Source organism: Pongo pygmaeus, chromosome 21, assembly GCF_028885625.2.
Source record: "Pongo pygmaeus isolate AG05252 chromosome 21, NHGRI_mPonPyg2-v2.0_pri, whole genome shotgun sequence".
In the NCBI taxonomy this organism is placed as follows: domain Eukaryota; kingdom Metazoa; phylum Chordata; class Mammalia; order Primates; family Hominidae; genus Pongo; species Pongo pygmaeus.
Genome location: NC_072394.2, coordinates 33,922,497 through 33,992,833, shown reverse-complemented (window position 1 = coordinate 33,992,833; position 70,337 = coordinate 33,922,497). Strand labels below are relative to the sequence as shown.

Here is a 70,337-nt window from a genome sequence, read left to right as displayed (position 1 = left end):
TTTTATTGAAGGCTTCACGAATTTGCGTGTCATTCTTGCTCGGGGGCAATGCCAATCTCTGTCTAGTTCCAATTTTAGTATATGTGCTGCCAAAGTGAGCACCAAAACCAAATTTATTAAGGAAGTAAAAACTCTTGTTTTTTTTTTTTTTTTTTTGCTTTCTTTGTTGCAACTTTCCCACAGATTGTGCTGCGCATTTGGGCCTGAGCAGAAAAATCTGAGCCTTTCACAGCATGCGCACAATCAGCATCTCTGTGGAGGCATTCCCAGCAGCACTCTCCCCGAGTGGCTCTTCCGCTCATGTGAATACGTCCTAGGTGACTCTGGATGATTAGCAAATAGCTGCTGAGCAAACTGGAAGAAGCCGGTTTTAGGCTTGAAAAACAAAGCTGTCATCAATTTGGCCAGAGCAGAGAGGACTGGCTGGTGTTTGGGAAGGGGGCAGGTAGCAGGGAGATAAGAATAATAACAAGGACCACTGACTATATATCTCCATTTGACAGATGAAGAAACAGCCTTTGAATCAGTTGGCCAAACCACACAGGGAGAGAATGGCACAGAATTCCAAACCCTGTTTCTCTAATTCCAGAGTCTATGCTCTTTCTGGGGTTTCTCCATGAGGTCAGAAGAGAGGAAGCCGCAGAAAGGCCGCTGTAGAAACAGACTGTGCAAGGTCTCATGCCTGCAATCCCAGCACTCTGGGAGGCTGAGGAAGGAGGACTGCTTGAGGATAGGAGTTTGAGACCAGCCTGGGCAATATAGTGAGACCCCGTCTCTACAAAAATATTAAAAAATTAGCCTGGCCGGACGAGGTGGCTCACGCCTGTAAGCCCAGCACTTTGGGAGGCCAAGGCCGGCGGATCACTTGAGGTCAGGAATTGGAGACCAGCCTGGCCAACATGGTGAAACCCCGTCCCTACTAAAAATACAAAAAATTAACTGGGCGTGGTGGCGTGCACCTGTAATCCCAGCTACTTGGGAGGCTGTGGCAGGAGAATTGCTTGAACCCAGGAGGCGGAGGTTGCAGTGAGCCGAAATTGCGCGACTGCACTCCAGCCTGGGCAACAGAGGCAGACACTGTCTCAAAAAAAAAAAAAAAAAAGAAAGAAAAAAAGAAAAAAAATTAGCCGGGCCAGTGGCGTACACATGTAGTTCTAGCTACTTGGGAGGCTGAGGTGGGAGGATTGCTTGAGACCAGGAGCTTGAGAGATTGAGGCTGCAGTGAGCTGTGACTGCACCACTGGGGGATGACCCAGGCAAAGGGAAGCATGAACCAAAGAAACAAGACCTGAAACACACACACACACTCACACACACACGCAGAAAGCAGCGCTGGGCGCAGTGGCTCACACCTGTAATCCCAGCACTTTGGGAGGCCGAGGCGGGCAGATCACCTGAGGTCGGGAGTTCCAGACCAGCCTGACCAACATGGGGAAACCCCGTCTCTACTAAAAATACAAAATTAGCCGGGTGTGGTGGCTCATGCCTGTAATCCCAGTTACTCGGGAGTCTGAGGTAGGAGAATCGCTTGAACCTGGGATGTGGAGGTTGTGGTGAGCCGAGATCCCGCCACTCCACTCCAGCCTGGGCAACAACGGCAAAACTATGTCTCAAAAAACAAAAAAGAAAAAAAAAAGAAAAGCAAGCAAGCAGATGGACAGCACACATTCACAAACTCGCACAGGCAATGCCTTTGCAAAAGCCCTTTTATCAACCCAAACACTTCCACATGATCTGTCTCTCTTACACCCACCCACCAATGCAGGCACTTGCTCACAAATGTTCTCAGAAACATACTCCTAAACATACTTAGACACAAACACACAATCATGCATTCACAAACACAACCATACAGAAACCCATCTACAGCACTGGTCCACGTAAGATTTCAACTTCACCATTACCCACAACTTGTAGAAACCCCAACATTAGCATAGATTCTTCTTCTTCTTCTTTTTTTTTTTTTTTGGAGACAGTCTCATTTTGTCGCCCAGGCTGGAGTGCAGTGGTGCGATCTAGGTTCACTGCAACCTCTGCCTCCTAGGTTCAAGTGATTCTCCTGCCTCAGCCTCCTGAGTAGACGGTGAGAGGTGACAGCGTGCTGGCAGCCCTCGCAGCCCTCCTTCGCTCTTGGCGCCTCCTCGGCCTCGGCGCCCACTCTGGCCGCACTTGAGAAGCCCTGCAGCCTGCCGCTGCACTGTGGGAGCTCCTTCCTGGGATGGCCGAGGCCGGAGCCGGCTCCCTCAGCCTTCGAGGAGGTGTGGAGGGAGAGGAAGGGGCGGGAACCGGGGCTGCGCTGGGGCTTACGGGCCAGCTAGAGTTCCGGGTAGGCATGGGCTTGGTGGGCCCTGCACTCAGAGCGGCCGGCCGGCCGGCCAGCCGTCCGGGGCAGTGAGGGGCTTAGCACCCGGGCCAGCAGCTGCAGAGGGTGCGCCGGGTCCCCCAGCAGTGCCGGCCCACTGGCGCAGCGCTGGATTTCTCGCCGGGCCTTAGCTGCCTCCCTGCAGGGCAGGGCTCGGGACCTGCAGCCCACCATGCCCCCCCCCCCCCGCCCCGTGGGCTCCTGCACGGCCCAATCCTCCCCGACGAACGCAGCCCCCTCCCCCATGGCGCCCGGTCCCAGCGACCCCCAAGGGCTGAGTAGTGCGGGCCCACAGCCTGGGACGGGCAGGCAGTTGCACGTGCGGCCCTGGTGGGGGATCCATTGGGTGAAACTCTCAGCTGGGCTCCTGAGTCTAGTGGGGACTTGGAGAACCTTTATGTCTAGCTAAGGGATTGTAAATACACCAATCAGCACCCTGTATCTAGCTCAAGCTTTGTAAACACACCAATCAGCACCCTGTGTCTAGCTCAGGGTTTGTGGCTGCACCAATCGGCACTCTGTATCTAGCCAATCTGGTGGGGACTTGGAGAACCTTTGTCTAGCTAAGGGATTGTGAATACACCAATAGGCACTCTGTATCTAGCTCAAGGTTTGTAAATGCACCAGTCAGCAGTCTGTGTCTAGCTCAGGGGTTGTAAATACACCAATCAGCATTCTGTATCTAGCTAATCTAGTGGGGATGTGGAGAACTTTTGTGTCTAGCTCAGGGATTGTAAATGCACCAATCAGCACCCTGTCAAAACGGACCAATCAGCTCTCTGTAAAACAGACCAATCGGCTCTCTGTAAAATGGACCAATCAGCAGGATGTGGGTGGGGCCAGATAAGAGAATAAAAGCAGGCTGCTTGGACCTACAGTTGTAATTCAGTAAGATTCCTTTGGACAGGGTGGATGTGTTTGTGTTTTTGGTGTTTAGGTCCACACTGCCTTTATGAGCTGTGATACTGTGAAAGTCTGCAGCTTCACTTCTGAAGCCAGTGAGACCACGAACCCACTGGGAGGAACAGAACAACTCCAGACACGCCGCCTTAAGAGCTGTAACCCTCATGAGGAAGGTGTGCAGCTTCACTTCTGAAGCCAGGGAGACCACAAAACTACCAGGAGGAACGAACAGCTCCAGATACACTGCCTTAAGAGCTGTAACACTCACCGCGAGGGTCTGCAGCTTCATTCCTGAGCCAGTGAGACCATGAACCCACCAGAACGAAGAAACTCTGAATACGTCCGAACATCACAAGGAACAAATTCCAGACACGCTGCCTTTAAGAACTGTAATATTCACCGCGAGGGTCTGCAGCTTCATTTTTTAAGTCAGTGTAGACCAAGAACCCCCAATTCCAGACACAATGGTACTATAGGTGCGTGCCACTATGCTAGAGTAATTTTTGTATTTTTAGTTTAACCATGTTGACCAGGCTGGTCTTGAACTCCTGACTTCAGGTGATCCACCCGCCTTGGCCTCCCAAAGTGCTGGGACAACTGGCATGAGCCACCAAACCCGGTCCATTAGAATGGATTCTCACAAGAGCAGACACTCTCAAACACCTACCCCACTCCCCCGTACAGCAACATGCACGCATAGTTGCACAGAGAACCTGTCAAGAAGAAAGGACCCTGGTCAGGCAGAAAGAAGCTCAATCTCCCCCAAACTCCACACCTAAGAATCCTGTTTTCCAGACTCGGCACACCCTGGGTTTTCCCTCATCATCTCTCCATCTGAGTATTACCAGTGCCTCCACCTCCCCTCCCACACTTCAGAGCCCAGCTGGGACCTGTGGTAGCCTGAGGGGGTGGGTGCCCAGCTTCTGGCAGCAAAGGAAAGCACCTGTCTGAGGTGGACAGGCCCATGGGGGTCTTGAAGCAGCACCTTTGCTGGGTACCCCCAACTGGGCTGATCCCAGGGGGCACAGAGCTGGGACCCATGGCTTTAGGAAGGTAGTAGGGAGGGCCCATCAAAGACTCCACCAGGCATCCTCTGCAGGGGTCTGCCTTCACATGAGGAAAGCCTTGTTTGTCACACCTGTCTGCCTTAAAATGACAAAGGTTGGATGCTGTCTGGGTGTGAGATGGAATGACAACTGACTAAAATGGGAAGAAAGTTAACTATGGGAAAAATATTTCATTTAGATCTGATTTGGGTTAAAAAAATGAGCATAGAAAAAAATCTGAAAGTAATCTATGGGTGGCCAAATGTGCTTTTATTTTCAATGTTTTTTACATCTAATTTTCTTTTTTTATTTTTCTGAGACGGGGTCTCTGTCACCAAGGCTGGAGTGCAGTGGTGCGATCATGGCTCACCTCCAGTTCAGGTGATCCTCCCATCTCAGCCTTCCGAGTAGCTGGGACCTCAGGTGTGAGCCACCAGACCTGGCTAATTTTTGTATTTTTTTGTAGAGATAGTTTCGCCATGTTGTCCATGCCGGTCTGTAACTCCTGGGCTCTAAGCAATCCACCTGCTGTGGCCTACCAAAGTGCTGGGATTACAGGCTTAAGCCATGGTGCCCGGACTTTTTTGAGACCTGGTCTTGGTCTGTTGCACAGACTGAAGTGTAGTGGCACTATCATGGCTCATGGCAGCCTTGACCTCCCAAGCTCAAGCAATCCTCCTTTGCTCAAACAGTCCTCCTACCTCTGCCTCGTGAGTAGCTGAGACTACAGGTGTGTGCCATCATTTCTGGCTAATATTTTAATTTTAATTCTGTAAAGATGAAGTCTTGCTATATTGCCGACGATGGTTTCAAACTCCTGGCCTCAAGCAATCCACACACCTCAGCATCCCAAAATGCTGGTATTACAGATGTGAGCCACCGTGTCCAGCCTAATTTTTTTTTGAGATTTAGTCTCCCTTTGTTGCCCAGGCTGGAGTGCAGTGGTACAATCTCGGCTCACTGCAACTTCTGCCGCCCGGGTTCAAGCAATCTGCTGCCTCAGCCTCCTAAGTAACTGGGATTATAGCTGCCCACCACCACACACGGCTAATTTTTGTTATTTTTTTTTAGTAGAGATGGGGTTTCACCATGTTGGCCAGGCTGATCTCAAATTCTGACCCCGTGATCCACCCGCCTCGGTCTCCCAAAGTACTGGGATTACAGGTGTAAGCCACTGTGCCTGACCTTTTTTTTTTTTTTTTTTTTGTGAGAAGGAGTCTTGCTCTGTTGCCTAGGCTGGAATGCAATGGCATGATCTCGGCTCACTGCAACCTCTGCCTCCCGCGTTCAAGCGATTCTCCTGCCTCAGGCTCCCGAGTAGCTGGGATTATAGGCACCCGCCACCATTCCTGGCTAATTTTTGTATTTTTTTAGTAGAGATGGGGTTTCACCATGTTGGTCAGGCTGGTCTCGAGCTCTTCACCTCAGGTGATCCACCTGTCTCAGCCTCCAAAAGTGCTGGGATTACAGGCATGAGCCACTGTGCCCGGCCAAGAAAATTTTTTTAGAGATTGGGAGAAGTCTTGCTATGTTGCTCAGGCTGGTCTTGAGCAGTATACTGGCCTCAAGCATTCCACATGCTTCTGCGTCCCAAAGTGCTGGGATTATAAGTGTGAGCCGTGTCCAGCCTAATTAAAAAACTTTTCTTTTCTTTTTTTTTTTTTTTGAGACAGAGTTTCACTCTTGTTGCCCAGGCTGGAGTGCAATGGCACAATCTTGACTCACTGCAACCTCCACCTCCTGGGTTCAAGCAATTCTCCTGCCTCAGCCTCCCGAGTAGCTGGGACTACAGGCGCATGCCACCACACCCAGCTAATTTATTTTTATTTTTAGTAGAAACAGGATTTTACCATGTCAGCCAGGCTGGTCTCAAACTCCTGACCTCAAATGATCAGTCCGCGTTGGCCTCCCAAAGTGTTGGGATTATAGGCGTGAGCCACCGCGCCTGGCCGTATTTCTTTTTAATACAGACAGGGTTTCACCATGTTGGTCAGGCTGGTCTCGAACTCCTGACCTCGTGGTCTGCCTGTCGCGGACTCCCAAAGTGCTGAGATTACAGAGGTGAGCCACCGCACCCGGGCCAAAGTTTTAAAAGCACAAAATGAGGCCGGGCATGGTGGCTCACGCCTGTAATCCCAGCACGTTGGGAGGCCTAGACGGGCAGATCATGAGGTCAGGAGATGGAGACCATCCTGGTTAACACGGTGAAACCCCCTCTCTACTAAAAATACAAAAAAAATTAGCCAGGGTGGTGGCGGGCGCCTGTAGTCCCAGCTACTTGGGAGGCTGAGGCAGGAGAATGGCGTGAACCCGGGAGGTGCAGCTTGCAGTGAGCCGAGATTGCGCCACTGCACTCCAGCATGGGCGACACAGCAAGACTACGTCTCTAAATAAATAAATAAATAAATAAAATAAAAATAAAATACAAAGTGAGCAGGGTGTGGTAGCACGCACCTGTAGTCCTAACTACTCAGGAGGCTGAAGTGGGAGGATGGCATGAGTCCAGGAGTTCAAGGTTACAGTGAGCTATGACTGCCCCACTGCACTCCAGCCTGGACTACGGTGAGAGCCTGTCTCAAAAACCAACAAGCAAAATACCCACCCACAGACAGCTTAGTTTACATATATAGCAAAAATCTTCCAAGCCACCTAACTCCTTTGTATATTCCTTGTCCTCAAATTTACTCAAATAGTATCTCCCTTTTTTTTTTTAATGTCTTGGAGACTCTTCCGTAAGTATCTATTGAGGACACACTACGTGTGATTTCCACGTATTTATTTATTTTACTTAATCCTCACAGCCATTAAGTAGACGAGGAACGTGGAGCTCAGAGATGGGAAGTCACTTGCCTGAAGCCGCAGGTTGGTAAACATCAGACTCTAGGTAATTTGATAATTTGTGTCCATTTATGAAGTGCCTGCCGTAGCCAGGCCCTCAGGATTGTCCCAAACCTTTATAGTCACTCTTACAACAAATACTGAGTGCCTTCATGTTTCAGGCAACGGGCCAAGTGTTGGGGCTACGGTGGAGAGGAAAACAAAGGCTTAGCCCATGGTTGAGGGAGGTTCAATTGTTCACCCCATTTTTCAGGTAAGAAAACCAAGGAAGAGAAGGGAAAGAAAGTGTCCTGAGGTCACACGAAAATAGCTGAGGCTCGGCGCGGTGGCTAACACCTCTAATCCTAGCACTTTGGGAGGCCGAGGTGGGAAGATTGCTTGAGCCTGAGTTCGAGACCAGCCTGAGCAAGAGTGAGAACCGCCGTCTCAACCAGGAAAAAAAAAAAAAAAAAAAGCAGCCAGGCGTGGTGGGACACACCTATAGTCCCACCTGAGGCGGGAGGATCGCTTGAGCCCAGGAGGTCGAGGTTGCAGTGGGCCGTGATCGCGCCACTGCACTTCAGCCTGGGCGACAGAGTGAGACCCTGCTGCACAAATAAAAGAGAAAAGGGAAAAGAGCGGAGACAAGCAGCCCCGCTTTACAGGTAGGGAAACTGAGGCACAGAGAAGTAAAACGACCTACCCAAGGAAACCCAGCTAGTAAAGGCAGGGACGCAGATCGCAGGCTCTTGGAGCTCACTAGTCCCCGCCGGGCGGCGCTTGGCCCCTCCTTCCCCCCGGCGGGCGTGGCCAGGCCGGGCCCGCCCCCTCCCCTGCGCGCGTTCCTGGCAGCCCGGCCGGCCGTTTCCTGCCTGCGTCGCTGGGCGGGCGGGCAGCCCATCTGGCGGCCCCCGCGGGGCGGCGCGGGGAGGCGGCCCAGACTTGCTGGAGCCAGGCGCCGGCCCGGGGGCCCCCCTGCCCGCCTGGAGAACCCAGGTGTGGCCGCGGCGGGGGTGGGGGGTGGTGCTTTCCTTCCCGCTCGCTCGGCCCTTCCTGACGCACCAGGGCAGGATGCAGCCTCCTCCCGTCCTCTCCTCGGCCTCCGCCTCCCGCGCGCTGGCCCGGAATGCTGGAGGGAATCCAAACGCGGGGCGGGGAGGCAGGGGCAGGTCCCTGAGGCCCCGCCCCTGATAGCCATTTGATACCACCGCAAGTCTTGCCCGTGTTTTGGGGTGACTCAGCTTCCCTGCTTGTGCAAGAACAGCTGAACTCTGACCTCCTGGATGGCCGACTCTTGCCTTGCTCTTCAGGGATCCCAGACACGATCGTAGGAACCGGAGGCACTACTGCCCTAAGCCATAGCGCTTGACATTATCCATTTATTCAGCAGTTTGAAGTCGCGGCAAGCGGCGTTTGACCACTTCTGTTCCCTGCCTAGTGCTTAACTGGTACCTGGTGCCGGCCTGATGGAGGCTCTGAAGGCTTTCCCTCAGAAAGCTGGACCCACCCTGGGAAGCAGGTCCTAACCCCCCTTCACAGTCGAGCACAAGACCGCTCCATTCACACTGCAGGAGCCAGCCCTGCTGTCAGACTCTGAGGTTGCCAAACCCCCTTCTCCAATGCTGCCCCCAAAACAGGGAACCAGGGATCCATCATCCTGATCATGTCAAACAGCACCACGGTGAATACGAGTCTTGGAAGCCAGACGCTCTGGGTTCACATGCCCCCTGGGGCCTTACTTACGGTCTCTGCCTCAGTTTCCCCATCGTAAGAATGATGTAGGTACCTCAAAGGGTTGTTACAACGATTAAGTAAATCTAAGATACATTTGAAACTTGAACAACACGGGTTTGAATTGTGCAGGTGCACTTATACATGGACTTTTTTTCTACCTCTGCCACCCCTGAGACAGCAAGACCAACCCCCTCATCTTCCTCAACAAAAAGACCACGTTGAAGATCTTTATGTAGGATGATCCACTTTCACTGAATAATTTTTTTTTTTTTTGGGACGGAGTCTCACTCTGTCCCCCAGGCTGGAGTGCGATGGTGCAATCTTGGCTCACTGCAACCTCTGCCTCTTGGGTTCAAGTGATTCTCCCGCCTCAGCCTCCTGAGTAGCTGGGACCACAATCGCCTGCCACCACGCCGGGCTAATTTTTCTATTTTTAGTAGAGTCGGGGTTTCACCATATTGGCCAGGCTGGTCTCGAACTCCTGACTTTGTGATCCGCCTGCCTCTCTCGGCTTACTGCAAGCTCTGCCTCCTGGGTTCAGGCCATTCTCCTGCCTCAGTCTCCCGAGTAGCTGGGACTACAGGTGCCTGCCACCACGCCCGGCTAATTTTTTGTATTTTTAATAGAGACAGGGTTTCACCGTGTTAGCCAGGATGGTCTTGATCTCCTGACCTCGTGATCTGCCCATCGTGACCTCCCAAAATGCTGCGATTACAGGCATGAGCCACCGTGCCCGGCTTTTACGATTTTCTTAATTACATTTTCTCTAGCTTACTCTATGGTACACAGTGTAGTACGTATAACATACAAAATGTTTTAACTGTTTATGTTATCAGGTAAGGCTTCTGGTCAACAGCAGGCTATTAGTTGTTTTGGGGGACTCAAAAGTTATACAGATTTTCGACCATGATGGGTTGGTGCCCCTAATCCCTGTGTTGTTCAAGGGTCAGTTGCACTAGCATAATGCTAGTCAAATGTGAAATACAGTCAAAGTGCACACTGGGGTCTCAGCAGGGCTGGTTTCCCCCTTGGAACCCTCTCTCCTATCGCAGTCATGGGAGACTGAGGTACAGAAACAGAATCTAATAAAGCAGGGTAGAACTTGGGTTCTAGAGCAGCTTCCTAATAATCCACCCCAAACCAGGTGAGGCTGGCATCCAGCCCACTCAGGGCCCTGCCCAACCACTCACACCCCCTCCCCAGCATGCAGGCCCAATCCTTGCCCGGCCTGGTGCCATTTTTCCATGGGACTCGGGCGGTGGCGGTTCACATCTGGAGTCTAGACTCTCAGGCTCTGCGGGCCAGGCCTACCGCCCGGGCTGGGCCACCACTGCCCGCTGTTTGCTCAGCTGAAGCTGGTTAATTGGAATTAGAGTGGCCTCTGCGGTGCTGGCTGGCCGGGCGGGCCCTGGTCCGCTGCTCCGGAGGTCTGCGGAACATCTGGCTGGGCCAGGACAGTCATTAGATGGCAGGCGCTCGGCGCCACTGCCACCTCAGCCTCTGCCGGGGGCTGGTGGTGACTCAATAAGGCCTTTGTGGGCCCTGGGCCGCAGAGCCAACCATGCTGTGTGCCTGGGCTGCCTGCCCCATCTGCCGCCCTCGGAGGGGCCTTGTTCCAGGACCACATGGCCTCAGAGTTGGATGGAGTGGGTAGAGATTCCAGAAGCCCCTGAAAGGGAACCCCCCTCCATGAAAGGAAGAAGCCTTTTGAAATTTTCTACCCCTTTTCCTTCCTATAGAACCCTGGAGCCAGTAAAATTGGGTGGCTGGGGCTCAGGGATGCCCAGCACACCAGCCACAGTGACTTGTTCCCAGAGGTCTGGGGAGGAGCTGCGGTCCGTAGGAACCTGGAATTGTTTGGCTTGGCTAAGGTCAAATCGATGTCCACGGGCAAGCTGCCTCAATTCCCTCATCTGCACAGTGGAGCTAATAATAGCACATACAGTCCAAGACTCAGAAGGAAGTGAAATCCTCTATCAAGGTGCTTAGTACATGTCAATACCTAGTGAGGGTATTACAATCATACTCCTGAGTTTCTGGTCATGATTGTCCTTTGGCCACTTCCAAACTGGAAGCCACTGTTATGTTCAGCCTTTGAACCTGAAGCTTGGGCAAGGGAGAGCCCTGGGTCTGTCAGTCCAGTGGCCACCCGCTCCTGTCTGTTTCCCCACTCGGTGACCTCATACCAGGTGGGTGGATGAGGGTTGTGGCCAGTTTGCCTGATTTAGGGTGGTGCGGGGTCGGTCTCCTGCTGGCCAGGGCTGCTGTCTTCAGCAAACTTTAGGGAAACCCGGGCCCTGAGATTTCAGCTCTTAGGCCCCAGAAGGCCTCTAAGAATCACTAGGCTCAGTCCTTCCCCACTCTAGCCTCTAGAGGTCCTGGCCCTTGTGCCATGACTGGCCCCACAGTAGTCATTTTGGGAAGAAACCCAGGAATGGGCAGAATGGAAGAGACAAAGCCTTGATCTTCAGGGCAACCTAGTCTGAGCCCTCACTAGCCGAAGCCATATGGCCACAGGGACCAGGGAGGCTGGCAGGTTCTACAGTTACTGCTTCCCTTGTGAGTCAGGTCAGCCCTGGGTACTCCCCACCACTCTCACCACGGTGAATGGGAGACTCTCATCTGCCAACACCCTTGCTGCCCCCAAGTATTTCAAGGAAGGTGGTGAGAAAAGTGCTAGCTGGTGAGCGAGAAGGGCTCGTGGGCCCCCTCTACTGGCTAAAAGGTGTTTTAGGGGTGCTGGGCTGGCCAGGCACTGGGGTGGGCACCCTTAAGGGGCTTGCAGAAAAGATTTTGGGTGGGCAGGTGAGACCTAGAAAACCCAGGGCAAGACACTGGGTGCTTAAACAGAGAATCTTCCAGGAGCACAGTGGCCCACCCTGGCCATGGGATGAGTTTTTAATGTGAGGCAAAATCAGTCCACAATACAAAATCTAAAAATCACAGCCACTTTTCCCACCCGGCTCCCGGGGAGGGGGGAAGCTGGGGGTTTCTTTTGCCTGCAGGGTGTGGGGAGGAGCAGAGGAGGGCCAAGAAAGGGAGAGGGAAACAGAGGCCACAGAGGCCTGGCTGGAGTTATCCTGCTGCCCCTGCCCTGTCCTGGAGCTGCCCTCGGCCTCCTGTGCCCTCTGCCCGTGCACGCCTGTGTGGGCCCAGCCCCCATTCTGTCTGGTCTGGCCCTGAGAGGCTCGGGCACCAGCCGCATCATTTCTCTTTCTTCTCCAGCCCCTTCGATGCTGATGCCTCTGTTCCCTCTTTGGATTCTGTCACTGCCGCTGGATCCTTAGGATTTGACTCCTCATAACTGACCAAAAAACAAAACAATAAAAATTCATTTAGAGGAGAGGGTGAGCAGAACCTTGGTTGTCCCCTTCCCCCACCCCCATCCTAGGAAAGCGCCTGGTCACATGCGGAGCGTCAGCCCTGTGTCTACTGCCCAGCACCTAACAGCGCCTGGCCCCAGCCCTGCCGCATGCCCTCCTCAGGCAGGCTGCCCTGCTTTCTCTGAGCCCGGGGGTACCAGGAGGCAGCAAGGGCAGCAGCCAATGGAAGAGAGGTTGGGCCTGGGCTTGTGTGGGCCGACTTCAAGCTTCCTGAACCTTCTGCTGTAGCGTGGAAAAAGGGGCGGCCATGACAAAGCTACAAGAGATGGAGATAGGCTGCCTCCCAGGGCACACGGCATGAATCAAACAGCTCAACCCCAGAGGTGAGGGCCCTGCTGTACTGGCAAGTGGCAAGGTGCTGCTTTGAAGACAGACACCCTGGCTTAGCTCCTTCTATGGGCTTCATTTTTCGAGCAACTGAGTTCATGCCAAAGACAATACACATCTTTTCTCACCAGATCAACCCTGTGAGGCAGGAATGTGCCCACTTACAGATGAAGAAAGTGACTTGCCTAAGGTTATACATACACCTTGAATGGTAACAGTATCTACTACTGCATGCCAAGGGCCATATCCATCCACTATGATGTGGGCCCCACATTACTGGTGAGGGCAGGAAGCTTCGGGGTTGTCCTGCTTCCCAGCCCCATGGCTGAGTGCAGCCACTGCCCGGTGGTTGTGGAGGAGCTGCTCTTGCAGCCTACTCCTAGCAATGGTCCCTGCCCTATGCACTGGAGCTGCAGTGTCTGCCCTACCTTGGGCCCCGGGGCAGTAGGGGGAAGCGGGCAGGTGGGCACCCGCTGGGCATTACATGGCGCTGGGATTCTGCGGGCGCCGGCGGCGAGGGCCAGCTAGCTTCTGCTGCATGGAGTCGGCCAGGCTGGCTGGGGAGCCCGAGACTGTGGGGAAGTGGGTGAGCCTCGGGGTATGAGGCAGGATTTCCGCCGAGGACTCGTAGCTGTGTGAGAGACAGAGAAGAGACAGAAAAAAAGAGATGGATAGGGAAAGACTAAGGGAGGACAGAGACTTCCTTTCCAAGGAGCGGAGAGCAGAACCGTCTTGTTTTTACCTATTTTTGCACTTCCAGATTTTATGGAAAGAAGTTGATATTTGGAGAATGAAAAAAGAAAAGATGCACCTAAGCAAAGGCACATCAGGCCGCTGTGCAAAAGAACAAGCATGCTCTAGAAGTGTATGTGCTGCTGTGGAAACACCTCTAAGAAATACCGTAGAAACCCAAGGTGCAGAATGCTCCAAGAATGCCACCATCTGTGCAAGAAAAAGTATACACACGTCAGTGCACAGGTGTCTGAATGTCTGTGTAATACTGCTGGCCTCTGTGGGGTAGCTGGAGCATGAGGGTGCTCTCTGTTACAGCTCTGGAATTTTTAACTATGTGAATGTGATACCAATATAAAAATAAGTAAATCAATTAAAAAAAGGAGGAAAATAAAAGGGAAAAGTAAAACAAAAGGTGGAAAATTGGGAGAGAAATGGGGAGAAAGGAGGGAGAGAGAGACAGAGAGATCATTTGCTTTTTACCCCAATCTAAGAACGTCCAGGGTGGGAGTGGAGGGCAAACAGTGGGGGCAGGGTACCTGTATGGCAGAACATTTAGCACCACACAGGTAAAGGCCAGGGGCACTCTCTGCTTTGTGTATTCAGAGCTTTGCCTGATGAGGGCACAATAGCATTGGGTGGTTACCCCAAGGGGAGGGGCAGGGAAACCTGGGCTGGATGGGAGGCATAGGGAGGGTGAGGGGTGGGTGCTAAGCTCAGGGATCGGGTGCCATGCCTGCTCCCAAAGCTCCCTGAGACCTGTCCCCAAGTTCACCCCTAGCCCCCACCTGCCTCAGACCACAGAGCTTTGCTGGGCGAGGCAATGTGGGCAGGCAGGCTGGGGGCTGGGGATTCTAGGCAGGACAGGGAGGGCAGAGGCAGGTCCGGGGGAGGGGTGAGTCACAGGCTCCCCTGCGGGGAGCCAGGTGCACAGGAGGCCCTGGCAGGCGCTCTAGGGACAGCTTGGAGGCCAGGGAGGTGGAACTGGGCAGAAGGCACCTGAGTAGGCAGCTTTAATTGCAACTGGCAGCTATTTCTAGGTCCCTGGCAGGCAGGGTCAGCAGTGCTGGGGGCAGACACCTGTTGGAGTCACGCAGGCCTTGGGGTATGGGTGGGGCTGTGTGCAGGGTGTGCTGGGTGTGGATATGGCCCTGGGGAAGGGGTATCTGTGTGAGATACAAACAGAGAGAAAGCAGTGAGCTGTGGGTTAAAGCCACAGAGGCGAATGAACAGGGACTGACACCTGCCTTCTACTCGGGGCACTTTCTACCACACCAGGGCATCCCACACGCCCCCTGTTCTATTACTCACATGTGAAAACTGAGGCCATGGGAGGGGAAGACATGCCTGAAGTCACCTGGGGGCACAGTCACCTAGGGCTTCTGACAGTAGGCAGAGAAAAATCCACAACAGCTATTCTTAAGATCCGGCTAGCATTTGGATGGGGGGATGCCTAGAGGGCCCTGATGCCTTGCGCTCCCCTGACTCCTGGCCCAGTGGAAGGTTCCCACTGGTGCCCACAGGCCAGGTACCCATGTACTGGTGAAAAAGGCAAGGGGTGGGGCTGGTGGTGGGAACAATGTTCCCCTGGAGAGGTGTAAAGAAACCCCCAGCAGGTTCCACTGACTGCCAGCAGGCGCACTGGTGCCCATGAGGACATCTGCCCCCCACTCTGCCTTACCTGAACATCTCTGTCACTTCTCCCTTGGCCAGCGCCACCAGGACAGGAAAACCGATGCAGGCGGGGACCAGGTATAGGAGGGCAGGCTATGAAAGGACACAGGCTGGTGAAGCCATGCTGGGCACGGCACTGCCTCAGGGCCGTGCCCAGCACCCCAAACCCCTCCTGGGCTGGACTTAAGGACAGTGACTGGTCCAGGACCATAGCAAGTCAGTGGCTGGGCCTGAACCCAGGGCTCCTAACTCCCAGACAAGGGTTGCTCCTCCCAAGAGGGAATGTAAGAAAACTAAGAAATTCAAGCAGGCAGGGCTTCAAGAGTTCCCGGGGGTTTGGCTGGCAGCATCTGAATCACCTGGGTCACCAGGTTCAAAAGGCAACTTCCTGGTTTGGTCCTATTCCCAGAGACTCTGCTTCCTGAGGTCTGGGGCTCACACCTGCATTTTAGCAAATGCTCCAGGAGATGCTACTATAGTGATGGTGACGCCACAGCTGCTATGTAATGACTACTTGTTGCAGCCTGTATTAAGGTGACCTAGCTGGTCACTGGCTCCCCCAGGATTTACATCCAAGCAATTTGGCATGTCTGTGCTGAGACTCCTGGTAAAGCTGGGTTTGGAAAAAAGGACGGTTATACTAAGACCCCGTTCATGAACATCTACTGTGCAGGCACTGAGCTTAGCCTTCCCAGGAAGTCAGCCCACTGCCACATCCCATGATGGTTATCCTTTTGCAGAGGAGGAAGACTAATGCTTCACAAGGAGAGGGAAAATAGCCCAGGACTCAGAGACCCAAATCTTTTTTTTTTTTTTTTTTTTTGGAGACAGAGTCTCTCATTCTTGTTGCCCAGGCTGCAGTGCAACGGCGCAATTTTGGCTCACTGCAACCTCCGCCTCCTGGGTTCAAGCGATTCTCCTGCTTCAGCCTCCTGAGGAGCTGGGACTACAGGTGCCCGCCACCACGCCCGGCTAATTTTTCTATTTTTACTAGAGATGGGGTTTCACCACGTTCGCCATGGTGGTCTCGAACTCCTGACCTCAGATGATCCGCCTGCCTCAGCCTCCCAAAGTGCTGGGATTATTGGCCTGAGGCACCACGCCCAGCCCAGAGTTTCTTTTTTCTTTTTTTTTTTGAGACGGAGTCTGGCTCTGTCGCCCAGGCTGGAGTGCAGTGGTGTGATCTCGGCTAACTGCAAGCTCTGCCTCCCAGGTTCACACCATTCTCCTGCCTCAGCCTCCGGAGTAGCTGGGACTACAGGTGCCTGCCACCACAGCCTCCCGAGTATCTGGGATTTGCGCCACCATGCCCAGCTAGTATTTGTATTTTTCAGTAGAGATGGGGTTTCACCATGTTGGCCAGGCTGGTGCACTTGAGTTCTTTCACATGGAGTCAGGTCCTTTGCTACATGCTCTGTAAGTCCCTCTAATTTCCCTCACAGCATTCCTCAGCAATTTTTTTTTTTTTTTTTTGAGACAGGGTCTCACTTTGTCTCCCAGACGAAAGTGCAGTGATATGAACATGGCTCACTGTAGCCTTGACCTTCTGGGCTCAAGTGATCCTCTCACCTCAGTCCTACAAGTTGCTGGGCCTACAGGTGTGCGCCTCCACGCCTGGCTAATTTTTATATTTTTTGTAGAGACTGGTTGTCACCATTTTCCCCAGGCTGGTCTTGAACTCCTGAGCTCAAGTGATCCACCTGCTTTTGCCTCCGAAAGTGCTGGGATTACAGGTGTGAGCCATCGTGCCTGGCCTCCCCAGCAATTTGTAATGGAACATCCCCATAGGTGGTAAGTTCAGTGAGGGCGGGCCCACAGCTGTCTTGCTCACCGCAGTGTGCCCTGCATGCTGAAGAGGGCCTGGTAAATACTCAGTGAATGGCTCCTTCATGGTGCTTCTTCATGGGTGCTCATGAAGTGAAGAGATTGTCCTGGAGAGGGTGAGGAAACTTCATTCTTTTTTTTTTCTGAGACAGAGTTTCCTTCTTGTTGCCCAGGCTGGAGTGCAGTGGTGCAATCTTGGCCTACTGCAACCTCCACCTCTCAGTTCAAGCGATTCTCCTGCCTCAGCCTCCTGAGTAGCTGGGGTTACAGGCATGCTCCACCAAGCCCGGCTAATTTTGTGTTTTTAGTAGAGATGGGGTTTCTCCATGTAGGTCAGGCTGGTCTCAAACTCCCGACCTCATGTGATCCACCCACCTTGGCCTCCCAAAGTGCTCGGATTACAGGTGTGAGCCACCACACCTGGCCGGAGACTTCATTCTTAATGTAAAGCCAGCCCTTGGCCAGAGAACAAATAAGTCTTTCCCACATGCCCTTGATCCTAACATTCAGACTTATTTCTTGCCATCTGCCATAGGTGGGCTGTGATCAATACTGCTTTATGTATATTAAATTATTGAATCTAACAGTCCCTAAGTAGGATGGGTGTGGTGGCTCACGAATGTAATCCCAGCACTTTGGAAGGCTGAGGTGGGCAGGTCAGTTGAGGTCAGGAGTTTGAAACCAGACTGGCCAACATGGTGAAACCCCGTCTCTACTAAAAATATAAAAATCAGCTGGGCCTGGTGGTGCGCGCCTGTAATCCCAGCTACTTGGGAGGCTGAGGCAGGAGAATTGCTTGAGCCCAGGAGGCGGAGCTCCAATGAGCTGAGATCACACCACTGCACAAAGGCAGAGGTGACCCTTACCTAAAGCAATGCTAGCACTGGGACTACCTATGTGTTGAAGAGCTGGGGACCCCATGGGACAGGGTCCCCTCATGTCCTGGACCCCCTTTCCAAGAAAGATTTTCAGAGAGGTGCCCACTTAGATGACTGGGGAGAAGGGCTGGGCTGCTGCTGGGGAGTAACACAGGCCTTGGGCCAGGGTTCAGGAGTTCATTAGTCTGGAGTCCAGATCGCCACCCAGGGCCCAGCCTGACGTAGTGTTCGCGTTCTCTCAGCGCTGCAGTTTCCCGATAAAGGAGAGGACTCCTGTGTGCCAGAGCTCTGAATGGGAGCCTCTTCTCAGTCCAGCCAGGCAGAGGGTGAGGTTGCCACCTTGTGGCCACTGGGGAAATTGGCTCTGGGCTTGGACTCCAATAAGGGGCTGAGAGCTGCAGAGACCTCCAAAAGGCCTCTTAACTAGTCCTCCAAATCAGGTCCAGTCACTCTCTGCGACCCTTGCCATATGCATGTTACTCTCAGCTTACACGCCATTGAAGCCCTTGAGCAGAAGTGAGAGGCGGTTCCACAATGGTTGTTCTTGGTTTTTCTAATTATGGGCTAGGGGCCTTTTGACCTTCTATAAAATAATACTGTACTAGGACTAAATGAGTTATTAGCAAAAGAGTTTAGCACAGTGCCTGGCACGAAGTGATTAAAAAAACCCCAGCTTTTGTGATTAATTCAAAGATGGCTCATCTGTATTTGGGCCCTGGGGAAGGGGAAAGGGGACAGAAGCAGCAAGCCCAGAGTTCCATGGTTACTGGGTGGTGCTGGGATTCACAACAGGGCTCCCTTAGCCCCTGTTCCATGCTGCCTTTCCCATGGCCGGGGCTTGAGAACCTGGGTGTGGTCTCCATGCTGACCCAGGTTTGAATCCTGGCTTTACCACATACTTGCAGTGTGGCACCTGAACTCCAGTTTCCCCACCTGTTCACAAGGATCCTCATGAGTGCAGAGCCTGGCACGTGGAAGTGCTTAACAAACAGGAGCTCTGATTATTTCCAGTAGAGAGTAGGGCAATCCTGTCTGCTCACTTTCCCCTGAATCGTCCCCTCTCCAGGCCACACTGAGGGCTCCCAGTCCTTGTGCTATGTTGCTTCATTCTGTGGCGGCTCAGTACTCCATCCTCATCTTGGTGGGAAAAGGAGGCAGAGCCTGGGCTACTTGGGAGTAGGGGGAGGGACGCCCCAATACCCAACACCCACTCGAATCCTGTTCTTTTTTTTTTTTGAGACGGAGTCTTGCTCTGTCGCCCAGGCTAAAGTGCAGTGGTGCGATCTTGGCTCACTGCCAGCTCCGTCTCCCAGGTTCACACCATTCTCCTGCCTCAGCCTCCAGAGTAGCTGGGACTACAGGCGCCCGCCACCATGCCTGGCTAATTTTTTGTATTTTTAGTAGAGATGGGGTTTCACCGTTAGCCAGGATGGTCTCAATCTCCTGACCTCGTGATCCACCCACCTCGGCCTCCCGAAGTGCTGGGATTACAGGTGTGAGCCACCGCGCCCGGCCCCAATCCTGTTCTTCTCTGCCTGGTTCCCACTATCAAGGCTGAGAAGCCAAATCCTCTTTCCTGGACTCTCCTGTAGCCAGGGTGGCTTTAGGACCCCAATCTGGCCCATGAGATGCTGAGAGGGTTCTGGGAAAGTTCCTGCCTTCCTGATGAAGGCAGCAGGCATGGCTGTTAGGCTTTTCCCTCCTTCTTGCCTCTAATGTACCCATGCTGCCTAGAGCAGTGGCAGCCATCTTGCAATCACAAATGGAAGGCCAAGAGAATCACAGACATGCCTGCTCCAACACCAGTGGGGAGTGCCTATCTCTGGACTGCTTGCATTTACAAATAAATCCTCTGTAAGTCCCTCTATTTGCAGTGAGGCGTTCCTGACACTCTAATACCATCCTGCTCACCTGAGCATGCTTGAAGATGTGCATGATGAAGATGGTAAGGCCCAGGCCAAAGATGTAGGCTGCAAAGCTGGTGTAGAAGTAGGTGTGGGTATTCTTCTTCAAGCTTCAGGGAAGGTGTGAAGAAAGAGGAGGAAGGTTACATATAGGGACTGGAGTAGTAACACCCCTTCTGAGGGAGCTGGGGAAGACCCTAGAGGTTGTGGGGGGTGACTGAACTCTGGGCTGGGAGTCTGGAGGTGGGTGTGCACGCTGATACTGCCCCCAGCTATGTGTCTCTGGACAAGTTGCTTTCCTTCTCTTAGCCTCAGTTTACTCATCTGCAAAATGGGAAAATGAACTCATCTCCTTGGTAGTTATGATTATCAAATGCTGCAACTTATAACAGTGGCTGTAAGACTTTAGGCAGCATAAAAATCATCTGGAAAGCTTGTGAAAAAATGCATGATTCTAGGTCCCACCCCCAGGGAGTCTGATCTAATAGCTCTAGAGCAGGGCCCAGGAATCTGCATTTTGAAAAAAACATCTGTGGTGAATCTCATACCGTTGGATCATGCTTTGAGAAACACAGATACAGAAACTGCAAAGGTAAGTTACTACTTTTAAGTGCAGTGGACATAATAGTTCAGTAGCCTATTTGTGGTACTAACTAGATGCTGGCTGCATGAATAAATGCCAGTGGCTTCCTGGAGGTGATTCATCCAAGATCAGCTTCAGAACAGATGAATCATATACAGCCCGGCATTGCCATTACGTGACTTCCCTCTCCAATGCCAGCTCCATAACCTCTGCATGTCCCCAGCACCTGGGATGTGCCCAGCCAGTACTATGGACTCAATTAACATTTGTGGAATGAATGAGTGCTTCTGACCCCCTTCTCTCCTTGTCCTGGGTGCTTCTAAGCCTTCAGCTGCAAGTACATTGAGAACTCGCCTATCGTGAGAACTGGGGTACAAGTGACTCCCTTTGGGAATGTTGCACTGATTCTGGAATCAGCTGAGGAGCTGCTTATGCTGTAAGCCCAGGCTAGAAATGAGACTCTGTCTCTGAGGGTGCTGGCAGTTGAATCTGTCTCTAGCAAATAGCCTGGGGGCTTCTTATGGGTTTCACTTTATATTACCTCTGAACAGCCACGAGTAGAGACTGCTGGCACAGACATCCCTCTACTTACAGACTGGCCAGGTTTCTTCCAAAGGTGACTGTGAGCCCATATGCTCCTAAGGTTCGAAGTGGCACTACACAAATAACTCAGGTGTATGTGAGTGGGAAAAACCTAAGTTTCACATGGACACTGGATTTCCATGATGCTGGTAGTACGTTTCTCATTACCACTGTCACTGTTATTGCTGCTTTTGCAACTATCAGGCATGAGGAAATCAAGAGAAGTTCACAAACCACCTCCAAGTGCAACACCGCCAGCCCTCACAGGGATGACGGAGCATAAAATGGAGCTGTTGCTGGCGCCCCCTGCTGACGGCAAGTCCTGTTGCACAGGTGCATTAACTCAGTCAAGACCTTTCCTGTGTTTTAAATGCTGACCTAAGTTGCCCACCTTCTCCCCCTCGTGCTCACTGTCTACAACAGACTGAAAAATGTCTGAGTAAAGAGAGGGCAGGGAACAGCTAGAGCAGCTGAGACATGGTGACCTGACCCTAGGCTGATAAAAGATGATGACGATGACTGCAACCAGGATTCAACCAAGAGCTACTGAGGTCAGTATGTGCTCAGCACTCTCTCCAGATTTTCATGGTAGAAACTCTTTTTATTAACTCAAGATGAGAAACCAGAGGCTCAGGAAGGTCAGGCCACTTGTCGAGGTCACACAATGAGAAAGCACTGTGAGTACCACCAGGCCCTTGTGGGTTTAAATCTCTTGGCCTGTGATTCTTAAAACAATTTTGTGACCACAAGCTCTTCAAACACTTAACTTCAAGATGCAAAATGCAGATAAAATCAGAATTGCTCTGGCTGCTGTGGGGATGGAGGGTCTGGTCTCCTGAGGTACCTTCTCTGAGCTCCTGAAGGCCACTGGAGAATCCCTGGAGAAGCCCATGCTGGGGCAGGCCCTCACTCACTCACCTGATGTCAAAGCGCAGCAGCAAGGCAATGAAGATCCCTGTGGGAGAAAGCTGGGGTTAGAGAGTGGCAGGGAAGCAGCAGGGCAGTGAACTAACAGGAGACTGGGTCCTGGTCCCCAACCTGGTATTCCATCTTGGAGCCATCATTGGAGACCAAGGGTGTGGCCAATACTCTCAAGTGCCAGCAGAAAGTCACATTTCTCTACCTAGAACAATGAGAGGGGCCCAGGATTTTGCTTTGGCCTGGGACTACAATGACCCAGCACCTCACCGCATCATACTATGTCACACTGTGTCTGCCCAAATGCTTATCAAGTGCCTGTGTACCAGGCGCTATGGGAAATGCAGGAGTAGGCAAAATCGCTGCTCCCACAGAGCTCAGACAGGAGGACAGGGTAGCCACACTATGACATACCTCAAATAGTCACGGAAATCACTGTGAGATTGTAACTGTTAAAGAGTGCTTCCACTTTGGAAGGCAGAGGTGGGTGGATCACGAGGTCAGGAGTTCGAGACCATCCTGGCCAACATGGCGAAACCTCGTCTCTACTAAAAATACAAAAATTAGCCAGACATAGTGGCATGCGCCTGTAGTCCCAGCTACTCGGGAGGCTGAGGCACAAGAATCGCCTGAACCCAGGAAGTGGAGGTTGCAGTGAGCCGAGATCGCGCCACTGCATTCCAGCCTGGTGACACAGCAAGACTCTGTCTCAAAAAAACAAAACAAAACAACAACAAAACACAAAAGCAAAAATTAGCCAGACGTGGTGGCGGGCACCTGTATTCCCAGCTACTCGGGAGGCTGAGGCAGGAGAATCGCTTGAACCCAGGAGGTGGAGGTTGCAGTGAGCCGAGATCACCACTGCACTCCAGCCTGGACGACAGAGCAAGACTCCGTCTCAAAAAACAAAAAATCCCAAAATGAGCCAGGCATGGTGGTGCACGCCTGCAATTCTAGCTACTTGGGAGACTGAGGCAGGAGAATTGTGCTTCCCATGTTGTGAGAAGGTGTAACAGGATGAGACCTAGGCTGGGCAGGGGTGAAGGAGGGGAAAGAAGGAAGGCTTCTTGGAAATGCCACATGCCAGGAGGAGAGAACAGCATGTGCAAAGGTCCTGGAGAAAGAGTGCTCAGGAGATGTGGCAGGGACTGAGGGGCCACTAAGGCAGCTTGCCCACTGGCAGGAGATGAGGAGATAGACCAGCCCTGCAGGGCCCCCGAGGACCATGGGGAGGAGTTGGGTCTTTATCCTGAGTGAAGAGACGCACTGGAGGAGTTCTGAGCAGAACAACCCAAACAGATTTTGAAAAAGGCCCCTGTGGCAGCTGCGTGGCTGGAGGGGGGAGGAGGAGGGGCAAGCAGTGGGCCATTTGAAGGCTCCACAGGAGCACAGGAGAGGGTTACCTCGGTCCACCCACCGCACTCTAAAACTTGAAAACCGAGCCAATTGTAAGCAATGGTTCTGCTAAAAAAGAAAAAAAAAAAAAGAAAGAGACATCCCGGAAGCCTAAGCATCCCCAAAACACAGCCAACCAGTTCTGTCCCTGTGCTATACACACACCCTGTGTGTCGCCTCCCTTACTGGGCTCTGGGCTCTGAGTCTCATTTACTTGAAGGAAGGTGCTGATAAGAAGCACTGCCTGGCCGGGCGCGGTGGCTCACGCCTGCAATCCCAGCACTTTGGGAGGCCGAGGCAGGCGGATCACCTGAGGTCAGGAGTTCAAGACCAGCCTGACTAAAATGGTAAAACCCCGTCTCTACTAAAAACACAAAATTAGCCGGGCTTGGTGGCACATGCCTGTAATCCCAGCTACTTGGGAGGCTGAGGCAGGAGAATCACTTGAACCCGGGAGGTGGAGGTTGCAGTGAGCTTAGATTGCGCCATTGCACTGCCTGGGCAACAAGAGCAAAACTCCATCTCAAAAAAAAAAAAAGAAAAAAAAGAAGCACTGCTTGTCAACATATGATTAATTTTAAAGAGGGAAATGAATTACTTCTCAATGAATACTCTGTAGGAGTAGGGAGTTGGTTGGGGAGAGAGCAGACAACTGCAGTTATTCTGGAATCAAGCTGGGAACTCAGTGCCCCCTGGCAGCTGATTTCTACAAGTGTTCTCCAACTAATTCAGGGGTCAGAGCTCTGCCAGGGATTTTCACTCCTAAAGTGCATCTGGCCTTCCAAACAACGCTCCACTGTGATCAACTTACATTTATTGTGATTGCGGGACTACTGGGGATATATATAGAGGGTGGGGAAAGGACAGATATGCCGAGATGTCCTGTGCCTGTCTCAAGCCCGGAACTTATGACAAGGACACAGGGGAAGTTTGTGTGGGGGCCTGACAGACTGTGCCCTTGAGAGTGAGCCAGATGCTTTACAGGACTCCATTTCTTTTGTCTGACGGAGATGCCTTCTACTGGGGAAGCAAGTCTCCCTGCCTCACAGCACTGCAAATTATGAAGACGCATGGGTGCAAGCCCACACCCTCATGGCCTCAGGCAAGTCAAACCTCAGTTTCCTTATCTGTAAAATGGAAATGCCCTCTGTCTCACTGGACTGCTGGGAGAAGTAAAGATAACATATAACAAGTACCTAGCACCATTCTTTTTTTTTGAGACGGAGTCTGGCTGTGTGGCCCAGGCTGGAGTGCAGTGGTGCAATCTTGGCTCACTGCAAGCTCCGCCTCCCGGGTTCATGCCATTCTCCCGCCTCAGCCTCCCGAGTAGCTGGGACTACATGCGCCTGCCACTACGCCTGACTAATTTTTGTATTTTTAGTAGAGACGGGGTTTCACCGTGTTAGCCAGGATGGTCTCGATCTCCTGACCTCATGATCCGCCCACCTCGGCCTCCCAAAGTGCTGGGATTACAGGCTTGAGCCACTGCGCCCGGCCACCTGGCACCATTCTTGGTACACAACGGGTGCTTGATAAATGGTAGCTGTTGTGATTACCATCTTATTACTGCTAGTGCTGCTGTAAGGAGCAGTTCTGACAGCGTAGCCTTTTTTGCAGTTGGACAGTGCTGGTCTGAGTCCTGGCCCTATTGCTTACTAGTGCGTGAATTTGTATCATTCCCTTTACTTCTGAGCTTCAGTTTCCTCATTGTTAAAACAGGGAAAGCCTCTGTTTCACCTCCATGTGTCACAAAATGCAACTGTCACAAACAGAAGTGCCTGTATCACCCTAGGTGATCAGAATTGCTATAATATCCTACCCTGGAAAGAAAGTCAGCCTTTAATCTGCTGCTTTAAAATAATTCCTCCTTTTTAAAAAATATAGATGGGGTCAGCCAGGAGTGGTGGCTCATGCCTGTAATCTCAGCACTTTGTGGGGGCCGAGGTAGGCGGATCACCTGAGGTCGGGAGTTTGAGACCAGCCTGACCAACATGAAGAAACCCCATCTCTACTAAATATACAAAATTAGCCGGGCGTGGTGGTTTATGCCTATAATCCCAGCTACTTGGGAGGCTGAGGCAGGAGAATCGAGAATCGCTTGAACCAGGGAGGCAGAGGTTGCAGTGAGCCGAGATCGCCGAGATCGCGTTATTGCACTCCAGCCTGGGCAAGAGCGAAACTCCGTCTCAAAAAAAAAAAAAGAGAAATAATAATTATATATATATACGTGTATATATATATATGGTCTCGCACATATATATATATATATATATATATATCTATATGTGTGTATATATATATATACACACACATGGTCTCACAATTTGCCCAGGCCAGACCTCCTTCTTTAAGAGACAGGGTCTCACTCTGTCACCCAGGCTGAAGTGCAGTGGCACAATCATAGCTCACTGCAGCCTTGAACTCCTGGGCTCAAACGATCCTCCTACCCCAGCCTCCAGAGTAGCTGGGACTACAGGCATGAGCCACCACGACTGGCTAATTTTTTTTTTTTTTTTTTGTAGAGATGAGGTCTTGCTATGTTGTCCAGACTGGTCTTGAACTCCTGGCATCAAGCAATCCTCCCCACTCAGCCTCCCAAAGTGTTGGAATTACAGGTGTGAGCCACTGTGCCCAGCTAAAACCTTCTTTTAAGCAAGCTTCTAACCCTCTCACTCTGAGGCTAGGAAGACAAGTATGTCCCTTGGGTTCACTGCCCCCACTACTGGGCCCAGATCGGCAGACACAGAACACCCGAGCCTCAGCCATTTCAGCAGCTCAGCTTTGCCATTAGTCTCTTTCTTGACTGGTAGTTTGAGCTGCTCCTGCCCCAAGGTGAGGCCAGGCTGTGGTTGCGCAGGATGTGCTCTTCTGCTTGGATTGTGGACAGGGCCCCTGTGTCCATACCCACAGACACACTGACTAGAACCCACACGCAGATCCAGGGGCTCAAAGGCCAGCTTCTGCAGACAAGCAGGTGTGCGTGCACATGCTCCTCTGCTGAGAGTGCAGACACAAGAGCCCACGTGTGTGTTCTCCCTGGAGACGTCTTGGCACAGGGAGGAGGAGCAAGGGGGCTATGGCAATTCTGGTACATCTGTGATGCTTGCAGACGCTGGGAAGGGGTATGTGTATGTGTGGGTGTGTGTGACAGGGGTCCAGTCTGTTAAGATTGTCATGAAATGTGCTTTTTCAGAGTGTACCTCAATCTGTCATTAGACTTTTACTTTTACTTTTGTAGTTCTTGAGCAACATCTGCTCACCTAGACCAGAGGCTCTGTGAAGACAGTCTTTTCACTGACACCTGACCAGGACCCAGCCTGGGGCATGGCACCCGACTGGCACTCCCTAAATGGATGTTAAGGGGGAACCCTTCACCAATCCCTGGCCTGATCCAGCCTTACCTTCTCTTTCTCAGCTGGTAAGCCTGTCTGTTTAGCAGTAATCCCCTTGCTCCAGGGAATACCCTCTCCACCCCTTTCACACGGCCCCCACCCCAGCAGGCTCACCTGGAATGACGACATCTCCAAGTCCCAGCATGGCAAAGTTGTTTGCTTCGAGGCCTTTCTCCAGCAGATCCTGGGGAAACACCACTGAAGGGGGAGGCGGGGATGTGAGGAGTCAGCTGGAGCCGAGTTTACATTTTTTTTTTTTTTTTTTTTTTGAGATGGAGTCTCGCACTGTCACCCAGGCTGGAGTGCAGTGGCGCAATCTCGGCTCACTGCAAGCTCCATCTCCTGGGTTCATGCCATTCTCCTGCTTCAGCCTCCCAAGTAGCTGGAACTACAGGCGCCCACCACCGCACCCAGCTAATTTTTTGTATTTTTAGTAGAGACGGGATTTCACCGTGTTAGCCAGGATGGTCTTGATCTCCTGACCTCGTGATCCGCCCGCCTCAACCTCCCAAAGTGCTGGGGTTACAGGCATGAGCCACCGCTCCTGGCCTACTTTGTATTTTTTTTTTTTTGAGACAGGGGCTTGCTCTATTGCCCAGGGCAATGAGGACTGCAATTGGGAGTGCAATGGCACGATCTTGGCTCACTGCAACCTCTGTCTCCTAGGCTCAAGTGATTCTCCTGCCTCCTGAGTAGCTGGGATTATAGGCACCTGCCCCATTTTTGTATTCCCAGCTTACTTTGACTCCTAACCCCCCATTCTTGTTGTATGAAACTCACACATTTGTTTCTGGGTGGGACGTGGGGGATGAGGAGGTAAGAGGATGCAGGGCAATGTCTCCATCTGGAGTCACAGCTTGTTACAGTGGGGAGGAATAGGGTCACCTAGGCTGAAGGTTTAATGCCTTTACTGAGCTATAACTCAAATAACCATACAATTTCAATGCCTTTTGATAGCTATTGGTTAAATGGGATTGACCCTAAAGCCCAGTATATAAAAGAAAAGAGCCACACAGTGCCAACATCTACAAGGTTTCCCATCTCACTATAACAGGGGTATGGACAGATGTTGGCCCTTGTTCTGAAGCAGGGTGAGCCTGGCCTATAAGCTCCTTCTGTATTTGCTGAGGGAGAAAAGGCCACACACCCGCAGATTGCTTCCTTAAAGCCCCTCACTCAGAAATCTTGCTGGACAGCTTGTTTGGATAAATACAGATTAGGGAGAAACGCCTCCCTCTGTGTCTAGTTACAGCAAAAGGAGGTTATAACTGGATTTCATCCATAGGACCTTGCAAGCAGAAGAGCAGTTATAAGTGGGCCTTAGAGGCTGACTTGTGGGTCTGTAGGTCTGAGTCCTAGTTCTGTGCTCTGCACAGGTTACTTACCTGCCTTAGTTTTGTCACCTGTGAAATGGGTAGACAACAGAACTGACCCCTCACGGTGGTAGTGAAGATTAGATGATTTGTACACACTGTTAACTGCTACCTCATGCCTTCTTTACTAATCCAGTCCTGGTTTTGTGTGAGGCAACCTTCCCAGGTGATAAGTGTGGTGCAAGACTACACCAATCAGGAAAATCCTGTTCCTTGAATTCCTTACTTGCAGGTAGGGGGTCAGCTCTGGCCAACACTTTTTTTTTTTTTTTGAGATGGAGTCTCGCTCTGTCACCCAGGCTGGAGTGCAGTGGCGCAATTTCGGCTCACTGCAACCTCTGCCTCCCGGGTTCAAGTGATTCTCCTGCCTCAGCCCCCTGAGTAGCTGAAATTACAGGCATGCGCCACCACGCCCGGCTAATTTTTGTATTTTTAGTAGAGACAGGGTTTCACCATGTTGGTCAGGCTGGTCTCAAATTCCTGACCTCGTGATCTGCCCACCTCAGCCTCCCAAAGTGCTGGGATTACAGGCGTAAGCCACCATGCCTGGCCATTTAATTTTTATTTCTTTATACATATATACATATATATTTGAGACGGAGTCTTACTCTGTCACCCAGGCTGGAGTGCAGTGGTGTGATCTTGGCTCACTGCAACCTTCAACTGGCCAACAACAGGTACACAGAGGTGCGTGCGCAGGGATTCTGAGTAAGCTTGTGCTTCCCTAATACGTGGATAGGTACCCTTGCCCTGCCTGCCTCTTCCTGCCTTGAATGTACAACGCACAGTGATTTACAGATTTTCTCTCTCAATCCTGGTACCATTCAATTCTGAGTGGCAGAGACTATTGTCACCATTTTACAGTTCTAGAAACCAGGGCTCAGAGAGGACAAGTCTTCTCCCCAAGGCCACAGTCAGCAAGTGGCAGAGCTGAGATTCAACTCCAGGCAGCCCTGACTTCAGCATATGAGCACTTCACTGTTCTGCCTTTCTGCCACTGAGCACTAGTCCTAGCAGTAGAAGGCAGTGGGTCTTCTCCCTAGCCCAGAAAACCAGACCCTAAGTATCAGAAACCAAATATGACACACCACTTCCCTGCTCGGAGCCTTCCAGTGGCCTATGGGGCAGTGTTCAAGCTCCTTGGAGTGGCATCCTTGGCTTCCCAAATCTGGCCTCTGCCCACCTCTTTCCAGCCTCTTTTCCCTGAACTCAGCTATGCCCACTCCCTGATTCTCTGCTCCCAGGCCCCTCCATGCACCTTCCTGCCTCCAGCCCTTTGCTGAAGCTGTACATTATCTTTCATATGCCCATATTGCCCCTGCATGCTTGGGAAATGTGTATTCATCCTTCATGACCCAGAAAAGATTTTCCTGACACCCTGGCTGGGTTCTCTGGGCTTCCACACCCCCAGGCTCAACCATCAAGGCACTGGGGAATAGCTGTTGCTCCGGCTGGCCCAGCATCTGTTCCCTTGCTCTGGAGAACTGCCCTCCCCTTGTACACCTGGTTCTGGGGGGCTGCCAATTCCAATACTCTGCCCCCGGGCACTGGAGAGGGCAGTGACCCTGGCCTGTCCATCATGATCCTCCATCTCTCCAGTGGGAGTGTCTGGCTCATGGGCCAGGCCAGGCCTTGTAGGTTTATTCAGGCCAAAGCTGGGAGAAACCTGTTTTTCTCTGGGGTCACTAAGCTGGGACCACAGAATTCAGGAGCTGTTTGTGGCCATGAAGCTCTCCCCAACGCAGGGAGAAAGGCTGTCCGCAGTGGTAAAGAGTGAGTCACGAGAAAGACAGCTGTTTCTTGATTCCCTGAGTGGAATCTCCCCCAATCTCCCCCGACGACTGCCCGTCGCCACGAGCCAGTGCTTCCATGGCATGCACTCACTGTTGCCTGCCCTCCTGGCAGCATCTTCCTCTCTTCCTTGCTAGCATGCCTGACGGATTCTGTTCCCCTCTCTGAGCCTTGTAATACCAGGAGGTGATTCTCCACTAGTCTAAAGCTTAAACTCTAAGCCAATCATGTTTCCTATCCCCCTCACTGGTGAATGGTTTAGACTTGGGCCTGTGACCTAGTTTTGGCCAAGTATGAGGGAGACTGCACAGGAGATTTGGGAAAAACCATCCCTCCCTGAGACATAATTTCCCCTTTCTTTTTCTGGACACAGCTATGTGAGGAATCAGTGCTGGGAGCTGTGGCAGCCACCTTGGGACCATGAAGGGATGACCTAAGGGGCAGGTGGACATGCTGAGAATGCTGGGGTGGGAGTCCTGAAGTAACCTTGGCTCTTGGTGAAGAGAGGGTCATTAACCCACTCTGAGCCTCCTACCCCGGGCTTGCTGTAGTGTGAGATGACAAAATTTCCCCCTTGTTTAAAGACAGTTATACAGGTTGAGTATCCCATATCTGAAATGGTTCGACCAGAAATGTTTCAAACTTTTTTTGAATTCTGGAATATTTGCATATACATCATGAAATGTTTTGGGGATAAAACCTAAGTTTAAACGTGAAATTCACATTATACATAATAGCTTGAAGGTAGTTTTATATATGTACACACACATATATATTTATGTATATATAAATTTTAAAGACAGGGCCTCATTCTGTCATCCAGGCTGGAATGCAGGGACATTCAGCCTGGAACTCCAGGCTCAAGTGATCCTCCTGCTTCAGATCCTCCCAAGTAGCTAGGACTACAGGTGTGTGTTACCACGCCTAGCTAATATTTTAATTTTTTGTAGAGATAGGGTCTTGCTGTTACCCAGGCTGGTCTTGAACTGCTGGCCTCAAGCGATCCTCCCGCCTCAGCCTCCTAAAGAGTTTTATACAATCTTAAAATGCTATTTGCTGCATGAAACACAGTTTGTGTTAAGTCCTTATGTGTGGAATTTTCCACTTGTGGTGTCATGTCAGTGCTCAAAAACTTTTGGGTCTTGGAACATTCTGGATTTCAGATTTTCGGATTAGAGATGCTCAACCTGTAGGTGGATTTTCTATTACTTATAAACAGTGGATACACTGAAGAACAAAACCAAGGCAGTTTGAGAGGCACGGGATAGACAGCACCCGACACTCAGGTACCAAGGGGACCCCAGTGAGGGGTCTCGGCTTAGAGGTTTTCTCTCCTCAAAGCCCCTGCACGTGCCCCCTGGGCTGGGTTAAACACTTCCCCTCCGTGCTCGCTCCCACTTTGGCTCATTTCACACCATGCTGCACCATGACCAAGTGGCCAGAGGCTGGGGCCTGGGCAGGATGAACACAGCCAGAGGAATCAATGAGGATAAGGAAACCAGGCTGGAGAGCCACAGGAGGAAGAGGTACATGGGGAAGAGATAGGGAGATGCACTGACTGAAACGCGCTGTGGGGGCATGGCCCGGCAGGGGTGGGGGAAGGGGTTCCCTGTGGCGGAGTGGTCACTTACATTTTATTGGTGCCTCGAAGGACTTGGCCACTGTCACCATCACATTGGTGCCAAATACCTAGAAGGAGAAAATGAGCAGTATGAAGGGAGGTGAGGGGCTGTGGGGGAAGAATGGCTGTCTCTGGGCTTCTAGATATGCTGCTGCCTGGGATCTGAGGGGAGCTGGGAGGGGCTCCAGTGCAGATCTGAAGCTGAGGTGAGGTGGCCACTGATACTGGTTCTGGGCAACAATGAGGGGAAATTCAAGGGAGTATAGAAAGGAACTCTGATGGCCCAAGCCAGGCAGCCTATGTTTGTTCACAGTTCTGTTCCCCCCAAGTGATAAAGTCCCCCAGCGCTACCCACTTGAGAGGGGAAGACGCTGCCTGGGGCCAAGAAAAGGGTGCCTGAGTCAGGCTGACATCAGTCCCTCTGTGATGCCTCTCAGAATGAATGTGAATGCCCTTGCTGGGCCCATTCATCAACATTCTTCCACCCCCACCTGAACTTCTCTTGAGTCTCAACTCCCTTGCCAAGGAGACATGGGATTAGGTAACACCCCTGCTAGCAAGGAAGATAGGCAGGTGGTCGGAAGGCACCAGGCATGAGTGTGCTCTCAGAAAGAGGTGGAATCTACTCTCTCTGGCTCCATCTCACAGATGGGCCCAGAGAGGACTTGCTCTGCAGTCCGGAACTTCAGCCCAAAACAGCTCTTCTCCATCAGATGATGCCACTCGGGCCAGAGAGGCATCTAGGTAGGAAGATGAGATGGCCCTGGAGCCAGACATCCTTGGCATCCCTGCCTGACTCACCCAGAAGACATCGTAGATGAAGAGTCCACCCAGCAGGATGCAGCCAGTGCTGACATTGTTGAGGTGCAGGAGCTCTACTCCATTAAGGGAGAAGGCCAGGCCAAAAAGGTTGTTGGCAATCCAGTGCTGAAGAAAGCGGGGAGTGAGACCAGCTTGCTGTGACCCACCCTGCCCTGTCAACCCCATCCTCCCCTTCTGCCCAGGTCCTGGCTACTCACCTTCCTCAGCAGGTACCAGACGCCAACGATGCTGCTCAGGCCCAGGCACACCAGGTCCTTGGTGTCAAATTCATAATTGATGATCTCTGAGCAGAGAGGCCAGGTAAGTCCACTCCCCGGGGCGGGGCTACCCCTCCCACCTGTCAGCCCCTGGATGGAGGAGGGCATGGCTGTGGGCACTGTGAGAGGTTCACAGGCTGGGGGGCTAAGCCTTGGCTGCCCCAGATTAGTATGAGTTTCAGAAGGGGAAAGCTCACTGGAGCCACCCCAACCCCTCCAATTTCCTACAGGAGGGAATGGAGGCCCAGAGAGGGACTTACAAGCCTGGCACAGTGTCAGCGGGAAGTGGTCTTTGGTGTTAGAAGCACAGGCTTTGTTACTTGTAGCTGGGTGACCTTGGGGAAGGCAGTGCCCTCTCTGAGCTTCAGTTTTCTTATCTGTAAAAAGGGGATAACAGCACCCCCTCTTAGGGCTGCTGTGGGGAATAAGACAGACAGTCCTTACAATGCATTCAGCACAGTGCCTGGCACATAGCGGGTGCTCAGTCAGTGCCAGCTGCCACTGAGCCCAGGTCTTTAGAAAGGTCTGAGTTAATTCTGGAATCTTTCTACTTTGCCACCAAAGGATGAAGAAGGTTAGCGGCAGCCTCAGTTCACTAGCAGGTGATGAAGAAGGGAAGAGATGCAGGTCTCAAGAAAAGGCCGGAGTCCCCGAGGCTGCTTTTGTGAGGGGCCCTGTGGTAGACATCTTGATGTTAGACCATTCTCGATTGCTTCCAAGCTTCCTAAGGAGACAACTAGAGGCTGTGGAGTTTGCCAGGAGTCACAGAGTCCAGCCACTCCTTTCACATTCCAGAGTGTAGCCAACTGCTTGCTGCTTGTCCCCTAATTTGTTTTTTCGTCTGTGGTAAGAGCACCCTGATTTGTTTTCTATAAAGTATCTGTGAAACTTATTTAGCATAACCACAGAGGCATTGTCTTCACGCTGTCACACACGGACACAAACACACATACGACGCAATCAATATCCACATTTAGCCCCCCAAATGCATTCCTTCTGAGGCTCATTTATATGTCTTCATGTGCCACAGCCCATCATTTAAATAATGGATGTTTTCAATGCCGATTCCTTTGTTGACTTTCTCAATATCTTCTGCAGACATCTTCATGACCCCAACACACAGAGCATGCTGTTTTCCTTCCGCCGTGACTGCTACAATCGTATCTACCGCAGCAGGGTACAGCTTAGCTCCAGGAGAAGTTAAACCTGGACACATAATATTTGCGCCGCTGAGTACAAATTTGATAGCTCCTTTATCAACCTGCTGGTGTGGCAGGATAAAAGGGTATTTGTGAAGCAACCTTAGAGTTGGACAAAAAGGCCCCTTTCTTTGTCTAAAAAACAGTAATTCCCCACTTACGGTAAGGATTTCTGTATGTTCGTGGCATCGGACTATTTTGACAGGATCTTTCTTAGGCATGATTTGATTAAGCCATGGTTCAATACCTGGAAATTGCTCTACCAGTTGGCTCTTAATGCCCTTAATAACTGACGTTTTCAACTGGATGCAGTTGGACACACTTTCCTTTTCATCAAACTTCTTGAACATGATCCAGGGTGAAGCGGGCGACAACAGGGAAACAAACGGAAGTGGCAAGGCTCCGGTAGAGTCCCCTGCAGGAAGCCCGGCGCGGGCGCCACGCGGCCTCCCTGACGGTCAGAGCCGTTGTCGCTAACCGGAAGATGACACAGCCAGCGCACTTTACGGCCCGGTGAAATCTGACAACTTCCGCTCTCTGAACGCCACGTCACGACTGCGATTGGCCCGCTGTTCCTTCGACTGCTGATTCCTCTCTAATGAGGATCGCTGAAACAGTAGGGCTTGAAAAGCAAGAAGTGATACGAATGCTTTCTCCTTGCCGGAAGAGAAGACTGGAGATGTGCACCCTGATGAGTTAGTTCTAACTGGACACGAGACTGACTCACGGCCATTTTCCAGCTTCTCTTATAGCTAAATGGACAGGGAATGTGGATGCCTCTCCTTCCCTCTGGCTGGACAGTGGAGTGATGATATCATCCTGACCCGAGGGCCAGTGCTGTATATGGCGGAGCATGAGATAGATAGGGCCTGGGACCTTGAAGACTCTGTGGTATAAGCTTAGCCTTTTTACTATTTTATTTATTTATTTTTTTAGACGGGGTCTTGCTCTGTCGCCCAGGCTGGAGTGCACTGACCGTGGCTTACTGCAGCCTCGAACTCCAGGGCTCAAGTGACCCTCCTGCATCAGCCTCCCAAAGTGTTGGGATTACAGGCATGAGCCACCGCGCCTGGCCAAGCTTAGTCTTTTTTTTTTTTTTTTTTTTTTTTTGAGACAGGGTCTCACTCTGTCGCCCTGGCTGGAGTGCAGTGGCGCGATTTCGGCTCACTGCAACCTTCGCCTTCCCAGGTTAAAGCGATTCTCCTGCCTCAGCCTCCCGAGTAGCTAGGATTACAGGTACACGCCACCATGCCTGGCTAATTTTTTTTTGTATTTTTAGTAGAGACGGGGTTTCGCCGTGATGACCAGGCAGGTATGGAACTCCTGATGTCAAGTCATCCGCCTGCCTCAGCTTCCCAAAGTGCTGGGAGGCGTGAGCCATCTCACCTGGCCCAAGCTCAGTCTTCAAAAAAAAAAAAAATCAACAATTGTTTCTTTGACAGAGGCTCCTTAGAGATGCACAAAGCAATCACATAAAATTGCTGCCGATTAGGGACAAGGCAGCATGTGCTAGGCACCAGTAAGAGAGAGTACTATGGCCGGGCGCGGTGGCTCACGCCTGTAATCCCAGCACTTTGGGAGGCTGAGGCAGGCGAATCAAGAGGTCAGGGGATGGAGACCATCCTAACACGGTGAAACCCCGTCTCTACTAAAAATACAAAAAAATTAGCCGGGCGTAGTGGCGGGCGCCTGTAGTCCCAGCTACTTGGGAGGCTGAGGCAGGAGAATGGCGTGAACCCAGGAAGTGGAGCTTGCAGTGAGCCAAGATTGTGCCACTGTACTCCAGCCTGGGTGACAGAGCGAGACCCTGTCTCAAAAAAAGAAAAAAAAAAAAAAGTGCTAGATTTCACATGCTTAGTATTGTACACTAGAGAAATACCTGCTGGACATGGTGGCTCACTCACGCCTGTAATTCTAGTGCTTTGGGAGGCTGAGGTGGGCAGATCACTTGAAGTCAGGAGTTTGAGACCAGCCTCGCCAGCATGGCAAAACTCCATCACTACTAAAAATACAAAAAAATTAGCTGGGTGTGGTGGCACACGCCTGTAATCTCAACTACTCAGTTGGCTGAGGTTTCAGTGAGCTGAGATTGCACCACTGCACTCCACCCTGGGTAACAGAACAAGACTCTGTCTCAAAAAACAAAGAAATACCTGCTATTTGGTCAAGCACTGATAATCTTGTTACAGCATTTGAATCCATACCCTAACTAACCTGCAAATCCCAGGATCTCCACACTTCCCCATAGTTTGCATTTTTTTTAATTAATTTTTTTATAGAGATGAGGTCTCACTATGTTGCCTAGGCTGGTCTCAAATTCCTGGCCTCAAGTGATCATCCTGTCTTGGCCTCCCAAATTGCTGTGATTACAGGCATGAGACACTGTTTCTGGCCAGTTTTTATTTTTGAAAAAAGAGCTGTGGAACCCCCTTTTCAAACCTTAGGTGAGGCAGTGATCACACTAAAAATAAATACGAATAAAATAATCATGAAGGCCGACTTTGACTGAGTGCTTACTATGAGCCAGGCACCATGCCGAATGCTTTCCACTTATTGACTCGCCATCTTAACAACATGACTGTGAAGGAGGTACTAGATTAACACTTTCATTTTACAGATGGGAAAAAAAAAACAACAAAAACACCCAGTGCTCAGAGAGGTAAGGCGTTCACCCAGGGTCCCATGTCTAGATAGTAGCAGAGTTGGAATGTGAATCCAGGCCATGAAATTCCAGAGCCCACTTCCATCATTTACTCTATTGGAGAACCCCAATATTGGAGAGACAAAGGGAATGGTGGAGGAAGACACCCAAGGCACCCTACAGGGGAAAGTGGTTAGCACTGACCTTCCTTGTTTTCCCCAGAACCCTGTGTGAAGAGCAGCTGGTACTGTCGATTTGGAAAGCTGGCTGGAAAAAACTTATTCATGAAGGGGCTGGAAGGAAAGACAAAGCAAGTCGGCAAACAGAGCCCCCATGGGCAGTCAGCCTTAACACACCCCTGCCCCATTTACAGCTGGCACCCTTACAGCTGTCCTGATAGGTAGGTGTTACTGTTCCCACTCTACAGATGTGAAAACAAAGGCCCTCAAAAGGTAAGTGATTTGCCCAGAGTCACATAGGGGTCCTATATCTCAGCTAAGACTCAAACCTAGGTTTTTGCACTCAGTGATTTCTGTACTGCCTTTTTTGTTAACATCAAAGAAATGCAAAGCAGAAGCAGATAGACTTTCAGGCAAAATACCATTTTTGGGAGAGCACAGAATCCCAAAGTCTGGCCCACATGCCACCTATATGAGTCCCTTGTCAAGAAGCATATTTGTGGACTCCCTTCCAAACCTATCAAGTTAGATGACCTGACAGTCACCCCCACCCCACTCCATGACTTGCTTGACAATTCTGCTCTCCAACAGCAGGACTGAGATTTTTACAGACTCAGCTGGAATTCATCAGCCAGATGAATCATAGCCCCTGGGCAGGATCACCATCACATTCACTCCTTCCACAAGGCCTCAGTTGTTTAAGACCAGCTTGGCCTCGCCTCTAGAAGTATTCTCTCTGATTACCCAGCATGCCCCACCTCCCAGCCAGGAAGGAAGCAGAGACTTTTTCTGGACTTTTTTCAGAGCAAGATTAGCAAACCAAGGCCTCTTGACCCAGCCTGGTGGCAGTACTGTGGAGTGGCTACATGCCTGGGTGGCCCAGCAATGAGGACTGCTCTGCCATGTGGCTGTGGGAGAGCCATTTCAGTGGCTCTGTCTCCCTGGACCTCAGTCTTCTCATCTGTATACAGGGCTAACAATACCATCTGTCTCAGAGCATTGCTGTGAAGATATGAAAGAAGGCAGGATGAATGCTTTGCCTGACATGGAGTCTTTAGCAGGGATGAGGCAGGCCAGGAGGTACCCAGGTCACAGTGATAAAGGGAGGGAAAAGGGAACTCCCTTTTTTTTTTTTTTTTGAGATGGAGTCTCGCTCTGTCGCCCAGGCTGGAATGCAGTGGCGCGATCTCAGCTCACTACAAGCTCTGCCTCCTGGGTTCACGCCATTCTCCTGCCTCAGCCTCCCGAGTAGCTGGGACTATACGCGCCCGCCACCATGCCCGACTAATTTTTTTTTGTATTTTTGGTAGAGACAGGGTTTCATCGTGTTAGCCAGGATGGTCTCCATCTCCCGACCTCGTGATCCGCCCACCTCGGCCTCCCCAAATGCTGGGATTACAGGCGTGAGCCACCGTGCCCGGCCAAGGGAACTCTCTTCTAAAGACCCTGGTGGCATGGAGCAAGATGTAGATTCAAGAACCCTCTCTGGCCAGGTGCAGTGGCTCACGCCTGTAATCCCAACATTTGGGAGGCTGAGGTGGCGGATCACTTGAGGTCAGAAGTTCGAGACCAGCCTGGCCAACATGGCAAAACCTTATCTCTACTAAAAAAATACAAAAATTAGCCCGGCGTGGTGGCAGGAGCCTGTAATCCCAGCTATTCAGGAGCCTGAGGCAGAATTGCTTGAACCCGGGGGGCAGAGGTTGCGCCATTGCACTCCAGCCTGGGCGACACAGCGAGACTCCGTCTCCAAAAACAAAAACAAAAAACCATCTCTGGGCCTCCATTTCTTCACTTGTCAAAGAGCCGATCCCTCCTAGCCTGTAGGGCTGTGGTATGAATGATGGGAGGGCTTTGTGAACAGAAGTGCAGCAGGTGCAAGGGCAGAATTGGAAATGGGCTCCCACAGCAGGGTTCTGAGGCAGTGGGAGGCAGAAGCTGGGTGGGTGATGGGAAGCTACTTTCAGATTAGTTTGCTGAATCAGTTTTGGGGGTCTGAAGCCAGGGTGTGAGTGCAGGTATGGATGGAGGCAGAAAGGCAGGCTGAAGAGCTAAGAACTTTGCCCATCTTAGCCAGCCTCTTCCTTAGGAGCTTGGTGCTCAGCTTCTCAACCAGCAGAGTGTGACAGTTAAAGACATGGACTCTGGAGGCAGACTTCCTGGGCTCAAATCCTAACTCTGCCACTTATTAGTGGTCTGATCTTGGGAAACTTACTTAACTGCTCTGTGCAACTGTTCCTCATCCGAATGCTACAACGCCTTTCTTGTAGGGCTATTGAGAGGATTATATGAGCACTTGGCACCCTATAAACTTAACTGCAGCTTCAACTTCAAGTAGCAAGTCTCTAGATTGATATCTTTGCTATTCCAAGAAAAGAGAGGCTGCTTAGCACTACACAGGGGAAGAGTCAAGCGACCTGGCTAGCGCGACCCTGTGGACTTGAGAATAGAGGCCCTGTCTCATCATCTTCACCCTACCCTGGGGTGAAGATGCCTGGTGCCTGCTAGACATCTGCTAAAATGCTTGTTGAGTGACTCTGAATGCAGACTTTTGTAGCAGGTAGAGATTCTTCCTGGCCCTTGATGGCTCATGTCAAACGTAAAGGTCATTGCTTCCCACTGACAAGCCACATCCTGGTGCCCTTCTCCCCTGGGGGTGGAAGGCAGGGTCAGTGAAACTGATGACGTGACTTCCTCCTCTGGGGTGGCAGATCTGGCCCTCCTGGGCATTTTTTCCCTCTAAGGTCAGCTGGGTGGGGCACGAGCTCAGACACAGATGATGAAGTAAGCCGAGGTTCCCTTTGCAGGAAGGATGTCTTGGGTTTGAATCTTGGTGACTACACAAGGTAAGGCAGGCTGTGGCCTCTGCCTTCGTCCAATCCCCTAGGCTGGGGTTTGTTCCTAAAGAGGCTTAATGTGGGCTAGGAAGTGGTGGTGGGGGTGGAGGGAATCCTGAGAACCTCAGCCTGTGCTGTCACAGCTCAGGTGCAGCTCTCTGCAGCCTTTCAGCAGGCCTCTCTTCTGCCAGTCCTTGGGAGACCACAGGCTCAATGGCAGGAGGTGGCCAGCCCACCCTCTTTAAGCTCCCCCCACTTCACTTTTGCCAAAACTGTAAAGAATAGGGGTTTTGGAGTCAGACAGACGTGAGCTCAAAACCTCACTTTGCCCTTACCAGCTGTGAATCCTGGTGGTCACATAACCCCTCTGAGCCCAATTTCCCAGTCTTAAACCTTTGGATCTGTTGTTTGGATCCTGAGGAAGGTCTAAGTTTGTGGATACAGGCAGCTGATCAAAATTCTAACAACACTGTAGACTTTCCTTGAGAAAATATTTAAGAAAACTCGATTTAATCGAAACATCCATTTAATTGGTGGACCAACTTTCTAAAAAGCATGATCAAATCATCCCCTACTTACTAAAATTATTTTCACTGGATTCAGTTCTTTTCCATGTTAATTTTACAGTAATGATTTCCTTCATCTGACAGTTTTTGGTCCCCATCAAATTTTTTAGTGGACCAGCTTTAACCCCATATAGTGAGCATCCCTTCTGCCTATAGCCATTCATTATTCTTATTTTTATTTTTATATTTTTGAGATTGGGTCTTACTCTGTTACCCAGGCTGGAGTGCAGCGGCATGATCACAGCTCACTGCAACCTCTCTGCCTCCCAGGTTCACGCGATCATCCCACCTCAGCCTACCGACTAGCTGGGACCACAGGCACGCACCACCATACCCGGCTAATTTTTGTATTTTTTGTGGAGACAGGGTCTCAACATGTTGCCCAGGCTGGTCTCGAACTCCTGAGCTGAGGTAATCCGCCGGCCTCAGGCTCCCAAAGTGCTGGGATGACAGGTGTGAACCACCATGCCCAGCTGATCCATTATTTTTAAAAGGTATGGTTTTCCCAGGTCAAATTTTGTTGCTCTAAATTTCATTCAGAAAATGATTCTTCTGTTAGTTTCTAGTCACTCATACATTTTACCATGTGCAGTTTTAGCTGCTGTTGGTTTTTATTTTCTGTTGATAATATCTATCTCTAAAAATTATGAAGTGGCTAAAAGACAGACAATTATTTATTTCTTTCTTTTTTTTTTTGAGATGGAGTCTCCCTCTGTCACCCAGGCTGGAGTGCAGTGGTGCGATCTTGACTCATTGCGATCTCCACCTCCTGGGTTCAAGTGATTCTCCTGCCTCAGCCTCCCGAGTAGCTGGGTGCGCCATCACACCCGGCTACTTTTTTGTATTTTTAGTAGAGACAAGGTTTCACCATGTTGCTCATGCTGGTCTTGAACTCCTGACCTCAGGTGATCCACCTGCTTTGGCCTCCCAAAGTGCTGCAATTACAGGTGTGAGCCACTGTGCCCAGCCTCAATTATTTCTTGACATAGATTAATCATCTATGAGAAATTTGGGACAATGTCCCTTAGTTATTATTCCAAAAGGGAAAAAAAGTCTTTGGTGTCAAGATGATAAAGATTCAAAATACCCTGCCTGGGCAGCTGGGTAGAGATAAGATCTTCATTGTAGGGTTGTTGCAATAACGTTAAATAATCAGTTCCTCAGCACACAGCCTAACAGTGGCTTTCAAAACACACTGGGCTCTCTCTGAGGTGGAGGCTGGGCTATGGGGAGACTTGGGGGTCTCAAGCGTCTCACAGATGCTGGGGTAGGATGGGCTAGAGTTGGGGAGGATCCTAATCAGTATGGGAAAGGAGGACACCCAATGTCTGGAAGTGACTGCCCTCACCCCACCCCAGGTCCACCACGAAAGGACAGGTTTGTCCTGTGAGCAAGGGCGACTGGGCCTGCCATTATCTTGGTTGGGTCCAAGTCACTCAGGTTCCCTGGGCCTCCATTTTTCAGGATGCGGGGCTGAACTAGAATTCTCCCAAGCTAGCTAGAATAAAATTTTGTGGGTGAAGAGTCAGTGCAGGTGAGGACAACAATGACCTCAGTTGGAAGACCAGAGGTGAAGTCCCAGCTGTGTAACCCTGGGCCAGCCACTAGGCTCACTGTGTGCTTGGCACTGTGCTCTAGGGATGTTACAGCCTGGGGCTCACTAGACCCTCCCCACACCTCTGAGGAGGTACCTGCAGTCTCTCCATTTTATAGGTAGAAGAACTATGCTCAGAGCTTGAGTAATTTACACATATTAGAGCTGGCAGCGCCAGGTGTTGGTCCCAAGGCTGCCTGCCTCTTGACCCCATGCTCCTGACTACCACACTGTCCTGCCAGTGTGCCTAGAAGAATGAAGCCACATTCATATTGGCTTTCTTTTTTTTTTTTTGAGATGGAGTCTCACTCTGTTGCCAGGCTGGAGTGCAGTGGCGCGATCTCGGCTCACTGCAACCTCTGCCTCCTGGGTTCATGTGATTCTCCTACCTCAGCCTCCTGAGTAGCTGGGACTACAGGCGCGCACCACCACGCCCAGCTAATTTTTTTGTATTTTTAGTAGAGACGGGGTTTCACCATGTTGGCCAGGATGGTCTTGATCTCCTGACCTTGTGATCCGCCCGCCTCGGCCTCCCAAGTGCTGGGATTACAGGCATGAGCCACCACCTGGCCTCATATTGGATTTCAATGCTTTTGGGAGCAGATTCTGCCTATGCCCTCAATGTGCACAAACTTTCTAGCACCTGGTCTCTCCCTCCTTTGTACGTCTTCCAGGTTTCCTACCCTTCAAAGAAAGCTAAGTTCAAGTTGAGTTCCTCCCTTCTGGGAACCCTGGCCACCTCTTGGTCTATCAGTGTTTCTCAGCCTGAGGCTGTGCCTCTTCAACGCGGCAGACAGAAACATACTGGGACATCTTTGTAGTCACAAGCTGGGGAAGACTGGTATGCAACTCCCATTTGGTGAGCAGGGCAAGGATGCCAACTGTTTGTAATGCGTGGGATAGTCCTGCAGAGTGGAGAACTGGCCTGTCCAAAATAAAAGTAGCAACCCCCTCTAATGAAACACTCTCCCCACTGAAAGGACACGAGCATGTGGCAGTTTGAATTAGGGTAGCAGTGGGAAGAGGATGGGCTCTGGAGCCACACCTGGGTTTGAATCCTGGCTCTGTTGCTTATTAGTGGTGTGATCCTAGCAAATTTCTTAACCTCTCTGGGCTTCAGTTTCCATGACTATCATACAGGTGTGAAAGCAAAAGCAACCCATATAAGGCTGTCTGGCAGGTTAACACAGATAATGACAGTAACAGCTAATAGTTACTGAACACTTTAAATCACCAGATACTGTGCTAAAAGCTTTCCACATGACCCCATGGGAAGGGCACTATTATTTTTCTCCACATTCACCAGGAAATTGAGGCCAGAGATATTAAGTAACTTGCCCAAGATCACAGAGCTATTAAGTGGCAGAGTCTGGACTCAAATTCAGGTAGTCAAATGCCAGAGCCCCCGCTCCTAACTTTTCACTATGCTGCCTCTGGCTCCTTATGAAACAAAATCATCTGTGAGGAGCCCAACATGGCACTTAGCACACAGCTAGGCCACAACACCCGGCAGGTGGTACTGGTGTTACTCACCTGAGTACTGTCACAACTAACATCACATTACTGCTCATAAATCACTTTCCCAACAGCTGTGGTGGTGGAAACACCCACCAGATCCTCATCATGTCTATAAGGAAACTGTGGCCCAGAGAGGTCATTGTTCTTGTCCTAGTCATCTATAGTGTGCAGGGGAAAGAGTCCCTTGAGTTTATAGCCAGGATTCAAACCTGGCTCTGAATGATGCCAAAAGTCATGTTCTCATCCAAGACCCTGTACTGGTTCCCAAGAAAGCTGCTTCAAATGTTGCAGAGAGATGCCTTCTGACCTGATGGTGTGGGACAGGGCCAGGATTCCCAGCACGAAGAAATACATGGACAGCAGGAGGTTGATGTACTCCTGGGAGAATATCTGAGGCAGAAATACAAAGAGAAACAGGAAGTTAGGGTTGCCAGTGGCTGTGAGGAAACCAGAGTCCCTGCTTCTCTTCTGGAGGTTGGTCTCACCCTTCTTGAGTTGGGGGATAGTCAGGAAGAGTCTCAGACAATACTAGTGGCATTCTAGTTTCTGCAGCTGTGGGAGAAAGGGGAGAAACCTCAAGCCCCCAGATGTACCTCGCAAAGGGTTTGTAGGTTTATGTTTAGTGGCTCCATTATCTGGAGAGAGGCAATTATGTTTGTGCTCAGAGTGCTGCACAGGGGTTCTGAAGGGATAAGGGAGTCTTCAGTATAGAGCCCCAGGAGAGCTGTTGGAACTTCAGAACTCGCTCTTCCACGTTTCCTTCTCCCTGTTTAATCATCCAGGGAGCCCCTACAGAGTGGCCACCCAGGCCCCAAGCATGCTAGTTACAAGACATCTGTCCCACTCCACTCTCCACATTCTGCTTTCTGATGACTCCTCCTGCAGTGATGGCTGAAGCTATGACAGCATCCCTGACAGCTGCTTCTTGGTCTTTTCGTCGTTAGGTGAAACTTGAGAAATATTCTGTCACAATGCTCCAGTCAATGGTCACGTGTTAATTCTAGACTCTGGAAAGGCTATGCCATGGTGCACCATGTTTGCTGCATCCCTGATGAATTTGTTACTATCGTGGTCTCTAACCTGGAGGGAATAATGTGCTGTTGTGTGGGGTGTAGGGAACCTGGCCACTCTCAAGCAGGGCTGTTTTGGAATCTGCTGAACATCTGTCAGATCATGTCACTCCCTTACTGGAAGCCTCTCCGCAGCTAACCTCTGCTCTCATAAGCTGAAAGCTCACATCTACCTGTTGGCCTCTTGCCCTTGTGGTGGCCACCACAGGTCTCCTGAGCCTTGGCTCACACATGCTCTTGCTCTACACACTGCAGCCACACTGGCCTTTTTGCAGTATGATGTGTGTGCTACATGCCCACCCACAGGCAGCTGTGTACAAGCTCTCCTGCTGCCTGAGATGTTCTCCTCTCTTCTCTCTTCACCGAGGCCACCCCTACTCAACCTTCTTTAGCTCCCAGATCAGGGAAGCTTTGCTCACATAGTTTCTATGACACAATAACCCCTCAGTAATTCAGCCCATATTGATTGATTGCCTACTACGTGCAAGGCATTGTGCTAGACACCAGTGATTCAGCAAGGAATCAGGCAAAGTCGCTGCTCTCCTAGAGTTCATGGGCCAGTGAGGGAGAAAGAATCTTGAAAGAAACAGTTACATAAATTGTTAGGTGGTAATGGGCACTAAGAAAAGCAAACCAGGGCAGGGAGATAGAGAATGAAAGGGCAGAGCTGCTATTTTAGACAGGTGGTCAGGGAAGGCTCTGGAGGAGAGTACATAGGAGGAGAGTCATAAACGAAGGGAGCAGGTGCAAAGGTCCTGAGGTGGGTGCATGTTCATGTGTGCAGGGACAACAGAGGGCCTGTGAGCCCAGAGCTAAGGGAGCATGGGGACAGTGTCAGGAAAGTAGGCTGGGTGGGAAGAGGGAGCCAGACCCTGCAGTGCCATGGGAAAGTCTTTAGATTCGCCTGCATGAGATAGGCTGGTACTGGAGTGCTGAGGGCAGGGTTTGACCTGATCAGACAGCATGAGAGGACCCCTCTGCTGCTGTGTAGAAGACCCTACAGGGCAAGAGTGAAAGCAGGGAGCAGGAGAGGGGGACGATGCCCTGGCTTGGGGGGGATGGAGGGGAAGTGATGAGCAGTGGAAGGATTCCAGATCTGTTCTGCTCCCCCGACGCCCCCCCTCCCCGAGATGGAGTTTTGCTCTTGTTGCCCAGGCTGGAGGGCAATGGTGCGATCTTGGCTCACTGCAACCTCCACCTCCTGGGTTCAAGTGATTCTCCTGTGTCAGCCTCCCAAGTGGCTGGGATTACAGGCATGCACCACCATGCCCGGCTAATTTTGTATTTTTAGTAGAGATGGTGTTTCACCATGTTGGTCAGGCTGGTCTTGAACTCCTGACCTCGGGTGATCTACCTGCCTCGGCCTCCCAAAAGTGCTGGGATTACAGGCGTGACCCACCGCACGCAGCCTCCAGATCTGTTCTGGAATTGGAGCTGCAAGATGTGTGAAGGGGCTGGATACAAGAGCTTGGTGGGGCAGGGAGAAGGATGACTCCTGGAGTTTCAGCTGAGCTAGGTCAATGCAGGTGCTGTTGTGGATAAGGGGCTTGGGCAGTTCACCTTGGGTGGTGGTTCACCCTGAGCTGGTTCTTCCATGCTTTCCTGGTGCTATGGACCTCGCCTTAACAGCACTTTGTACAGCTGTAACTTCACATCTATCTGTGTGATTGGTGTCTGTCTCTACCACTTAACAAGATGCTTCTTGAGGACAGGGATGGTCAGCTGTTTTTCTTACTTCAGTATCCCCAGTACCCAGCCAGGGCCTGATGTAGCAGGCTCTCAATAAATGCAGAATAACTGAATGGAAGGGCAAATTGGTGGTCCATGTTAATGCTACAAGAAAAAGACCTATAAGCAGACTTTGTAGGCATATGGATTGTGCTTTATTTATGAAGATGTGGCATACCTCTGACATTGCATTCTTTCAATCTGAGCCCTTGGGGCAAATCGCTCTCAGGCTACACCTCTGAGCTTCTGGTTGGTTTCACTGTGACCCATGTGGATTGGGCGCCAGGTCTCACTTTCCTTTGTGTTTTGGCTGCTAAAAAGCCAGAGCCACAACTAAGCCCATTTCTTGCAAGAGTACAGGCTTTAGAGCATGGGGTATGGGTGTGGTCCTCACCCAAGGCTTGTTTTATCTTATTTTAATTTTCTCCTTTAACTCTATTTCTTCTTTTGTTTTTCTTATGCTGTTGGATTTAATTTTTTGAATTGCCTCAAAGGAATCAATTTTAAATAAGGTGGGATAAAGTAAATACTATGATTTTGTGAAATGTTACTATATTGTAAAAATTTAAAACTTATTTTAAAAACTTACTTTACAGATGCCTCAACATCCCCACAAATAGGCTATGAACATTCTGCCCAGGTTCTCCTTCTGGCCCTCCTCTTCTTCTTCTTCTTCTTTTTTTTTTTTTTTTTTTGAGACGGAGTCTTGCTCTGTCACCTAGGCTGCAGTGCAGTGGCACGATCTTGGCTCACTGCAAACTGCGCCTCTCGGGTTCACCCACTCTCCTGCCTCAGCCTCCCGAGTAGCTGGGACTACAGGCGCCCGCCACCACGCCCGGCTAATTTTTGTATTTTGTTTAGTAGAGACGGGGTATCACCGTGTTACCAGATGGTCTCGATCTCCTGACCTCGTGATCTGCCCGCCTCGGCCTCCCAAAGTGCTGGGATTATAGGCGTGAGCCACTGCGCGCAGCCCATTTTTTCTTCTTTTTTTTCTTTCAAAACAGGGTCTCACTTTGTTGCCTAGGCTGGAGTGCAGTGGCCTGATCTTGGCTCACTGCAGCCTTGACCTCCAGGGTTCAAGTGATCCTCCTGCCTCAGCCCCCAAGTAGTTGGGACTACAGGTGTGTGCCACCACGCCTGGCTAATTTTTGTATTTTTTGTAGAGACAGGGTTTCACCTTGTTGGCCAGGCTGATCTTTAACTCCTGGGCTCAAACGATCTGCCGCCTTGGCCTCCCAAAGTGCTGGGATTACAGGCGCGAGCCACGGTGCCCGGCCTCTGGTCCTCTTCTTCTATGACCTAATACCATTCAAACACACGGTCAATCCCCTCATGCCCTTTGCTTGTACCACCCCGAGCCCTAACAAAGGCACTTGCCCAGGGGTCCTCCCCTCTCCTTCCTTCCCTCTATCCTCTCCCCCTTCTCCCCACCTGCTTGGTTGAGTGGCTTCCTTGGAGCTCCTCCCATATGGCCCCCTGTGTGGCATGCATGCCTCCTTCTCTAGAACATGTGAGTATAGTAAATCCTGTAATTTCATAAGCCTCTCTGAGCATAGTTTCTGTGGCTGTGTGCGAGTGATCCTTAAAGACTTCATAAAGTAGGCTGGGTGCAGTGGCTTGTGCCTGTAATCCCAGCACTTTAGGAGGCCAAGGCGGGAGGATTGCATGAGGCCAGGAGTTCAAGATCAGCATGGGCAACATGGCAAGACCCCATCTCTACAAAATAAAAAAAAATTAGGCGGGCGTGGTGGTGCATGCCTGTAGTCCCAGCTACTCAGGGGGCTGAGGTGGGAGGATTACCTGAGCCTGGGAGTTTAAAGTTATTGTGAACTATGATCGCACCACTGCACTCCAGCCTGGGTGAAAGAGTAAGACCCTGCCTGTAAAAACAAGAACAAAAAAACCTCACAAGGGGAACTTCTTTTTTACAACACAATTGGTGATGAGGATGGGATCATTCTAAACTCACGGTGAAAGTCCTTGAGAGAGAGGCATATGAAATGAAAGGATTTATTATACTCACAGGTACTACAGAAGGAGACCCATGGCCAAGTACCTTCTTTGGGGCTCACGGTGAAAGACACAAGCAAAAAGGGATATCACTGATGTGTCTGAATGTCACTAGGTCACAGTAGAGGAGGGCGAGAAGGGGAACTTGTAGCAGGGACCAGCCTTATCACACTGGCACCTGTTCACCTGGGCAAAGTGTTCATGGCCTGTTTGTGGGATGTTGAGGCATCAGGAAAACATGAAGTTTTTTTGTTGTTGTTTTTTTTGAGACGAAGTCTCACTCTGTCACCTAGGCTGGAGTGCAGTGGCGTGTTCTCGGCTCACCACAACCTCTGCCTCCTGGGTTCAAGCGATTCTCCTGCCTCAGCCTCCCGAGTAGCTGGGACTACAGGCATGGGCCACCACGCTCAGTTAACTTTTTTGTATTTTTAGTAGAGATGGGGTTTTACCATGTTGGCCAGGCTGGTCTCGATCTCCTGACCTCAGGTGATCTGCCTGCCTCGGCCTCCCAAAGCGTTGGGATTACAGGCTGTGAGCCACTGCACTCAGCCCTGAAGTTTTAAAAACGTACAATGCAGTTACAAACTCCAGTGCCCCAACTAGGAGGTGGGGATGAAAAGGGCTGAGGGAGAGCAGCTGTGGTGGACTGTTTTTCTGTTAAGCAAACCAACCAGCCAGATGTCAGAGGGGAGGCCAGGAGGAGCCCAGTGGCTGTCCAGGCAGCTGCCTTTCAGAAATCTTACTGGGGACACTCTAGAGGCATGGGGAAGAGGTATACTCTGTGCTTCTGGCAAGAGGCAGACTGAGGCTTACCTGCCCAGAGAGGAGGAAAGGCTGAGCAACAGGAAGCCAGTGCCTTAAATAAAAATGCTCACACCCACTGTTGCCAGAAATTCCTTTTGGGAGCATCTGGTCTAAGGAAAGAATCCTAAATACTAAAAATGTTAGAAGGTCTCTCAAGACTTCAGAAATATCTGCCAAAAGCAAAGGCAGAAGCAATGGCTGGATGTACACAGAGCCACAGAGTGATCTTGAGGTACAGACAGCGGAAAAGGAAACAGAGGGAGATGCAATGCACAGTTCTATTTATGGAAATGCAATTCCCACTCATACACACAGATACACCAACACTACATATTTTATAAGAAACATACACATCTAAGGACAGAAGTCAAATGCATTAAAGCAGCTGCCTCTGGCAGAGAGAGAAATGAAGGTGGGAAATGGAGGTGGATATTGGAGTGAAGTGGGAAAAAAAAAAGTAGGGGGGCCTGGCATAGACCAAGGATGGTATGCTATGAACCAAGGCATTTGATAAATTCAGCTGTTTTTTTTTTTTGTTTGTTTGTTTTGTTTTGAGATGGAGTCTCTCTCTGTCACCAGGCTGGAGTGCAGGGGCGCGATCTCGGCTCACTGCAACCTCCGACTCCCTGGTTCAAGCTAGTCTCCTGCCTCAGCCTCCCAAGTAGCTGGGATTACAGGCATGTGCTACCACGCCCTGCTAGTTTTTGTATTTTCAGTAGAAATGGGGTTTCACCATGTTGGTCAGGATGGTCTCCATCTCCTGACCTCGTGATACACCCGCCTTGGCCTCCCAAAGTGCTGGGATTACAGGCTTGAGCCACCGCGCCCGGCCTAAATTCAGCTCTTTACCTGAATTTAGGAAAAAAGAAAGAAAAAATCTGTGAATAGCCAATGTTATTTAGTGCACTCTTATTTCTTAGAGTAAAAATCAGAATGACATTTTCTGTTTAAAGTGAGGGGGATGCTTTAAGTCAACTGTGCTGTATCTGCTTATAGGGATATTTTTCTGCTTTTATTGTCAGGGTAACATTCGTGTCCAGGCTGGAGTTCAGTGGCGTGATCATAGCTCACCATAGCCTTGAACTTCTGTGCTCAAGTCATCCTTCAGCCTCAATCTCCTGAGTAGTTGGGAATATAAGCCTGCACCACCATGTCTGGCTAATTTTTAAATGTTTTCTAGAGATGGGGTCTTGCTATGTTGCCCAGGCTGGTTGCTTGTGGGGATACCCTGTAACCATTAAAAAGAGCATTTCTCAGGGGGCTGAGGCAGGAGAATTGCTTGAACCTGGGAGGCAGAGACTGCAGTGAGCCGAGATCATGCCACTGCACTCCAGCCTGGGTGACAGAGAGACTCCGTCTCAAAAAACAAAACAAAACAAAACAATAACAACAACAAAAAACAACAAAAAAAGAGGATTTACAGCTGGATGTAATGACATACGTCTATAGTCCCAAATACTTAGGAGGCTGAGACGGGAGGATCATCTGAGCTCAGGAGAACAAGTCTTCAGTAAGCTATGATTATGTGACTACGCTCCAGCCTGAGCAACAGAACAAGACCTCATCTCTTAAAAAAAAAAAAAAAAAAAAAAAATCCGATCCAAAATGAGGGAGCTATGAAATAGGAAACAGGTGTTAAAAAATTATGTTTTTGGCTGGGCGCAGTGGCTCACACCTGTAATCCCAGCACTTTGGGAGGCCAAGGCAGGTGGATTACCTGAGGCCAGGAGTCCAGCCTGACCAACGAGGTGAAACCCCGTCTCTACTAAAAATACAAAAATTAGCTGGGCATGGTGGCACGCACCTGTAATCCTAGCTACTTGGGAGGCTGAGGCAGGAGAATCGTTTGAACCTGGGAGGTGGAGGTTGCAGTGGGCCGAGAATGCGCCACTGCACTCCAGCCTGGGCAACAGAGTGAGACTCCATCTCAAAAAAAAAAAAAACAAAAACTTTTTAATTCACTCACAGACTGGAAAAAACTAAAAATTTTGGTGCTATCCAATGCAGGTGAGCGCTTGGGTAGGCCAGCACACTTGTAACTGTCAGTGGGAATATAAAATGGTACAATCTTTTTGGAGGGTGATTTGGCACTATCTAATTACAAATGGAGATGCATTTGACCTGGTAGACCTACTGCAGATAGACTTGAAGAAAATAAGTGCACAAATTATGTGTATGAAGTGTTCACGACAATACTGCTATGATACTCCAACACTGGACAGACCTAAATACCCTCAGGGTACACTGTAAAACAGAACCATGAGCAGCTGTTAAAAAGAATGAAAGAGGCTGGGCACGATGGCTCATGCCTGTAATCCCAGCACTTTGGGAGGCTGAGGTGGGTGGATCACAAGGTCAAGAGATCAAGACCATCCTGGCCAACATGGTGAAACCCCATCTCTACTAAAAATACAAAAATTAGCTGGGCGTGGTGGCATGCACCTGTAGTCCCAGCTACTCGGGAGGCTGAGGCAGGAGAATTGCTTGAACCAGGGAGGCGGAGGTTGCATTGAGCTGAGATCACACACCACTGCACTCCAGCCTGGCGACAGAGCAAGACTCTGTCTCAAAAAAAAAAAAAAAAAAAAAAAAAAAAAAAAAAAAAAAATGAAAGAATGGGGTAATTTGACTGTGTTAATATAAAAATACCTCCGTGGTAAGAATCATGTATTTGATACATATAAAAATATATATAATTTAACATAAGTATAGATTTATGCATGACAGAATCACAGGAAACTGTATTGGGGAGAGGATTATGGTTCATTTGTATTTTAGGTTGAAAAAAATATTTTTTTTTTTGAGACAGAGTTTTGCTCTGTTGACTAGGCTGGCAACAAATTTTTTTAAATGATGTACATTATTGATGAATCGGTTTATTTATTTACTTATGAATGAGATGGGGTCTCCCTATGTTGCTCACACTAGCCTCTAACTCCTGAGCTCAAGTGATCCTCCCACCTTAGCCTCCCAAAGTACTGGGATAACAGGTGAGCCACTGCACCAGGCCTACATGTATATATTTTTTTAATTGATACTTTTTTTTTTTTAATTGAGACAGAGTCTCGCTGTGTCACCAGGCTGGAGTGCAGTGGCACCATCTCAGCTCACTGCAACCTCTGCCTCCCGGGTTCAAGCGAGTCTCCTGCCTTAGCCTCCCGCGTAGCTGGGACTACAGGCGCATGCCACTATGACCAGCTGATTTTTGTATTTTTAGTAGAGACCGGGTTTCACCATGTTGGCCAGGATGGATTTTTGTAGTTTTTGTAGAGACGACGTTTCACCATGTTGGCCAGGGTGGTCTTGAATTCCTGACCTCAGATGATCCACCCACCTCGGCTTCCCAAAGTGCTGGGATCACATGTGTGGGCCACTGTGCCCAGCCTACATTTTAAGATGTAAATTAAAGACATCCTTGAGGAATTTTCAATGACCAGGAAAAAAGCTGACGTACTATTAAAAGAACAAGAAGGGGCCAGGTGTGGTGGCTCATGCCTGTAATACCAGCACTTTACAAGGCCAAGGAGGGTGGATAGCTTGAGCCCAGGAGTTCGAGACCAGCCTGGGCAACATGCAAAACCCCATCTCCACTAAAAATACGAAAATTAGCTAGGTGTGGTGGTGCACACCTTGTAGTCCCAGCTACTCTGGAGGCAGAGGTGGGAGGATCATTTGAGCCCAGGAGATTGAGGCTGTAGTGAGCCATGACTGCACTACGGCACTCCAGCCTGGGTGACAGAGCAAGACCTTTTCTCAAAAACAAAACAGAACAAACAAAACAAGGGCCTGGCATGGTGGCTTACATCTGTAATCTTAGGCTTTAGGAGGCCAAGGAGTTTGTTACCAGCCTGGGCAACATAGTAAAACCCTAAAAATAAAAATACAATAAAATAAAATCAGCCAGTTTTCCACTTGAGTCCAGGAATTGAGGTTGCAGTGAGCCATAATTGCACCAGTGCACTCCAGGCTGGGCAAGAGTGAGACCCTATCTCTAAACAAACCAATAAACAAAGAAAAGCCTAACATAAACAACAAAAAGAAGATCTAACACTACAGTTACAATTATAATAATGCTAAACATACACTTATTAAAAGGCTGAAAGGGATGGATGCAGTGGCTTACGCCTGTAATCCCAGCACTTTGGGAGGGAGAGGTGGGAGGATCGCTCGAGCCCAGGAGTTTGAGACCAGACTGGGTAACAAAGCGAAATCTTGTTTCTACTAAAAGAAAAAATTGGCCGGGCACAGTGGCTCACACCTGTAATCCCAGCAATTTGGGAGGCCAAGGTGGGCAGATCATGAGGTCAGGAGTTTGGGACCAGCCTGACCAACACGGTAAAACCCTGTCTCTACTAAAAATACAAAAATTAGCTGGGTGTGGTGGCGTGCGTCTGTAATCCTAGCTACTCAGCCGGCTGAGGCAGGAGAATCACTTGAACCTGGGAGGTGGATGTTGTAGTGAGCCGAGATTGCACCACTGCATTCCAGCCTGGGCAACAGAGTGAGACTCCGTCTCAAAAAAGAAAAAAATAGCAGGGTGTGGTGGCGCATGCCTATAATCCCAGCTACTTGGGAGGCTGAGGCAGGAGGATCTCTTGAGCCTAAAAGGTTGAGGCTGCAGTGAACTGTGATGGCGCCATTGCACTCCAGCCTGGAGGACAGAGTGAGACTCTGTCCTAAAATAAATAAAAAGCCCTAAAGGAGATATGCCAAAATGTTAATGACTATTTCTGTGTTGTGGAATTTATTTTTCCCTCTATTGATATACTTTCTTTAGTTTTTCTGAATATATTACTTTTATAATCCAGAAAATAGTACAACTAAGGAGAGTTTGCAGTAACATGAGAAAATGTTTATGATGTTATTAATGTGAAGTGAAAAAAGCAGCTACAAACTGAATACACCATGTGGTCACAGCTACAGAGAAACCATGCACAGGGAGAAACAGTGGAAGGACACACCTCCGAAGGGAAACTGTGACTGTCTCTGGTAGTGGGGTTTTGGATGACTGCTGTTTTTCCCTTTTTACTTTTCTGTGTTTTCCAGGTTTTCAACACTGAGCCTGTGTAACTTTTATTGGGAAAATAAACCTCGATAAATTAAAAAAAAAAAAAAAAAGGCCATTAGTATGGTAGAGGTATGTCTGAGCACAAGCTATACCCCATCCCAACATAAACAGTACAATGAAACCAAACTGATATCACAAAAACAAAACAAAAAGCTACATGGAGAAAAGAAATACAGACTAGTGAGAAAGGGTCCCAAACACTAACAGTTGTTGTCTTTGGGTACGTCTATGGGTGAATTATTAATTTTTCTCTCTTATTTTCTATAAATGAACATGCATGGCTCTTGTGATGGGAAAAATAAAACAAAATAAGATAAAGTCATTTAGATCAAATGACACAACAGGTGGCAAAAGACTTACTTTGAAAAAGAGGTAGAGCCCCAAGAGTGTGCAGCTGGCGATGATGGGGAAGCGGGCGGCATCCCGGCTGGTGATTGTTTCAGGCATGTCCGAAGCATTCTAGAGGAGAGAAGAATGGCAATGGCTCAACACGGCTGATTCCCATGTGTTCCTGCAAGGCTCTGCTAATGCTGTTCCCTTGGCTAGGGATGCTGCCTGCCTCATCCTGGGGCAAGATGCTCTGATCTTGCCATTTTTTTTTTTTTTGAGACGGAGTCTTGCTCTATCATCCAGGCTGGAATGAAGTGGCATGATCTCGGCTCACGGCAGCCTCCACTTCCTGGGTTCAGGCGATTCTCCTGACTCAGCCTCCCGAGTAGCTGGGACTATAGGCATGTGCCACCATGCACAGCTAATTTTTGTATTTTTAGCAGAGATGGAGTTTTACCATGTTGGCTAGGCTGGTCTCGAACTGACCTCAAGTGATCCACCTGCCTCAGCCTCCCAAAGTGCTGGGATTACAGGTATGAGCCACCATGCCTGGCTGATCCTGCCATTCTGCCATGAGGAGATCTGGACCCTGATCAAGAGACCAACGAGAACCCAGGGCATGTATGACACATCTGGGGAGAAGGGCTATGGCAGAGGCCATTCCAGTATGGAATAACTGAGAGAAGAAAACCTGGACACCAGCGATGCCACAGCAGTTTCACACCTCTTGAAGAAAATTGTTTTCAGTTTTCTAATGGATCAGCCAAGAGGGAAAAATGACTATTCTGTCATCCAGTAGGTAATGAATATTATCAGTTGAAATTAACAACAAACAAGACAGACAATGGCTGAAACTGCACATAGGGAGACACCAACTGTGAGGAGAAGCAAATCTTGACAAAACTTAAATTTAAGAAATTTGACTGGCAGACTTGAAAATGGTAAAAATAAAAGCCACAATTAAATTTATAATGGCAGATGCTATAGTTGGCAAGAATGTGATGTGGGTAAAGAACTGATGAAGGATAAATATTTACATGAAAAAGAACTGAATGCAATCAAAATAATTTCAGTGTTATAAAAATGGAAAAGAATTGAAAATGGAGTAACAGACCAACATAGGAATAGATTAGCTTCATAGAATTTATGCCAAAGAAAGCCAGGCGTGGTGGCTCATGCCTGTAATCCCAGCACTTTGGGAGGCCGAGGCGGGTGGATCACGAGGTCAGGAGTTCGAGACCAGCCTGGCCAACATGGTGAAACCCCGTCTCTACTAAAAATACAAAAATTAGCTGGGCGCAGTGGCGGACACCTATAATCCCAGCTACTCGGGAGGCTGAGTCAGGAGAATCGCTTAAACCCAGGAGGCGGAGGTTGCAGTGAGCTGAGATTGCACCACTGAACACTCTAGCCTGGGCGACAAAGCAAGACTCTGTCTAAAAAAAAAAAAAAAGAATTTATGACGAACTCTTTTTTTTTTTTTTTTTTTTTGAGATGGAGTCTAACTCTGTCACCTAGGCTGGAGTGTAGTGGCGCAATCTTGGCTCACTGCAACCTCTGCCTCCTGGTTCAATCAATTCTCCCGCCTCAGCCTCTCAAGTAGCTGGGACTACAGGCACATGCCACCATACCTGGCTAATTTTTGTATTTTTTGCAGAGAGGGGGTTTCGCCATGTTGGCCAGGCTGGTCTCAAACTCCTGGCCTCAGGTGATCTGCCCGCCTTAGCCTCACAAAGTGCTGGACTTACAGGTGTGAGCCATTGTACCTGGCCAGAACTTTCTAATGAAAATTTATCAATGATATATAGTACTGGTATAAATTTATTTTCTTTCTTTTCTTTTTTTCTTTTTTTTTTTGGTATAAATTTGTATTCCAAACAGGGTCAAAAGCTTCCAGGATCACAGTGGTCTTTACCTGCCCTCTCTCTGCTAGGCAAAATCCTCACAGTCCTCAAGGGCCTAGTGACTGTCACTGCCATGAAGCCTTTCCAGATTTCCCCGCTGGGACAAGCCTACTCTGCAACTGTTTTATATCATGGCTACCAAAAGTCTTGGCAATGCCAGATTAGACTCCTGCTCATGCCGAAGTTCTTTCCATAGTAGCCACAGGCTCATTACAGTGCCTGAGATTCTACCATCAGCACGTCCATCCTGCCAGTAAAGCACCAGCATCCCTAGAAGAAGGGATCACATTCAGTTACGGAGACTCACAAAAACCGACAATAAAAAACCTGCTAAGAGAGAGGGTGTCTGGAGAAGGTAAGACTGGCTCAGAGAGGCCCTAGTGTCCCAGGTGGAAGGTTGCAAAGAGGGAAGGAGATGGGGCAGAGGGCAGTAAGCCCACGAAATGACTACTAGGAGAGGGAGGTGTGGGCTAGATTCGAAATCTTGGGCTTAAGTAATCCTCCTGCCTCAGCCTCCCAAGTAGCTGGGATTACAGGCATGCGCCACTGTGCCTGGCTAAAGGAAATACATAGACAGCACTGGCCTAAAGTATAAACCTGTCCAGCCTTTTGGGGAGGGTAATTTGGCAGGATGCATTAGATTGAAATTTCCACATGCCCAAAGATACAAAAAGAAGAGCCACAGAGGCTGGGCGCAGTGGCTCACGCTTGTAATCCCAGCACTTTGGGAGGCCGAGGCAGGCGGATCACGAGGTCAGGAGATCAAGACCATCCCGGCTAACGTGGTGAAACCCCGTCTCTACTAAAAAATAGAAAAAATTAGCCAGATGTGGTGGCGGGCGCCTGTAGTCCCAGCTACTCAGGAGGCTGAGGCAGCAGAATGGCGTGAACCTGGGAGGCGGGCTTGCAGTGAGCCAAGATTGTGCCACTGCATTCCAGCCTGGGCGACAGAGCGAGACTCCGTCTCAAAAAAAAAAAAAAAAAAAAAAAGCCACAGAACAAGAACTACAAATGGCTCTTAATAATAAAAAAAAGTCTTTATTCTCACTCTTAATAAGAGCTCAAACTAAAGCGCACTGAGATTCTGTTTTTTGTCTATCAGAAAGGTAAGAATCCCCACTGGGTAACATACTGAGTCGGTGGGGCTACGGGGAAAGATGTAGTCTCCCACACTGCCTATGGGAGTCAATCTGTCTTCCTGTAGAAAGCAACTAGGCAATACATAAAAAATCACAAATGCACATACCCTTTGACCAAGCAATTCCACCTGTGGGAATTCTCCCTACAGATATACTTCATACATAAGTAAAATGCTACACATGAAGTGTATCCAAGGTATTCCTTGTTCTGTTAACGGCTTGCTGAGTGACTGGGTTTACTTCTCTATCAAATAGGAGGACAATCTCTAGCCTCACTTCAAAAAAGGTCCAAGAGCCTTCTTTTTTTTTAAAGAAAAGTGACAGAGTCTCTCTCTGTTGCCCAAGCTGGAGTGCAGTGGCAGGATCATAGCTCACTGCAGCCTTGAACTCCTGGCATCAAGTGATCCTCCTGCCTTGGCCTCCCAAAATGCTGAGATTATAGGTATGAACCACCACACCATATGAGTCTTAAACCAAATGAGATATGGGATGCGAAACAGCCTGGCAAACTGTAAAGTACTGTCCCCGTATTGGGGGTTGTGACTATCAGGGAGAGGTGAGTGAGGAGGCCCCTAACCACACCCTTGCCTACGCATGGCTGAGGCAGCCCAGGCTCTGGGCTGGAAGGGAGACTCTCCCCTCTGGAGCCACTGGAGGCAGCTCCATGTGAGTCACTTGGACGGCTTTGCCAGGAGGTGGGAGTGGGGTGGGTGAGCAATACCCACATGAGAGGCCCGGTTTCCTTCCTTCCCTATTCTCTCCCAACCCTTGGCTTCTGCTTTTGCCAGCATTGTGCTGTGGGACTTGGGCAAGTTCCTCATCCCCTATGAGCATCTCCACACATTCAATACATTTCCTGTGTAGCAGCAGAATGGGTACAAAAATGAGTTCCTGATCTTGAAGCACTCACAGGCAGGTAGGTTAATACCTGACATGATACATATTACAGGGAACACGTATTCTATTTTATGGAATGCACAGCAAAACTGGCTGGGCGTGGTGGCTCATGCCTGTAATCCCAGCACTTTGGGAGATGGAGGTGGGAGGATCACCTGAGGTCAGGATTTCGAGACCAGCCTGGCCAACATGGTAAAACCTTGTCTCTACTAAAAATACAAAAATTAGCTGGGCGTGCTGGTGTGCACCTGTAATCTCAGCTACTTGGGAGGCTAAGGGAGGAGAATAGCTTGAACTTGGGAGGTGGAGGTCGCAGTGAGCCGAGACTGAGCCACTGAACTCCAGCCTGTGCGACAGCGAGACTCTGTCTCAAAAAAAAAACAGACCAGCCTGGCCAACCTGGTGAAACCCCGTCTCTACTAAAAATACAAAAATTAGCCGGGTGTGATATCGTGCACCTATGGTCCCAGCTACTCAGGAGGTTGAGGCAGGAGAATTGCTTGAACCCGGGAGGTGGAGGCTGTAGTGAGTGGGGATCGTGCCACTGAACTCCAGCCTCAGCAACAGAGTGAGACTCTGTCTCATAAAAAAAAAAAGCCGCCCCAAAACAAAACCCCAAACAGGCTATTATAATGTAGTGTGACATATGATGCAATAGACATGTATATCAGTGTGACACACAGTATGAACATCAGCAGTTATGAAGGGACTTTGAGATCAGGAAGTCCATTTGGACTCCCAGCTCTACTTCCCAGCTGTGGGACCTTGGGAAAGTGATTTTTTTTTTCTCTAAGCCTCGGTTTCCTCAGCTGTAAAACAAGTTGTGAGGATTCTGATTTCTGCTTTGGAAGTACTCAGCATTGTGCCTCGAGTCATCATTTAAACTGTATACACCATTTGTATCATTATTATGCACAACAGAATCACGAGACAGCCAACAAGACACTATTTGTGCAGAGAAGTAAGGGAGTCAGAGGTGGCGAGAGCAGGTACCACTTAAGCAAGGCCTTGATGGTCAAGCACAGGGTCTGGTAGTCTCCAGCCAGATAAATGCTGACTGGGTTGAGGAGTCAGCTTGTCCATTTTTTTTTTTTTTTTGAGTGGAGTTTTGCTCTTTTTGCCCAGGCTGGAGTGCAATGGCACAATCTCGGCTCACTACAAATCAAGTGATTCTCTGCCTTGGCCTCCTGAGTAGCTGGGATTATAGGCACCCACCACCACACCCGGCTAATTTTGTATTTTTAGTAGAGATGGGGTTTCACCATGCTGGCCAGGCTGGTCTCAAACTCCTGAGCTCAGATGAACTGCCTGCCTTGGCCTCCCAAAGTGCTGGGAATACAGGTGTGAGCCACCACGCCCGGCTTGAGGAGTCTGCTTTGTGTACAAGGAAAGGAAGTGCTTATCAGGCAGAAAGATAGGCACATGCAGAGGCTCAGGGCTGTCAAAGGACACACAGGACTCTGTGGCTTCACCAAACCGGTATTATGGCTCATTTCCACATATTCCTTTCAATTCAGCTCAGCACCCTGGGTGGGAAGAGGCCTCATCTTATTCAGTGACAAACCAAGGTTGGACAGATCCTCTCCAATACACAGAGGACTCTGGTCTCCTTTGTGGGTGACTTATAAATATCCCATGCTGCAATGTTGAGTCGGAATGGGAGACTGGACTGTAGTCCCAGCACTTTGGGAGGTCAAGGTGGGCAGATCAGTTGAGCCCAGGAGTTTGAGACCAGCATGGGCAACATGGAGAAACTCTGCCTCTATTTAAAAAAAAAAAAAAAAAAAGAATGGGAGACCTGAAATCTGATGATAATAGTAATAACAATAACATTACTGCACTGTTCTAGGTACGTTACATGTTTTCATCCTCACAAAAACCCCACAAAGCAGGTTCTTTTTTTTTTTTGAGACGGAGTCTCGCTCTGTTGCCCAGGCTGGAATGCAGTGGCGCAATCTCAGCTCACTGCAACCTCTGCCTCCTGGGTTCAAGCAATTCTCGTGTCTCAGCCTCCCAAGTAGCTGGGACTACAGGCATGTACCACCACGCCCAGCTAATTTTTTGTATTTTTAGTAGAGACAGGGTTTCACCACGTTAGTCAGGATGGTCTGTCACAAGATCCTGACCTTGTGATCTGCCTGCCTTGGCCTCCCAAAGTGCTGGGATTACAGGCATGAGCCACCGTGCCTGGCCAGCAGGTACTTTCAATAGCTCTTTTACAGATGAGGAAGCGGAGGTCTAGAGAGGTGAAGTAACTTGCTTAGTGTCACACAGCTAGTGAGTGGCAGAGCCAGGACTGAAACCGAGGCAGTCCAGTTCCAGACCCCAAACTCTTGGGAGCTGTTTCCTAGAAAATTTCTATCTTTCCCATCTGGAAATTTCTGTTGGAAAGTCTTAACAGGAAGATACTTGGGAAGCCTGCAACCTTTCTGAGGAACAGCTAATCTTTGTAGTTACAAAAATACTAAAAAGTTGTTAGGATTCTTTACCAATCCAATTGCGATTTTTTAACCAGATTTGCATATGTAAATACAATAGCTCCTGCAACATAAAACACAATTAGAAAGTGGGGGAAAAACCTGACACAAACAGCAGAAGTAAATGTAGCTTCCAGTGACATTCTGGATGTTGTTATCAGAGCGGAAATAAAAGCTGTAAGAGAGGACAGATGCCTGCTTCAAGCCATTGGCATGGCTTAAGCTCTCGGAGCACTGCTTCTACACCATGCCTTGGAAATGATCTGAAATTCATGGGCCATTCTGTTACTGTTGCCCCAGCTGGAGACTCCAGAGTCTCCATTCCTTACCACAACATCCAGTCACTCAGCTCTCCAAGGTTACCTTCCCTAACTTCCCACCCCAATCCTTTGGCCCTCATTGCTGTCTTCCCAACCCCTGCACCAACATTACACTTCTCCCTCCTGCCTATCACCCACCCTGCCATGAACTCTTTCTAAAGCCTACACCTGATTGTATCACGTATCTGCTTAAAAACCTCTGGAGAAGCCAGGCACAGTAGCTCACACCTGCAATCCCAGCACTATGGGAGGCCGAGGCGGGCGGATCACTTGAGGTCAAGAGTTCGAGACCAGCCTGGCCAACATGGTGAAACCCTGTCACTACTAAAAATATAAAAATTAGCCGGACGTAGTGGCACGCACCTGTAATTCCAGCTACTTGGGAGGCTGAGGCACGAGAATTGTTTGTACCCGGAAGGCAGAGGTTGCAGTGAGCCAAGATCACATCACTGCACTCCAGCCTGGCCAAAGAGTGAGACTGTCTAACAAACAAACAAACAAAAACAACAACAAAAAAACAAAACCTTTGGAGAACAGACTACTCCACAGCCATTAAACAAGAATTGAGGTCATTGCTGGTGGGAAAGTAAACTGATACAACCTCTATAGTGGATCATATGGTAAAATCTATCTAAATAAAAAGTGTGGGCTGGGAACAGTGGCTCATGCCTGTAATCCCAGCACTTTGGGAGGCCAAGGCCGGCAGATCACCTGAGGTCAGGAGTTTGAGACCAGCCTGGCCAACATGGTGAAACCCCATCTGTACGAAAAATATAAAAATTAGCCAGATGTGGTGGGTGTGCGCCTGTAATCCTGTAATCCCAGCTACTCAAGAGGCTGAGGTGGGAGAATTGCTTGAACCCAGGAGGCAGAGGTTGCAGTGAGCTGAGATGGCACCACCGCACTCACACTAAGCCTGGGCGACAGAGCAAGACTGTCTCAAAAAAAAAAAAAAAAAAAAAAAAAAAAAAAGTGTGCATAGCCTTCGACCCACCAATTTTGAGAAATTTATCCCACAAATACACAGACAAGTGTGAAATAAAAATGTATAATGATATTAATTTCAGCATGGTTTGTAATAGCAAAAGACTGAAACAACCTAAATGACTAGTGGGGGACTCAAATTCTCAAATTTGAGCATGCATCAGAATCACCAGGTGGGCTTGTTAAAACACAAATTGCTGGGCCCCCCTTGAGCTTCTGATTCAGAATGTGCATTTCTAATAAGTTCTGGGGTGATGCTGACACTGCTGGCCCAGGGACCAGATACTAGAGAACTAGCATTCTAAGCAAACTGGGGTACAAGTGGGATACCATACAGCTGTTAAAGAACACACCCACACCCTATGTACTGACATGATTGGATCTGCAACATACATTAGGTGAAAAAAGCAAGGTGCAAGGAAGAGTGTACTGGCCAGACGCGGTGGATCACCTGAGGTCAGGAGTTCAGGATCAGCCTGGACAACCTGGTGAAACCCCATCTCTGCAAAAATACAAAAATTAGCCAGGCATGATGGCAGGTGCCTGCAATCCCAGCTACTCGGGAGGCTGAGGCAGAAGAATCGCTTGAACCCAAGAGATGGAGCATGCAGTGAGCTGAGATTGTGCCATTGCACTCCAGCCTGGGTGACAGAGCGAGGCTTGGTCTCATTAAAACAACAACAACAACAACAAAAAATCAGGGAAAAGTATATGCCTATTTATTTGTAAAGACAGAGTCTTTCTGGATAGATATCTAAGAAACACAGGAGAGGGGCTGCCTTTGAGGAGGGAAATAGGGCAGCTTGGGGTAGCAGGGAGACTTTCACTGTGCACCCCTTTGTACCTTTTGAATTCGGTACCATGGGCATGTATTATCTACCCTCCCCACCATAAAAGATGAGGTAGATCGTTCTCTCTCTCTCTATATGTGTATATATTTTTTGAGACAGGGTCTCACTCTGTTGCCCAGTGGTGCAATCAGGGCTCACTGCAGCCTTGAACTCCTGGGCTCAAGTTATCCTCTTGCCTCAACCTCCAGAGTACCTAGGACTACAGGTGCATGCCATCATGTCTGGTTAACTTTAGGTCTATATGTACTGACATAGAAAAATAATGAAACATATTATTATTTTTGAGATGGAGTCTCACTCTGTCGACCAAGCTGGGGTGCAGTGGCGTGATTTCGGCTCACTGCAACCTGTGCCTCCCGGGTTCAAGCGATTCTTGTGCCTCAGCCTCCCGAGTAGCTGGGATTACAGGCATGCCCCACCACGCAAAGCTAATTTTTGTATTTTTAGTAGAGATGGGGCTTCACCACGTTGGCCAGGCTGGTCTTGAACTCCTGACTTCAAGTGATCCACCTGCCTCGGCCTCCCAAAAGTGCTGGGATTACAGGCATGAGCCACTGTGCCTGGCCAAAATATTGTTAAAGAAAAAAAAAAAAATTGCTGGGCGCAGTGGCTCATGCCTGTAATCCCAGCACTTTGGGAGGCTGAGGAGGGTGGATCACCTGAGGTCGGGAGTTTGAGACCAGCCTGACCAACATGGAGAAATCCCGTCTCTACTAAAAATACAAAATTAGCCAGGCGTGGTGGTGCATGCCTGTAATCCCCAGCTACTTGGGAGGCTGAGGCAGAAGAATCGCTTGAACCTGGGAGGTGGGGGTTGCAATGAGCCAAGATCACGCCATTGCACTCCAGCCCAGGCAACAAGAGCGAAACTCCATCTCAAAAAAAAAAAAAAAAAAAAAAAATCAAGTTGTGGAGAAATATGTACTATATAACCCAATTTTTATAAAAATAAATTTACATGTCTATATACAAAGACACATATACAATGTATGTGTATACACAGAAAAAAATTCTCGAAGGTTATATACCCAACAGCCAGTTGGGTTACTTCCAAGGAATAGTGCCCAGGAGGCTTTTCCTTTATACTTCTGCACTGCTTGATTTTTTTTTTTTTAACAAGTGTATAGTATTTTTGTAATAATAACGATTAACCGCTGCATTGCTTTCAGGATTCTCTTCCCCGGAAAGGCCACAGGCTTCCTGAACATCTTGTCACTACATCCAAGCCCCTCTCCTGGGCTTACACCACACTCTTTACTGCCTCCCTGAACACATCTTGTGGTCCCCTGCCCCACCTTCTCCTGCTCTGCCTGTTGGACTCTCCCCATCCATACAAAGACAACTGCTGCCCCCTCCAGGAGGCCTATCGGAGCTCTGTTTACTTGGCTAGTCACGTCTTTCTCCTTGGTGACTGGGCTCAGTGAGGGCAGGGCTTGGCCTTCTTTGTCCCGGAACTCCTGGTACCCAGCCCAGAGCCTAGCCCAGAGCCTAGCCCAGAGCAGGCACCCAGCCCTGTTCGCTGAGGGCCCTTTAAACCAATGTTTAATGTACAGCTGCTGCTTGGGTCAGATTCGCTTCTGTCCAGGATATAGGACTCTGACAGTGATGGGTGCTGCTCTGAGACTGCTCCTCCCAAGGCTCACAACATACTCCTGGAGGCTCTACCTTCTCTCTCTCCATGATTTCACAATTTTCCCTGCCTATTATGGACACCTTGACCCTTCGGGAGAATTCTTTCCTCACATTCCCTCTCTCCCAACTGGTTTTGGGATCCAACACTGGTGGGAAATCAAAACTGGGTCCCCACACTAACTCTTCTCTCTCCTTTTCACATGACCAGGGAAATGACTCAGGGTAGAAAGGGAGTCATTTGGCCTGTCATTTCCCCAGGTCAATGCTGCTTGTCTTTAAAGGTACCTGTATTAGGAGAGAGCCCTGGACTAGGACTAGACACACCTGGTTCTGCCCCTAAATGGCAGAGTGATCTTCAGAAGTCATTTCTTTGACTCTCAGTTTCTTTTCCTGTACAACGAGGATAATGAAACTGGCTCTGCCTGCCACCTCAGTTGCTGTGAACATCTAAGGGCATAAAGGTTTTGCGAGCTTTACCGCATCTGGGGCATTGGTGGTGGCAGGCTCTTAATGGTCAGGTCCTGTTTGTAAATTCATACAGTCCTCCACACCCTGCTGCCCTGCAGGAGATGCTTGGGAGAGGTATTCAGAGGCTAAGGCTTTCTCCTATCCATACCCTCTGTTCCAGCCACACCAAACCTTCCACTATTTCCTGAACTGCGTCGTAGCCTCCTGCCTCCATACCTCTCTCTGCTTACCTCGTTTCTTTCGCTTAGAATGCCTTCTCCCGGCTGAAATTCCACCTCTACGTCAAGGCTCAGGCCTACCTCTAGCACAAAGCCTCCCTGCACTGTCCCCGATGCGCTCAATCTTTCTCCCTAAACCTTGTAGCATTGCTTGTATTATAATCACAGATCTAGTTATTATTCGTTCACCTAGGCTCCCGAATTCCTTGGTGACAGGGCTCTGACCTACTCATCTTTGCAGCAATCCTCCCTTACCCCTGACAGTGGTGGAAGTTCAGGAAATACTGTTGCCTGGAAGGTGTTTTCTGCAGAGATTAATGATCCATGTACAGAAGGTGCCAGGCAGAATTACTCAGTTTGGAGAGCAGCTCAGATCAAGCTGCCTAGCCTTATGCCAGCTGTCCTTCGCCTCCTCTGTCCTGGTTTATCTCAGAACTTCTCTCTACACTAAGTATCTACCTGACAGGCATAGTAGAGAGGCTTAATATCACCCGAACTCGGCTTAGAAAAAGCCAAATAAAAAGGAAAATGGAGTCATGTTTGAGTCTCTCAGCCTTAAGCCCCGCCTAACTACTTTCCTTTGCATCTGATCGCATACAGAGCCAGTAGTGAGTTCTCTGCTCTTGGGGAAGGAAGGTGGCAGGCCTCAGCTACTGCTTAAGTTGGGTAGTGTTTTGAGAACCTCAGCTTCAGCAGTTTCAAAAGTGGCAGCTGCTTTGTGGGCCTGCCCTCTTTGGGCAAGACAGCTTCCACTTAGGTCCATCCTCAGGTCTGGGTGGGGGAGGAGCAATGGGAAGGTGCAGATTAAGAGGTTGTGGAGGAAGGGAGAGGGTGCCAGGAAGTGAAAAGCCATTGGTACAACGGGCTACAGAGGGCTTAATATAGGGAAGAAGTGGGGCAGGGAAGGGGGAGGAAGAAGCAGAAGGTGAAATGTGCTGGAGTCCTCCTAGGTATCCAATGGGACAGATGTTGAGGAAGGCCAGGGATGCAGTCTGGCCCAGTCTCCCGAGGGGCCAACAGTGGCCCAGCAGACAGGCCCAGTTTGGTGGGGGGATTGTCTTGGGGGTATGGCGAGAAGGGCTACTTTAAGGTAGGGTCAAAGGCTGGGTGGGAAAAGGGTTACAGGTTAGGAACAAGGTCTGGGTTTTGACTAGGCCATGTCCAAGGTTGGATGGTAGTTAAGAGAGAGGAAACCAGGAAAATAAGACGTCCATGCCTGGTTGGAAAGTAGAGGCACCAAGATGCCAGGTTCTGAGGAGCCAGCTGACTGGGATGGTTCCAGAAAGTGATGTGAAAAACTGGGGTCTAAGAGATCATTGTTTTTGAGGCAGGGGCAAGGGCCAGGTGTGGGGGATCTAGGTGAGCACATAAGGTGCCATAGATTCCAGTGAGACAGGAGTCAGAGTCTAGGGATGGGTCTGGATGGTAGAAAGGGCCCTGCGGTGGGCTGAGGCAGGGTTCCTAACAGGGGATGACACGAAATTGTACTATTCAGTAAGTTGTGAGGACCAGTATCCATCAGGTGTAGATGGGGTTGGTCTGCCTGGGCCCAACAGGCTCAGAACAATCAGTGCCCGAGTCGCAGTGGGGGACGGGCTGACAGCGTTCCCAGCCGCGGCATGATGCACAGGGAGGGAAGTGTCAGGGTCCGGGTCGGGAGCAGAAGCAAGTTCCTATTGGGGAAGGTGTCATACCCTGGTCGGGGGTCGGTGCCCAGATCCCAGGGCAGGAAATGCCAGCCCCGGAATATGGGCCCGAGACAGAGGGAACCGTGGTGATCACGGCTGGGAAGAGTCAGTGTCCGGGGAGAGGAGGTGTCTGTCCCGCCTAGGAAGGGTCCATGTCGGCCGTGTTCGGTATGGGGGTGGAAAGTGCCCGGTTTTCCCGCTGACCCTACCTTGCCACGGGCGCAGCGTACGGAGCGCAGGGCGCCGAAGAAGATGGGCAGCAGCGCCATGAGCAGGAGGCTGCCGTAGGCCAGCGCGATGCCCTCGGGCGTGGAAGGCGGCCGCGTAGTGCTGTTGGTGGGGCCGCCTGCCTCGGCGCTGCCGTTATGCGGATCGCTGAGGGCCGAGTCCATGGCGAGGGTGCGTTCGGGATCCGACTCCAGTTCCGGTTTCTGCAGCAGGGACGCAGACGGAGACACAGGCTCTGCAGGGAAAGCCACGTTCCCCTAAGGCAACAGGAAGTGACGTACTCCCTCCGAAGCCCGCGCCGCGCACGCGCGCACACACACGCTTGCACGCACGCGCGCGCGCGTTCACGTCTCCCCGCCCGCTCGCCCTCTAGCGGTGGCCGAGGGCCGGGCGGCGGGTTGCTAAGCAACTTGTTAGTGGTCCGGACAGGGGCTCTGGGCCACTGCGGTGGGCATGCGACCCGAATGCCCATTTCCCAGTCCCAGCCGGTCTCCTCAATCCCAGGCTGTCCACTCTCCGCAAATCCTCATATTCCGAATAACTAAGAATGTGTTTATTCATACATGCATTTATTGGGTATCCAATTGTTTATTCACTCCTTAAATATTTATTGAGTGTCCCTCAATTTGCCAACAACTGTCCTAGGCTCTGAGGACACTGAGGTGAACAATACAGGCAAAAGTTCGTCCTTGCCTTCGTGAAGCTTGCATTTTAGTGCAATGTGTGTAGGGGGACGTTGGGAAGACAATAAAGAAACTGAACAAAATAAAAGTCTAAAATGGGCCTGGCGCAGTGTCTCACGCCTGTAATCCCAGCACTCTAGGAGGCCGAGGCGGGTGGATCACCTGACGTCAGGAGTTCGAGACCAGCCTGACCAATATGGTGAAACCCCGTCTGTACTAAAAATACAAACAATTAGCCGGGCGTGGTGGCATGCACCTGTAATCCCAGCTACTCGGGAGGCTGAGGCAGGAGAATCGCTTGAACCCGGGAGGCGGAGGTTGCAGTGAGCCAAGATTGAGCCATTGCACTCCAGCCTGGGAAACAAGAGCGAAACTCTGTCTGAAAAAAAGAAAAAAAAAAAAAAAAAAAGAAGCCAGGTGCGGTGGCTCACGCCTGTAATCCCAACACTTTGGGAGGCCGAGGTGGGCAGATTGCGAGGTCAGGAGATCGAGATCATCCTGGCTAACACGGTGAAACCCCGTCTCTACTAAAAATATAGAAAATTAGCCGGGCGTGGTGGCGGGCGCCTGTAATCCCAGCTACTTGGGAGTCTGAGGCAGGAGACTGGCTTGAACTTGGGAGGCGGAGGTTGCAGTGAGCCCACTGCACTCCAGCCTGGGCGACAGAGTGAGACTCTGTCTCAAAAAAAAAAAGAAAAAAAAAGCAAGAGAAAGTTTGTAAAATGTTAATGTATAGTTACGTGTTACATAGCATGTTAATGCAGGTGAATAGAGAAAAATAAAGCAAAAGAAAGTAAAGTGTGTGTGGAGTTTGCAAATGTATTGAGTGCCTACTATGTGCCAGGCAATTATAATACCTTACCAGTTCATGCCCCTGTACAATTTATAAAGCTTTGTGGCTTTTTTCAGAATTGGAAGAATCTGTTTATTTATGTGATTCTTATTTTTGATATTGTTAAAAAAGTTAAAAAAATATATTTTCTTAGACATGGGGTTTTGCCATGTTGGCCAGGTTGGTCTCAAACTCCTGGGCTCAAGTGATCCTCCTGCCTCAGCCTCCTAAAGTGTTGGGATTACAGGTATGAGCCACTGCTTGCAGCCTACTGTGGCTATATTAGATACTGGAACATCTAAGCATCAGTGTGTGACTGTGCAAACAAAAAACTTCAAGGAGTGCCTATTATTATTATTATTATTATTATTATTTTGAGACATGGTCTCACTCTATCACCCAGGCTGGAGTGCAGTGGCATGATCACAGCTCACTGCAGCCTCTACCTTCCGGGCTTGGGTGATTCTCTCACCTCAGCCTCCCCAGTAGCTGGGACCATAGGTGTGTGCCACCATGCCCGGCTAACTTTTTGTGTTTTTAGTAGAGATGGGGTTTCGGCATGTTGCCCAGGCTGGTCTCAAACTCCTGGGCTCAAGCAATCTGCCCACTTCGGCCTCCCAAAGTACTGCGATTATAGGCATGAGCTGCCACGTACCGCAAGAGTGCCTATTTTATTTTATTTATTTTTTATTTATTTTTTTTGAGACGGAATCTCCCTGTGTCGCCCAGGCTGGAGTGCAGTGGTGCGATTTTGGCTCACTGCAACCTCCGCCTTCCGGGTTCACGCCATTCTCCTGCCTCAGCCTCCCGAGTAGCTGGGACTACAGGCGCCCGCCACCACGCTCGGCTAATTTTTGGTATTTTTAGTAGAGTCAGGGTTTCACCGTGTTAGCCAGGATGGTCTCGATCTCCTGACCTGGTGATCTGCCCGCCTCGGCCTCCCAAAGTGCTGGGATTACAGGCATGAGCCACCGCGCCCGGCCAAGAGTGCCTATTTTAAAAAAGATTTCTATGTATTGAGGCAGTTGTTTACTGCAGAATCAAGCCCACTTTAGGCTTACTACCAGCTTCTATCTAAAAATATTGACTGATAACCGAAAGTGTTCTAAAGGTGGTTATTCTGATCTATAGTTTTTTGTTTCTTTGTTTGTTTGTTTGTTTTGAGATGGAGTTTTGCTCTTTTTGCCCAGGCTGGAGTACAATGGCGCAATCTCGGCTCACCACAACCTCTGCCTCCCTGGTTCAAGCGATTCTCCTGCCTCAGCCTCCTGAGTAGCTGGGATTACAGGCATGCGTCACCACGCCCAGTTAATTTTGTATTTTTAGTAGAGATGGGGTTTCTCCATGTTGGTCAGGCTGGTCTCAAATGCCTGACCTCAGGTGATCCACTTGCCTCGGCCTCCCAAAGTGCTAGGATTACAGGCGTGAACCACTGCGCCCGGCCTCTGATCTATAGTTTTTAAAAAAGTATTTACAGAGAGTATAGAAGTTTTTGTGAATTTAATACAAGTTAGCCTCCAATTTTCTCTTCTCAAATGCTTGATTTACAGTTTTTGCTCCTTTACATATTTGCTTTTTTAATTTCAAGATTTGTAATTTTACCTTCAAAACAGTTCATTTTTAAAATTGTAAAGCATGTTTAACATAGGCAGAAATAGGCCGGGTATGGTGGTTCACGCCTGTAATCCCAGCATGTTGGGAGGCCGAGGTGGGCGGATCATGTGAGCCCAGGAGTTAGAGACCAGCCTGGGCAACATAGCAAGACCACATCTAAAAAAAAATAAAAATAAAAAAAATAAAAGTCAGCATTTTGAAATTAGTTGAGCTCAATGCAGTTCTACTCTTTGGAAGCAGATTAGCTAACTGAATCTGGTGCTCTTGTTGAATAGAAATAGGTGATGGGAAATGCCTACCATTTGACTTTATAAGGATAAGCAAGATTTACCGTGATGCTTTGATTTGGGGGTGGATTCCAGTCCATCATTGCCCTGGCACATGTCAATTAGTACACACAAAATTCAATGTCAAATCCAGAGCCTCAGAGGAAAAAATTTATTTCCCAAGAGAACAATGATAACATAACAAAGTAAAATGTTATCTAGATTATATTGGTATTAAAATTATCTCTTATATAAAGTATATTGACTGTAA

The 70,337-nt window shown here is 49.7% G+C and overlaps 2 protein-coding genes and 1 pseudogene across 6 annotated transcripts; all 3 read right to left on the bottom strand.

Annotated features, from left to right (window-relative positions):
• The window catches only part of LOC129022239 (U6 spliceosomal RNA), a 118-nt pseudogene extending 16 nt beyond the window's left edge, over positions 1–102 (bottom strand).
• Positions 103–11,727: 11,625 nt separating this feature from the next.
• On the bottom strand, positions 11,728–67,024 carry HM13 (histocompatibility minor 13). Of its 5 annotated transcripts, XM_063659109.1 has the most exons (14): positions 66,653–67,024; positions 53,896–53,994; positions 43,160–43,242; positions 36,363–36,451; positions 32,259–32,344; positions 32,041–32,166; positions 31,250–31,307; positions 26,569–26,652; positions 21,668–21,704; positions 19,592–19,694; positions 14,986–15,071; positions 13,473–13,514; positions 13,057–13,203; positions 11,728–12,166 (listed from the first exon to the last, which is right to left on the bottom strand). In XM_063659109.1, exons 1-14 carry the CDS (start codon positions 66,833–66,835, stop codon positions 12,067–12,069), a joined length of 1,323 nt encoding a protein of 440 aa, XP_063515179.1. In that variant the 5' UTR covers positions 66,836–67,024; the 3' UTR covers positions 11,728–12,066. The 5 variants fall into 5 exon arrangements, with proteins under 5 accessions (XP_063515179.1, XP_054322850.1, XP_054322848.1 ...); XM_054466875.2 differs by lacking the exon at positions 13,057–13,203 and having other exon boundaries at positions 66,653–66,974; XM_054466873.2 differs by lacking the exon at positions 13,473–13,514 and having other exon boundaries at positions 66,653–66,974.
• Positions 33,191–36,356, bottom strand: MCTS2 (MCTS family member 2). The gene has a single exon (XM_054466878.2). The coding sequence runs from the start codon at positions 33,865–33,867 to the stop codon at positions 33,322–33,324; it is 546 nt and encodes a 181-aa protein (XP_054322853.1). The 5' UTR covers positions 33,868–36,356; the 3' UTR covers positions 33,191–33,321.
• Positions 67,025–70,337: the final 3,313 nt, after the last annotated feature.

What these genes read in the sequence shown, in the direction of transcription:
- HM13 (XM_063659109.1), bottom strand. Translation starts at nt 66,835, where the DNA reads ATGGACTCGGCCCTCAGCGATCCGCATAACGGCAGCGCCGAGGCAGGC. An exon ending in TCATCTACGATGTCTTCTGG is followed by an intron (nt 31,308 to 32,040) that starts GTGAGTCAGGCA and finishes TTCTCCTTCTAG; the next exon opens with GTATTTGGCACCAATGTGAT. An exon ending in TGGAGATGTCGTCATTCCAG is followed by an intron (nt 21,705 to 26,568) that starts GTGAGCCTGCTG and finishes TTTCTCCCACAG; the next exon opens with GGATCTTCATTGCCTTGCTG.
- MCTS2 (XM_054466878.2), bottom strand. Translation starts at nt 33,867, where the DNA reads ATGTTCAAGAAGTTTGATGAAAAGGAAAGTGTGTCCAACTGCATCCAG.